This window comes from Miscanthus floridulus, chromosome 17, assembly GCF_019320115.1.
Source record: "Miscanthus floridulus cultivar M001 chromosome 17, ASM1932011v1, whole genome shotgun sequence".
In the NCBI taxonomy this organism is placed as follows: Eukaryota; Viridiplantae; Streptophyta; class Magnoliopsida; order Poales; family Poaceae; genus Miscanthus; species Miscanthus floridulus.
Genome location: NC_089596.1, coordinates 6793138 through 6865226, shown reverse-complemented (window position 1 = coordinate 6865226; position 72089 = coordinate 6793138). Strand labels below are relative to the sequence as shown.

At 43.7% G+C, this 72089-nt stretch overlaps 1 long non-coding RNA gene and 1 pseudogene across 1 annotated transcript; one reads left to right on the top strand and one right to left on the bottom strand.

The window, feature by feature from the left end:
• Positions 1-29807: 29807 nt before the first annotated feature.
• LOC136515146 (alpha-terpineol synthase, chloroplastic-like) lies at positions 29808-60923 on the top strand (annotated as a pseudogene).
• On the bottom strand, positions 46344-47943 carry LOC136518498 (uncharacterized). The gene is made up of 3 exons (XR_010774521.1): positions 46811-47943; positions 46539-46721; positions 46344-46450 (listed from the first exon to the last, which is right to left on the bottom strand). It is a non-coding gene; the product is annotated as an uncharacterized lncRNA (long non-coding RNA).
• Positions 60924-72089: the final 11166 nt, after the last annotated feature.

Here is a 72089-nt window from a genome sequence, read left to right as displayed (position 1 = left end):
ACACCTAGGAACACTTGGATTCGAACCGGATCAGGTTTCAGTGATCCACCAGATCCACTCAATCCGGCCCAGGAAAAGAAATGGGCCTGTTTTCAAAGTAGAAGGAAACGAACGATCTGAATGGTAAACAAGGGAGCTCAATTGCTCAACATGATATGCAAGGATACCCTCCTTTGTCAAGCGCGGCAATCTGAATGCATGCGTGTCAGCACTGCTTCCCGTAAAAAAAATCTTGTACTTTTTGTCCCCATATTTGCTGCTTAATTCATGGTCTGCTGGTTTTGTAGCGAATCTGGCCACCAAATAACCTCAGTCCTTTCTGCTTCGTCAGGAGCGGCCTTCAATTCATTTCATCATACTTATAATCTCCGTTCTCATATTCCGTGGCATACAAGGCATTGGAGACACGGAAGTGCATGCAAGTTGGGTGCGTAGTGCTAAATGTTGATACGTAGAGAGACATCACGCGTGAGACTTGAAATTATGGGTTTAAATCCTAGAAGATTCTCTCTTTTTGTTTTCTAGTATTTTTAATATTGTTAATTGATTTATAGAGGTGATTGTAAATGGCCTATTAATTAATAGACGATCGAACTGGTCACCTCTGTTAATAAAAAGGACCTACCTTTCAAAATAATTGCTACAACAGTAGTACTCTCTCTATCTCCAAATAAATCCATTAATAAAATCCCTACCGGTCAAACTATCAACTTTGTAGGAAAGAGCAACGACATCTGTAACATAAAATGAGCATATTATGAAAAAATATTCTATGGTATATCTAATGGTACTGATTTGATGTCATAAATTTTAATGGGGTTTTTAGAAATTTGAACAAAGTTTAAAATATTTGACTTAAGACAACTCTACGAATCTATTTTATTCAGAGATATAGGGAGTTGTGACTCCCTCCTCCCCAAATTATAAGTCATTCCAACTTTCTTGGAGAGTCAAAACATGTCAAGTTTGACCAAAATTATAGAAAAAATTCGAAGATTTATGACATCAAATAAGTATACTATCAAAATATAATTAATGAAGAATCTAATAATATCATAAATGTTATTATTTTATTATATAAATTTGGTCAAACTTGATATGATTTGACTCTAAAAAAAATTAAAATGACTTATAATTTAGAATAGAGGCATTATCTTTTTAAACAATGTTTTGGAAGGAATCAATGATGGCATGGGGCGAACGATCCGATCGATGACAATAGCGATGGTGCTGCAGGAATACGGAGGCTTATTTACGTCTTGTTCGGCTGATGGTTTCTGCGGCCGGTAATAAGCTTGTTTTGTTGTGAGAGAAAAATAAGTGATTCTCCAAACAGGGCCATATACACACCGTGTTATACACCTCACCTTCCTTTTGGTGGTTGTTCGTGTGCGTGTGGCACACGTGCTTGCATGCACAGTCAAGTCCACCGTAGCATGACTATCCTAAATTAATCCTTATCCTGATCCGATCCAAAAACCTGCTTGCAGTTGCTAGCTCTATAAATACTACCCGTGTTTATTATTAGCCAGCAATACAAGCAGTTAGGGTCATCAAGGAGTTCTTCATCAAGTCAAGTATACTCGGCATTACCATTATGTGAGTAATACTAACCTATTAAGTTTACATGCATGTATGTATATATTTATATTATATAGCTCATTTATTTCAAATGACCATGCACCACCACAGCTGAGGTACGTTGACCGCGCCGACGATGAGCTCCTCGGCGGAAGCGGAGCGCGGCCGCGCCAAGAAGTCATGGCCAGAGGTGGTCGGACTGAGCGTGGAGGAGGCCAAGAAGGTGATCCTCAAGGACAAGCCCGACGCCGACATTTTCGTGCTGCCCGTCGGCTCGCCGGTGACCAAGGATTTCCGTCCCAACCGCGTCCGCATCTTCGTCGACACCGTCGCCGAGACGCCCCGTGTCGGCTAGCCGATGCTGCATATAGCTAGCTAGCTTTTGTGCTCAGGAACTGAATAAATGAATAATTCAGAACGTCATGCAGATCAATGCTCATATGTATGTATGTATGCCAAGATGATCAATGCACTTTCTGTGTGGATCCAGATGGTTTCCTATCCTAAGCAAGGGCACTGACAGTGCTCCGACCATACCGTGGTGTCGGTTTCGAACTGACAGTGGGCAATAATCAGCAGTAATTCTTTTTGGTGGTGGGATAACCTGAAAAATCTTTCTGATTTCAAGAGCATGGCAGTTGTGGATGTGGAAATTAAAAATGGGAAAACCTGTATGTACTAGTAAGACAGCGGGTGTCCTACCCGGTTTTAAGAATAAAACCAAGTATAAAACCACATATATCAAAGCACAAAGCTTTATTACAAAAGTATTAAGCACAAAGCTTTATTACATCATGTTTAATAATCCATTACATTAATATCAAAGTCTCAGCGAAAACGAAATAGATAACTAGACACTTCGGTAAACTCCACCGCGCCCCTATACCGGCTGGCCAAATCCCCTCCCTCGATCCCATCTAATTTGGATCGTCTAGATCAGATCTGACGGTCCCTAATGGACCATATAAGCTCGGCGCGTGCCTTTTTGCAGAAGACCCCTTCCTTTCTCCTTAATTTTGCCCACCGTCCCTGGCTCTATTTTAAATCCGATTTAGATTTATTTTCGTATTTAAAATAATTCAATCGGATTTAGAACAGAGCCAGGGACAGCGGGAAGAATTAAGAAGAAAGGAAGGGGTCTTCTGCAAAAAGGCCCGCCCAAACTTATATGGTCCATTAGGGGCCGTCGGATCTGATATGGACGATCCATATTAGATGGGATCGAGGCAGGGGATTTGGCCAGCCGGTACAGGAGAACCGGCGCGGTGGAGGCCATTGCCGGCGGCGAGTGTGCTCACCGGCGAACATGGAAACGGCCCTAGAGGCCACGGTTTGGCTCGGGATCGGCATGGGAAGAAAGAGGGGATAACGGCGAACTCACCACGAGTGGTTTCGATGGCGGAGGTGGAGCGAAGTCGGCGTGGGGCTCAGAACCGAGGGTGGCAGTGCCCTGCAAACGACGACGATGGTTAGTGAGCGTCCAAGATTGAGAAAAAGAAAGGCAGGAAATTAGGCGACTTCGAGAACTCGACACGAAGCTCGGAAGAGGGACGAAAACGGCTACGAAGCGACGAATCCGAGCTCGGCGGTGGCAGGTTAGGGTTGCTGTGGCGCTGCAAGTTCGAGGCGGAGGGCGGCACGAGCTAGGGTTTGGGGTGGAGGCGGCGGCAGAAGGGCTAGCTTATATAGGGGCCAAGGCGTGCAGTACACGCACAATGCCGACGAAATCGAGGTCGGCACGACGATTTCCATTGAAACAGGGTCCATATCGAAGATGAGCGTGAAGTAGGGGACGCCGCTGACATGCGGGGCCAGAGTGGCAGTGGCACAGTGAAACGATCCATGATTTCCTCAAAGGAAAATCCACATATTACATCATAATGTGGTAGTCCAGGAAGTCCAAACTATCACATTATCATTATTCAGTTAATATCACAGTTCATACATCGCGGAATTACAAGGCATTACAACGCTTGGTAACACACCTAAGTACATTGGTATTCTAGCAGAAACACATACAGATCTTCATCAGAGTCGATGTAGCGCGTTAGCGGGTGAAGGCTCCTCCTTCACGGGCAATCTTCAGAGTCGGCGTAAGATGTCAGCGGGTGTAGACTTCATCTCCTCGACCAAACTTGAGCGCAAAAACAAGACCACCTAATCCTTCTAATCTCTGTTGCCGTCGTCGTAGATGTCATTCGAACCGGCCAAATATCTTTCAGTACGATTTGTACTGGTCACTGGCTCTCACCCTATGCTTTGCGTTGCTTTGTGGTAAGTGGCATGCAAAGGTAGAGCAAAAGACCTATTTATGGTTGTAGTTTCCTATGCAAGTTCATCATTATTTTATAATAGTTCATTAAGTTTTAACCCATCTCATCCATATGTTCACCCATCCCATCACACCCATCTCACCGCACTCTCACTCTCTAGGCGGCAAGGATGACTCCCTCTCATGCCTTGCCTCAACGGCCAACGCCAGAATCCAACACCACACCCAGGGGGAGAAGAAGAAAGAACTCCACTCACTAATCAAGGGAAGCGTAGGTCATAGGAAGGTCTATATCCGAGGACATGGCTATATGTATAGATCGATCAAATCTACAGAGCGTGTACACCTAGAACCACAAGATCACCATCATCGGCGGTGCCTCGCCTAGGCTGATACTGGGCTACCTTCCAACCGGAGCGATGCCACCCTACCACTCAGCCCTAGGCCACCCTGGAGTCCACCGAAACGCTGAGACTATGAGACGTAGTACCGGGCCCCAGAAGTCACTACGCTGTCTTAGTGTTGGCACGAAAACATGGTAGCTACGCTGGGTGGACACGCAGCAAGCTGGAACAATCTGGAGATCTGCCTGGCTTCAATGCAGGACCAGTCGATCCTGTGAATTCCCAAGGGCATGCCACTTAATTTGACATGCAATTGACAAGGAGAGAAAGTTTATCAGTAATTTAGGGTGGAACATGCCGATTTTGGCCAGATAGTTCTAAGTGGCTTTGGGAGCAGCCAGACGAAAAAATCGACTAAAACAGCCGATACGAGAACAAATCGACTATTAGGGACTGTAAAGCTCATGGGTCATGATTGATTTTATAGTAACGAATACAATGCAGCTAGTTTCAATGATCATTTCCCTTGAGCTATTAGCATGTATGTGTCAAATATACATCACTGGGTAAATCAGATTTTGATTGATACGTGGTGTAGAACCAATGAATTCGACGAAAAGGGATTTGCCACGCAAACAATCGACTATTTGATATAGATAGATCTACAAACCGTCTAGATCTAATCTATTACCGCCAACAGTGAGGTTCGACCGGATTGATGCAGCTATAATGATGATGATAGTCTAGAACCAGAAAATCCATAGCACCGACCATACTTCAACAGACTCATGAAAGCGTGCCATATATGTGAAAGCACAGACGAATCAGCTGAAACAGCCAATTCAGGTAGAAAAGGGATTACAACATGTGAACAATCGACTATTTAATATGGACAGATCTACAAGCTCACCAGACCTAACCTGTTATCCTTAACAGTGGGGTTCGACCGGATCGATGAGAGCCATGATAAAAACAATAGATCAGACCTTTAAAGTAAACAAATCTATTCATATTTAACAGAATCATGAAGACACACTATAAGCGTTAAAGTACGGGCGATCGGCTATTTAGCCGATGCAGGCATAGCAAACAGTCAAGGTCACGCCTGGTCGAAAGCAAATCTACCAGCTAGCATACTCCGATTTAAAGTGCTAACAGTGGGGATCGACCGGATCATTATAGCCATAATAGCGAGCTATAGACCAGATTCAACTAGCTAGTAAACTTTCTCAAGATCAGTTATGCCTTGACCGTGTACTATGCATGATCAAGATTGAATTAGAACATCTGATAAAACATAATCCATCGTTTAAAGTAAGAACCATCGCAATGTGACAAAATAAACGATGGACTAAAAGGATGTGAGGCCGATCTAGATCGATCTAGATCGGGCAGGTTGATATTGTTGAAACTAATGACAACGAGAATATCAGCAAGATCGGTAACTTAATGAATCTACCCGAAGGATGCCACCCTTAGGTAGAGCCGATAATTTGACTTTGATCTAATTCGAGCAGTGGAGGTCGAACTTAACAGATGCAGCCATACTTGAACTAGATAAGGATCGATAACGGACTCATACTAGAGCTCGTAAGAGGTTGGCTGGACCGATGTAGCCTTACAAACAAGTGTATAAGCCATTACGGTACTTACAGATAAGCCAGAGGTCGACTGGATCGATGCAGCCCTGCTTGTTGAAGAACTCGCCGAGATCTACAATACTTCTACTCCTAAGGGTTGGCGTGAAGCCAAAAAAGTGGTATTGATTGATTGGGGATTCTTTTTACAATAGCCGAGGTCCAATATTTATACCCAGAACCTAAGTATGAATCCTACTCAAATACGACTCATTACAATCTTTGGAATAAAAGAAAACATTCCTAACTTAAGATAACTTGGACCCTAATCTTCCCTTTTTGTAGAGTCCGACATATTTTTCCCGACACCAACCGTAGCTCATTGACGTCATCTGCTGATGTCATCCGAAGAGAAGCGATCCCAATACCGCATCTAAATTAGCTGATATCGATCCTTATACAATCGATTCCTTGATGACACAATCTTGAAAGCTTTGAGTTCCCACGTTCTTCTTTCCAAATTTTGGTGTAAATACATGCCCCCTAATTTTGGGATAAAAATGATTTTATTCCAAAATTACCATGTCTGTACCCCCGATGGGTCTGTAGTCATGGGTAGAGAACCTTGATCTAGGGCCTAGCGACGTCCTTGCCTGCTCATGAGCCTACACTTTAGGGCTTCATGAGAGCACTATTGCTTCACGGGCGCTTAGATTCAATCTTACAGACCGACTATAAATGCTTATTCGACCCTGGCGGGAGCAACCCAATGACTCAGTCATGTTTCCCTTCTGCTTGCCTCCTCGAGTGCCCTTGGCTCTGCTAGACCCTCCATGGTCTAATTCCTTACTATGAGGGTCTTGAGTGGTTAGAAGAATTCTTGTGCATAGGGCGATTGTGTCGCTCATTTCAATGCCTTATCGAGCAAGAGGATCAGTTGTTGCGGTTAGAAGAATTCTTATGACATCACCTGAGTTTTCTCACCAAGATTGTAGAGTTGTTCTAGTCTTTGTAAGGGTTCAAATGTATGGACACCTTCCCCTTGTTCACTCTATTAAGTGCTCATGCTGAGAAATGGTTGGATATATGGGCATCTTTTTAGCAGGCGGCCTTTTCTCTCCCCTGATGCTACTTCTATCAGCAGGCCGATAAGACTCGGTCCATGATGACCTTTGGCCTTATGGGGATTCAGACTCCCTTCAATCCAAGGAAGCCTTAGTGGGCTGATCGTCGGTTAATGTAAACTTTTGTATTAATCCCATGGTATCTGTAATTTATGGGAAGCAATAAGTCTGAATCCGTTGTGCTTTCGTGAATCATTCCCTGAATTTCTAGAGTGTTGATCTGTTTCCATAACTGACTTCAATTCCATACCCCTGATGAAATCTATCTTCTCATCTCCCGGACTATATATACGAGCCATGGTTGTGGATCGAAAAACAACCTGCTTCGTCACAAACCTTTTGTGCCCTTGGTGCGATTTGCTTTCTAATAGGCTTGAAGATATGGAGAGCGGCAAGAGACCTGCTAAAGAGGCCCTTGATGAGTCTGTGCCACCACACCAGCATCTTTGTTACTAGGGGAATGCAACCCGAGATCTTGGGCGGATGGACTTTCATCTGAATGCGTCGCAGGGCGCTCTCATCATCTCAAAACATGGGGTCAACTCCACTCAAGCGAGGTTGGCCGAGGCTGAGGCCAAAATTATGGGTGAGGTATCTACCACAATTCTCTGCTTCTTTTAGTGCTGTCTTCAAGATCTTGATTATTCCTTCCTTGAATCTTTCCAGACCTATCGATCCAGTTGGAAAGCCTTCGATCAGCTGCAGAGTATGCGGCAGGATTCATCAACGCTAGGGGTGCCATGCCTCTGGTTCACCTGTATGACATCCCAAACCGTGTCAGAGAGGTTGTCCTTCATGGTGTTTGTCATGATGCTGCCATGGCATTGGCTGTTGCGCAAGCTCGCTCTGGCCATGAGCTTTGACTTCTTCCCCATGGTTTCCTAGCCACCGAACACCCTAAGGACCATGAGCATCTGGTCAGGGACTTCTTCAACACCGCCAACTTCATAGCCCTCGCTTCCTAGGCCGAAGACATAGTGAACAAAGTGTTCTCTGGCCCTTAGTTTGTAATAGGAGAAGCTAGCAAATAATTTCGTTGTTTTAAGTGACTCCTCTTTTGCCCTGTACTCATGTCCCATGCACCAATTTGTAAGCAGTTATCTGGCCTGTTACGTGTCTCCTCGAGGCTCAGTAGAATAGCCATTTTGGATTAGCCGATTTAGACTTATGATTTGATCTGACTCGATTAAATCTAAAATGGCTCTCATGGTAAAACTCTTCAAATTCCTCCCCGGTCATTAATCGTTGCATTTTCCCTCGGTACTGGCAGAACGGCGCTCCCTCTTTCATTAATTGGGCTTGCCTTTGCACGTTCTAAGATATCGACCATCCCATCTCCATGGCTATAAACACCGGGTAAGGGCTCTGGCTTCAAGCACATCTACACCTGCAATCGCCTCTGCTCTTTGTACTTCTCTACCTTCACAAACCCCATAGCAGTTTCCTTCTTCATCCATGATCTAGGCCAGCATCCATGGTAGGAGAAGATCCCCATGGCAAGCGCGCAGTGGAAGGTCTCCTGAAGGAAGAGGTCTTGGTCAGCCAGCGGCTCCGCCGCATGAGGTAAGACTGAACGCTCCCATCCATTGCGAGAATCATCTACTAATGCATCTGCAGGCTCGTCCTTAATGACAGCCTCTGGCCACTTCCTCTTAGGACCGGTGAGCCTGCTACCGCTGCATCTGCTGCTACCATGCTGGACTCCTCCAACTCCTACAACGGTGACGACGCCCGATGTTTCCTCTAGGAGTGGAGGGTGGCCAAGGACCATTACTCCGAGGCAACTCAGGAGAATGGTCAGCTTGAGAGCCGCCTCAAGGCTTCTCAAGATGCCCTCCTTACCGCCAAGAAAGAAGCCAACGCTGCTCGAGCACGGCTGGCTACGTCTGACGCCATGGTGGCGGGTAAGAGGAAATCCAAGAAAACCTTCGTTTCAATTTCCATTGTCTTTGTCTTGATGGCTCCTTTGTTTCTGTGATTTCTAGCCTTGATGGTGTAGTTGGAGAACCTCCAACTGGCGGCGAACACGGCTACGACAGTCGTCAACACCCGGGGCCCTATCCTCAACAACCATCTATAGGACATCCCGACGCGTGTTCAGGAGATCACCCTCCACGGCGTTCACCGTGGCGCGGCGATGGCTCTGGCAGCGGCGTAGGTCCAGACCGGGCATGATCTCTGCACCATGGAGCTAGGCTTTCTGATGGGCGATGACCCCGGCGCGCATGAGGACCTGATCGAGGACTTCGAAGACGCCACAGCGGCCATTGTGGACATCACTTCAGCTCAGGACGTTGTAAACAGGGTGTTCGATTAATTTGTAATTGATCAATGAATGAAATCCCTATTTTTCTCTAATCGTGTCTTAGTGAACTTCCTGCAACATTTTTGTATACATCATGATTGTCTCTATGTTTGTTTTTGCTCTATAGGCGATACATATCATATCGGCTTTTACCCCTTCGGTTCTGTTTTTGAACTAGAGGCGATACCCTTCTGGTACCGGCTATTAGAGCCGAAGACTGAACAAATTGGCTATCAAGTATTAATCCAAATGCTAGGATAATATTTCTTCAGATACTTTCCATTGATTGCTCTGTCGAACTCCTCTTCTCCTCCTAGTGTTTCCAAAATATAAGTATTGCCAGGCGCACAATGTTTAATCTGATAAGGTCCTTCCCAATTAGGCGACCACTTGCCAAACTTGCTATCTCTTGACCCGATCGGTAATTTCACCTTCCAGACCAAGTCTCCTTTAGAAAATTGTTTGCTCTTAACCTTCTTATTGTAATACTTCACAATCCTTAGCTTATTGGCTTTGATATTCTTAAGAGCACGCAGTCGATGGCAACTTAAGTCTTCTAAGTCATCCATCATAAGATTTTTGTAAACTTTGGCTGACAAACCATTTTGTAATGTAACACGCCTCGATCCAGTTTGAATCTCCCAAGTAAGGACTGTGTTATGACCATTCACAAGTTTATAAGGTGATGCTTTAATCGATCCATGATAGGCCATCCTATATGCCCATAATGCCTCATTAAGCATTGAATACCACTTCCTTGGCTGTTCTTTGATCTTTTTCTTGATCAGCTTAATCATAATTTGATTGGATGCCTCTGCCTGGCCATTAGCCTGAGCATAGTAAGGAGAAGAATTTAATAACTTAATTCCCATACTGGCAGCAAAATCTCTAAACTCTTCTGATGTGAACATTGTCCCCTGATCAGTAGTGATGGTTTGAGGAATCCCAAAACGATACACAATATGCTCCTTGACAAAATCAACCATGTTCTTTGAGGTTACCGCCTTCAAAGGAATTGCCTCAACCCACTTAGCGAAGTAATCTGTTGCTACCAATATAAACTTATGTCCTTTACTTGAAGGCAAAAAAATCTAGCCAATTAAATCAATTCCCCAACCTTGAAATGGACATGGTTTGATTATTAGAATCATAGTTGATGCTGGCGATTTCTGAATATTACCAAAACGTTGACAATCCTGACATCCTTTATAATATTCAAAACAATCTTCTAGTATTATTGGCTAGAAATATCATATCCTGCGAATAATCCATTTCATCTTATAAGCCGATTAATGAGCTCCACATATCCCTTCATGTACTTCACCCATCAACACTTTAGCTTCTTCTTGATTTAAGCATTTAAGCAACACCCCATCGACTGTCTTGTAATACAGCTAATCATCTAACAAAACATACTTAGCTGATTTATACCTTAGCTTCCGGGTAACCTTCTGTGATGGATTCTTAAGGTAATCGGCTATTTTCACTCTTTAATCATTAGTCACGGTTTCACTACTTAAGATCTCTTGAAACAATCGATAACCTAACGCACTTTGAGCTAACCGATTAGCCTCTTGATTCTGTGCTCTCGGAATATACTGAAGAGAAATATGAGGAAACTCCCTGAGTAACCTCTGTCATTCATCATAGTATCCCCTCAGAATATCATCTTTACATTCATATAGGCCGATCAACCGATTAATAATTAACTGTGAATCTCCAAATACTTCAATTGACTCGGCCTTTACTTCCTGAAGAAGTTGAAGTCCCTTAAGAATAGCTTCATATTCGGCTTGATTATTGGTAGTCATTGGTTTAGTTGGAAAAGCAAACTCAAAACTTGCCCCCCGAGGTGAAACAATAACAATACCAATGCCACCACCTTGCTTATACTCAAGATCCAACTTAGCACTTACATACGTCGGCCTAGGCCTATCTCTAGAACCAATATCTATCTCTTCTAATTCATGGGCCGACATAAAGCCATGTCCTAGTTTACCATCTGTACCATCTATTAGATTATCCATTAAAACAAACTCTCAGAGCTGACTGCTTGGATCGACTGTTGGCTTTCATCATTGATTTTAATGAAGCCTCCTTCCCATAGCTTGCTAGAAAAACACTCAAAGTCTTCTAGTTCCTAATACATTGGGTCAGCTGTTGCTATACTCACACAATCATTAGCATGAACCAGCTCAACATTATCTCCATGACATTGAATCAAGAATTGATGCATAGTTGATGGTACACAACAATTTGTATGAATCCAATCATGACCAAGGAGTAAACTGTATGAACCCTTTCCATCAATGACAAAGAATGTAGTGAGCAAAGTCTTACTTCCAATTGTCAGTTCGACGTTTACTGCCCCCCTAGTCTTGGATGCATTACCCCCAAAATCCTTAAGCATCATGTCGGTCATAATCAAATCTCCTTGTCCCTTGCCAAGCTTGCGAAAAGTAGTATAAGGCATAAGATTAACAGAAGCACCTCCATCCACCAACATTTTGCTCATCGGCTTCCCATCAACGAAACCTTTTACATATAAAGCTTTTAAGTGCCGATGCTTGACTGACTTATCGAATATAGCTTGCTGTATAATTGTCAACTTGGCAACTATCTCCTCATACTCCGATTCATCAAAATCTAAATAGACTTCTTGGCCTGCTGGAGCTCTAAATTCTGACGGCAACAGAAAAGCCATTTGAATATTAGCCGATGGTTGACCCCTATCGGCTATTTGCTTAGCACGTCACACTTGAGGTCTACCAGATGCCTAAGCCTGTTCTAGCTCTCTGTTCCTTAGGCGTTGTATCCTTCTTTTTTTGTTTCTTGTTAAACCTCCTGGACACCATTACCCTTCCTACCAAACATACTCGTCCTCATTATCTTCTTCTTCATAATCAACCCAATTTTGATCAACAACTCGTTTCCCGAGCTGATCATGAACACTTCTATTTTTTAAGCACCGATCCATATTATTATGATGATACTCATCTCAAGCATGGATAGACCGGTGGTTGGCTTGTGATTGCCTAAACTCCCAATATTGCTCACTGCACTCTGGGCAATTATTTCTAGTAGGCAATTTCAAACATTTATTCCAACAATGTCTGAAGAAAGGACAATTTCAATATGATTCAGCTTGCTTTCTTTCATACCTCTCTTTCTCCTATTGACGCTGGTATTCTTTCTCTTCTAACCAACGCTGATAATCATTTTCCTTCTATCATTGTCATTTATTCAACAAAATTCGAGATGTGACACGTGGCCTTATCGCCCCATCCCTTGATGTCTCTTTCTGCTCATATTGGCTCTTCTATTGGTCACGACGCCTTTTAATCTATCTATATCCATCAGCCAATATTTGCATCTTTTGGTTGACGGTTCCAGTTTCTTTTGCTCTGGTTGATGTCAGGACTTTAGTCTTTTCTTTGAGCAACTTCACATCAACCATATTCTGATCTCTTGGGAAAGGATTTTCATCAACTTTCATCTTTCGATGTGTATCAAATTTAAGTTTTCCTTGCTGAATAGCCCTCTGTATATGTTGCTAGAAAATTCTACACTCGTTAGTAGAATGAGAAGTAGCATTATGAAATTTCTAGAACTTCTTATTCTTCAACTGATCAGGAGGCAACATAACATGATTGGTGGGCAACTTGATCTGTCCTCTCTCAAGCAAGAAATCAAAGAGCTTGTCTAATTTTATGACATCGAAATCATAGCTCTCCTCAACTCCTTTTCCCCAAGGATTTGGCACCATCACTGTCTTCTTACCCTAATTCCATTCAGCCATAGCAATCTCTTCTTCTTCATCGTCTTCATCGCCGTCATCAACTGAATATGGATTATAGGCTTTGGTAATTACGGCACTCTTCTAGAATCGGGTATCTCTACGCATATTCTAGAATTGGCTATTGAGTGTTTGAGTGTTGCCACTCGTTGAGCCAACTGACCTAAGTTGTCAAACTCTTGCCCAAGCAGCTTCTCCCTCCATGTTGGCAACATTCCTTGAACAGCTAAAGAAGCTAGTTGATCATCAATTAGATTCAAAGAGAAGCACAAATTTCTAGTCTCTTGGAACCTCTGAAGAAACTCGGCACCCGATTCATTAGTTCTCTGCCTTATGGTCATCAAATCTATGATTTTCTTTTCCTCTGTCCCAGTATAGAAACATGTATGAAACTTCTTCTCTAGGTCAGTCTAATTGGCAATGGAATTAACTGGCAACGATGAAAACCAAGTGAAGGCTGGTCCTGACAGGGACAAGGAGAAGAAATGAACTCGATGAGCCTCTTCAATGGATGCTTCGCCCAACTATGTAAGATACCGACTAACATGTTCTATTATACTTGTGCTATCTTGACCAGTGAACTTAGCAAATTCTGGGAGCCTGTAATTTGTAGGAAGAGCGACCAAATCATACCACTCTGGATATAACCATTTGTACAAAAAGGTCTGTCCTTTTGGTTTCAAACCAAACTGATTCTTTATCATCTTAGTCACTCTGAGCAACAACTCATCAACATTTGAATATGGATTTCTTTGCAATTGTTGACCCATATGCGGATTAAAATTTTAGGTACCCTAATACCCTGGATTTGGAATCATATGAAGGGTATTGTAATCTGCTCCATAATGATATCCCTATGGAATCTCTATCTATTGGGTCCTCTGCTAATTTGCTGCTTGAAGTCTCTGGTTGTAGATGTTAGGATCTGTATCTCTATGAATCCTTTGAACTGATGACGCTATTTTTGAGCCGACGACGGTATTTGGCCTGATGTGCCAAAATTAACCATTTGATTCTAAACTTGCCCCGTTGGCTGTTGCACATACTGCACTGAAAATCCAAGATTATTTTTTATTTGATTAATAGTGATACCTTGAACTTGTTCAGATGAGCTCTGAACTACCTGGAAATCATCATTACTAGTTTGTGCTGCTTCTTGATGGCTAGTACCGGCTTGATTAGTCCCCTGAGTTAACGGATGTGGAATATTGTAATAAGTCAGTCCAACCAGATCAATTGGATGTCCATGAAACACTTCTCATGGTATTGTGGAAGGTGTTCAAGAAAGCTATATTATGGTTCAACATGGCATCATGAACAAATTTGTTTACAGCATCTATGAAGAAACACCTATCATCAGCTTCGTCTGTATCTGACTGCCCATGCATCAAAACTCTTCATAGTGGATATTTATGAACAACTTTATTGTCATGTGTCTTGGTGTAGGACAACAAACACTTGTTTCGGAATTCTTCTATAGCTTTGCTGATGACATCTTTATCCTCATCAGGTAGGTCTTCATAAGGCACCATAAGGATGTCCCTATTGTTGTGAGTTGCCATGATGATTGTGGGGTCCCACCGAGCGTGCCAGAACACATGTCGGTGTGAAAACGTGGTAGCCGCGATGGGTGGACACGCAGCAAGCCGAAACGATCTGGAGATCTGCCTGGCTTCAACATAGGACCAGTCAATCCTACGAATTCCCAAGGGCATGCCAGTCAATTTGACTTGTAATTAATAAGAAGAGAAAGTTTATCAGTAATTTAGGCTGGAACATGCTAGTTTTGCCTAGACAGTTCCAAGTGTGCCGCTTTAGGAGCAGCCAGACCGGAAAATTGACTAAAACAGCCGATACAAGAAGAAATCGACTATTAGGGACTATAAAGCTCATGGGTCATGATTGATTTTATAGTAACGAATACAATGCACCTAGTTTCAATGATCCTTTCCCTTAAGCTATTAGCACGAATACATGGTGTAGAGCCAATGAATCCAATGAAAAGGGATATACCACACAAACCATCGACTATTTGATATAGACAGATCTATGAACCATCTAGATCTAATCTATTACCGCCAATAGTGAGGTTCGACCGGATCAATGCAGCTATGATGATGATGATAGTCTAGAACCAGAAAAACCATAGAACCGACCATACTTCAATAGACTCATGAAAGCGTGCCATATCTATGAAAGCACAGGCGAATCGGCTAAAATAGCCGATTCAGGTAGAAAAGAGATTACAGCATGTGAACAATCGACTATTTAATATGGACAGATCTATAACCTCACCAGACCTAACCAGTTATCCTTAACAGTGGGGTTAGACCAGATCAATGGCAGCCATGATAAAAACAATAGATTAGACCTTTAAAGTAAACATATCTATTCACATTTAACAGAATCATGAAGACACACTATAAGCGTTAAAGTATGGGCGATCGGCTATTTAGTCGATGCAGGCATAACAAACAGTCAAGGTCATGCCTGGTCAAAAGCAAATCTACCAGCTAGCGTACTCCAATTTAAAGTGCTAATAGTGGGGATCGACAAGATCATTACAGCCATAATAGCGAGCTATAGACCAGATTCAACTAGCTAGTAAACTTTCTCAAGATCAGATATGCCTTGACCGCATACTATGCATGATCAAGATCGAATTAGAACAACTGATAAAACATAATCCATCGTTTAAAGTAAGAACCATCGCATTGTGACAAAATAAATGATGGACTAAAAGGATGAGAGGCCGATCTAGATCGATCTAGATCGGGTAGGTTGATATTGCTGAAACTAATGACAACGAGAATATTAGCGAGATTGGTAACTTAATGAATCTACCCAAAGGATGCCACCCTTAGGTAGAGCCAACAACTTGACCTTGATCTAATTCGAGTAGTGGAGGTCGAACTTAATTGATGCAACCATACTTGAACTAGATAAGAATCGATAACTGACTTATACTAGAGCTCATAAGAGGTCGGCCGGACCGATGCGGCCTTACAAACAAGAATATAAGCCATGATGGTACTTACAGATAAGCCAGAGGTCGATTGGATCGACGCAACCCTACTTGTTGAAGAACTCGCCGAGATCTACAGTACTCCTACTCCTAAGGGTTGGCATGAAGCCAAAAAAATAATTGGTATTGATTGATTGGGGATCCTTTTACAATAGCCGGGGTCCAATATTTATACCCAGAACCTAAGCATGAATCCTACTCAAATATGACTCATTACAATCTTTGAAATAAAAGAAAACATTCCTAACTTAAGATAACTTGAACCCTAATCTTTTTTTTGTAGAGTTCGACATATTTTTCCTGACGCCAACTGTAGCTCATTGACGTCATCTGCTGATGTCATCCGAAGAGAGCTGATCCTAATACCGCATCTAAATCAGCTGATATCGATCCTTATGCAATCGATTCCTTGATGACACAATCTTGGAAGCTTCGAGTTCCGTCACTCTTCTTCCCAAATTTTGGTATAAACAATTAGGAGGGTGTGGGGCACACGCCCATACCTCCCTACACTATCCACTTCCAACCTAGTAGTAGTGGCACCGTCCTAGCTGGTCAGCATCCACCCCCACCCATTAAGGAATGAGTGGCGTGCACATAGGGTCCTATGATTCAGTTCTCTAGACATACCAGCCCTTAGGGGGACCGGACAAGATATCTTCACAAGGGGCCAACCAATGCCCCATGCCTCGACGACAGCTCGATCTTGGGGCTTCATCCCATAAAGACACTCCACCCTGGGATCTCCTCATCTAACATGCACCCGCCATAGGTACCTCTCGTAGGGGATGCCCAGGTTGCACCCCCTAGCAAGACTCATCCAACAACTCATCATAAGATCATGCCCGATCGACTCAACCCTCACCACACACCCAAGACGCACGCTAAGATCTCCCTGGTTGTTACCACATTATCGGCACCAAGTGCCTTAACCATTCACAAACAATCATCCATCAAGCATCACTTCAAAGATATAATGCGTAGTAGAAGCAGTAGCAAGTAAGTAAGCGAGTGTCTAGACTAACAATAGGTGTGCAGGGGTATAGGTTGTGACAAGGTAATGGCTCACAAGCAATTCTACCATGGAACCTATCACAGATCATTTGCATAAAATAAAGCACTAGCATCTACATTATAGCATGTCTAATAGGATTCTACGAGGTTGGGTGGGACATGGCACCTATTGATTGGTCATCTCCGAGATCTTCAGTGTACTCACAGTTGATCTCCTCAAAGTTCTGTTGCCGTCCGCATTTCCTTCTTCCAATGGGTTCTGGCCCGATCAACGCTATCCTCGATGCAACTACCTCGATAGAGCGATAAGGAAGAAAGAAAGCAATCAATACTCTAAAAAGGCAACAAGACACGGAAGAACAACTACACCAAAAGAACACCATAGGGAAAATGACTTAGCCCTCTTGGCGGATGTCCGATCCCTGGGCCAAATGGAACAAAAGTGGTTGTTCGCTAAGCACAAGCTTAAGTCTTAGCCCAGCCAGTACTTCCCGAGTCAATCGTGCCGACCTGTATGGCTTTCTATAAAAATGGCATAGACCCTAGCTCATCTTAAGCGAACATCACGGCTCACGGTCTTCTGATCCAGGCATCATGGAGATTGTCATGGATCGAAAAGAGCGGCTAAGGGGGAAAGGAAGTAGTTCTGGTCTCTCTCAATCCATCCACCATTATAATTGACGAGAACCAGGAGAGGGTGTAAAGGGGAAGAGAAGAGAAGGGAGGTGGTCTACTTCTTCCAATCCACACACCATGGCAAGAGACGAGGCATCAAAAGGAGCGACACACACGAGAACACGAGTGCCCAACTACTTGTAGGGTACCATGACCTAGGTGCACTAAATGCACTAAGGCATCCCTAGGGTTCTTAGTGGTGTGGTTGTCATCGCAAGAACCAAAGAAATGCTACGCAACAGAACCCAAAGAGGGGGAACACAGAATTCACCTTCCTTTGATCCACTCGCCATAGCAACAACGGGAATCAAAGGAATGGAATCAAGAGAGAAATAAACACCAAACAAGCGAAGGGCTCAATCCACATCTTACTAGATCGACGAGGATTGGGAACAAGAGAGGAGAGAAGAATAGAATCCACACTCTTTCGACCAACTCGTCATGGACGGACGAAGGTTGGAAGAAAGGAGACACGATCCCATGATCCGAACCCACTCATAGGGCACCACGACCGTGCAACTAAATCAGCACAAAGCTATCCCTAAGGTCCATAGCAATGCAGTTGTCACCGCTAGATCCGAAGGAACGCCATGGTCAAAGTGGTACAAGCATACGAGGTGGTTAGGATAAACAAGTGAGCAAAAGAGGTAAAGCCCGATGGTCATGGCGAGGCAAACTCACGGCCACAAGGTATACCTACACGAGCTGGCTTCCATAAGTTCCATGATGGTTGTCCCCTAGTTCATCTTCTATAGACTAGGCCATGATGGGCTCATCATGTGCGGGTAGGAAGCACACCGATGTCGAGCCCATGGTGGCCATGTCCTAGAGCCGTAGAAGGGGCCAATGATCATGGTACTAGAAAGTCAACTAAGAGCGAGGGTTAAGGTTACGCTCGGCATCACGGCCACGGCGGGATGAACCCATGATAGAAACATTCAAACAAGGCACGAACCCTCGACCGGCTTGAAGGCTTGGTCCATAAATAGACAACACCACACAAAAAGAACCGACAACATGAACAACACAAGAACAAGAGCTAAACCGACACGACGATGACTAGACAGAGTTGCACATATCCATAGCATCATGAGATAGACCGGCGGCGAAGGCATGGCATAGTCATAGATATAGATGACAAAAAGAAGGAGATAGACCGGCGCAAAGGCATGGCACAAGCATAGGTATAGATAGATAATCATGTATAGGAGCAAGTAAGGAATGAAAAGAAATGAAAAGCAAGGGCTTTGTCGATGTCGAGGTTGGAGTCGATAGAGTTCAAAAGTTTGACCTTGACAATGAAGGGCCGCTGCGGTGCGTCCAGGCAAGCTGCAGCTAGCTGCTGGCCTGTTGTAGCCACCATCGATTGGCTGATGATTGCTGTTGGCTGGAGGCTAGCTGGATGCAGCAGTAGGCGACCAGAAGCTGGCTGTTACCAGTTGGAGGTGGCAGTGGACCACTAGGCGGTGGCTACTACTATCTGGGATGGGTCGACGAGGTTTGGCAGCATCGTCCAGCTCCTCAACAATGGCATAGCATGGTTGCAACTCCCCTGCAATGGTGAAGACGATGGCACAAAGGCTGGTCTCAGGCGAGAACACGACGAGAAGGTAAAAAGGGTGGGGCTTTGGCTACTGGTGGCTCATCGGCAGTAGTGGAGGAGGGCACAGCGGTGTCAGGCACAGGCAGACGACGACGAGGTGCTCCTAGGCGTCGGTGTCTAGTAGCTATTGCCCCTGGTGGGCGCTCAAGGTGGAGGAGCGCTGCGGGTTTGGCTCCCGATGGCGGCTGCTGTCTTTGACGAGTTGGGGAAAGAAAATGCTTGATGAGGTGGTCATCGAGGAGCAAGGTAGTACAGGGAGGAAGATGGTCAGGAGCAACGACGAGAATAGAAAAGGCAAAAGTTTGGGCCTTGGGGCTCACCGGCGATGGAGGAAGGGCTCGGGCGTTGCGTGATTTGGTCAGAGTAGAGGAGGTTGCCGACAGCGGGGTAGTGCGGTGGAACGGCGCCGGTGAAGGAGTTCGGTGCTTTGGAGACAGCTCGGCATGGTTGCGATGAGGATGAGGCAGAGCATGATGGGGTTCCATGCTCAGGGAAGAGGAAGGCAAGGTGCAGCCAAGTGGACGACGTCGTAGTGACGAGGCACATTCCTGGGGTCGTAGCTCGACAAAGAGGAGACCATGGTGCTATGGCGCAGTTCTAGCATTAGTTGGTCAAGGAACGAACTAGTGGTGAGGTGGATGCTGCGGGGCTAGAGGACAAGCTTGTGGCAGTGCTCTGCTTGGTGAAGATGGTGAAGCAGAGGCGATGGTGGCATCATGTGGCTTGACAAAGAAGGATGCCAACGCCGAGGTGGAGAGCGCGGCGATGGAGTCGGGGTTGCGGTGGCTCAACACGGTGAGGCGAGGACGCGGCCGTGGTGGCTCTATGGTGCATCGCGGTGGAGTGGACGTGGCACGACGAAGCGGTGTTGATGGCGTGGTCGGAAGAGCAAGGCGGCCATGGAGACCAGCGGCGCACGGTGTTACGAGCAGGGAGGAGCAGGGAGGAAGGATGGGGCGGCGGCGGCTTGGAGGGAGAAGCAGAGCAGCGATGGCTGTGGTACTTATTGTTAGGATCGAATGTGTACCTATGTGTAACCCATAGATCCAGGGATGACCTCTTCCTTTAGGGTTCCTCTAGTCGCCCTGGGACAGTAGCGTCATGACCTCGCGGACACCGGTGCCAAGGTAGCCCCGGCTCGGTGGCGAGGTATAGTGGTGGCGGCGGTAACGCTACAGGGGTGACGGCGGAGACCCTGTAGGCGTGATGGTGAGGTTGGTGGGCACATCCCGTCACTGGCAGCACCTCTTTAGGATCGGATTAGGGTTTTCTATGGGTGGGATGGCGGCTCCAGTGAGCCTCATAGACCGAGCCTTGATTCCCACCTTCCTTTTATGTGTGCTGTGCGACAGGGGCCCACCAACCGTATTAGGGTTGGGCTCCCCTGATCAGGGAGCAGAGACAAGGGCCCAATAGGCCATTGGACCTATTGGTGGAGATCAACTAACATTCTCCCCCTTGATCTTATTTCATCTTTCTATTTTATATTATTTACTTTTGTTCATTCCATTATAAATTAGCGCATAGAGCATGTCTCATCGTCACGGTCCATTACCGATAGACTTAACAACTACAACACACTACTCTGCTCTAAAATAGATACTTATCTTTGGGCCTTCTTTTGTCTAGGAATTTTAGGCTTTCCCTTAAACCCATGCTAGCTACATGTTCTCTGAACACCATGTTCTCTGAACATGTTGGGTGGTAAGCCTTTTGTAAGCGGATCCGCGAGCATCTTGTCTGTACTTATATGCTCAAGACTTATGACTTGATCCCGGACTTTATCTTTCACAACATAATACTCTATGCCAATGTGTTTGGCAGCACCACTTGACTTATGTTGTGAGCATCCTGTACTGTCAGATTATAATCGCAGTATAACTTTAATGGTCTATAGATGTCGTCAACCACCTTCAAACCGGGTATGAACTTCTTTAGTCAGTTCACCTGCCCGCTGCCTCATAACACGCTACAAACTGTCATACATTGTGGATGATGTAGTGACAGTTTGCGTTGAGCTTTTCCATGAAATAGCTCCCCTTTGCGAGATGATAGAAAATCCACGTCTGGATATATATTCACTCTTGCATAATCAGAATCTAAATATCCCACTATGTGGAGTCAATCAGATCTTCTATACATCATCATGAGGCCTTTCATTACTTGCAAATAACGCAAGACTTTCTTTATCAATTTCAGTATTCTATTCCAGAATAGCTCTAGAATCTGCCAAGTAAAAACCCAGTAACAAATGCCAAGTCAGGGCACGTACATACTTGAGCATGTTGTAAGCTTCCGACAGCTAAAGCATATGGAACCACTTTCATTTGATTGAGCTCATATTGGTTCCTGGGGCATTGAAAATCCCCATATCTGTCGCCCTTGACTATAGGAGCAGGTGAGGGACTACATTTGTGCATACTAAATTTCTTTAAGATTCTTTCTATGTATGCCTTTTGTGATAGTCCTAATACCCCTTTTCTTATATCTCGGTGAATCTCGATCCCTAGAACGAATGAGACTTCACCAAGATCTTTCATATCAAGTTTTGAGGACAAAACTTCTTTCTCCTGTAGTAGACTGACATCACTACTAGCAAGTAAGATATCATCCACATACAGAACAAGGAAGATAAACTTCCCATTCTTAAACTTTGTATAGACACAATTGTCCTCTACATTCTCTTTAAAACCCAAAATTCTTTATTGACTGATCAAACTTCAAGTACCACTGTCTTGAAGCTTGCTTTAATCCATAAGGATTTCTTTAGGCAGCATCCCATTCGTTTTTTCCTTCCATGACAAAACCTTTCGGTTGTGCCATGTAAACATTTTCCTCCAAGTCTCCATTGAGAAATGCCATCTTGACATCCATCTGATGTAATTCTAAATCGTAATGTGCCACTAATGCCATTATGATTCTGAAGGAATCTTTATACGAGACTAGAGAAAAGGTCTCATTGTAATCAATTCTTTCTCTTTGCATAAAGCCTTTTGCCACAAGTCTCGCTTTATATCTCTCTATATTCCCTTGAGAGTCAAGTTTTGTTTTGTAGACCCATTTACAGCCTACTATTTTGGCTCCTTTAGGAATTATATCCAAGTCCCAAACTATATTGGCATTCATTGGTTTCATTTCATCTTCCATGGCCTCAAGCCACTTTGATGAACGATCACTTCTCATGGCTTCTTCAAAAGAGGTGGAATCAACCTCCATTTGAAATTCCTTAGTGTTGTACACTTCATAATCAGCAGAAATAGCTGATTTACTAACTCTTTGAAACCTTCTAGGGGCCTCCACATTTGGCACATCTTCTATTTGAGGCTGTTGTTGCCCCCTCATGTGTGGCAATAGGTTCTATAGGATCCTGAAGAACAGGTTCCTCATTTTCATTCATTGTTGCCACAGGTGGAATAACAACAGGTGCTGACACCATAGTATCTTGCACTGTCGGTGCAGCGACAGCATGTAGTGAGAAAATTGGCTCATGAATCATTGGAGTGGGCGCATACACCCGCTTCACTTCAAGGTCAATTTCTTGAGCTACCATGCTCCCCCTCATCTTTTCATCCTCTAGGAAAACAGTGTGTCTCGTTTTCACAAACTTTGTGTGTCTCTCTGGACAGTAGAAACGAAAACCTTTTGACTTTTCTATGTAGCCAAACAAATGACAACTTACTATTTTGGGATATAACTTTCCAATGTTTGGGTTAAATACTTTAGCCTCAGCAGGGCTCCCCCCCACACACAAGTGGTTTAGTGAGGGTACTCTTTCTGTCCACAACTCATACGACGTTTTGGGCATCGACTTACTTGGTACTCTTTTGAGAATATGAATGGGGTTTTTAACGTCTCCATCCATAGGCTCAACTGTAAGGTGGAGTAACTTATCATACTGCCCACCATATCCATCAGGGTATGATTGATTCTTTTAGCTACTCTATTCTGCTGAGGTTCGCCTGGTATAGAATACTGGGCTACTTTGTCATTCTCCTGTAAGAACCTTACATAAGGTCCAGGAACTTTGGCCATATGGGGTATGCCAACCGTAGTACTCCCCCACGGTCAGACCTGACTATCTTTATCTTTAAATTGCGTTGGATTTCAACTTTTGCCTTAAATATCTACATTTATCCAATGCTTCTGTTCTTTCTTTGATTGGATAAATATAGATATAACGGGAGTAATCATCTGTGAATGTTATGAACGAATCATTACTATCCATACTCTTTACATGAAACTGACCACAGATGTCTGTGAATAATCTATAAAATTCCTGCGCTTCGTTTGTCATCTTTCTTACTTTTCTTTATACACTTTCCTTTTATGCATTCTCTGCATTGTTTTAAATCTGAGAGCTCTAATGGAGGAAGAATATCATTCTTAACTTGTCTTTCTATTCTCCTCCTCGAAATATGGCCTAAACGACAGTGCCATAATTTCGATGATGCATCTTGAGCTCTCTTATGCCATCATTTCTAGAGTAACTCTCTGTCGACATCTGCTTTATTAGCTGGGTAGCATATATCTTTGAAGAGCCAGTGAACTGACTCTTTATTCTATCGAGGTACTCGGTGACCATGTCACACTCTAGGATTGAGTCCACAATTACAGGCTCAATCGTGTTCTTTATTACAACCAAATATTTCTTGTTGGCAGTGACCCACTTCCTATGCACAAAAGTCATAGGACTATCTTTTGGGATTCAAAATCCCTCTCTTTAGTTGCCTAAGTGGCATAATTCTCTTTTGTCTCCCTCACCAATGCCACAAACTCAGTGGAACACGGTGAGGTGACTACCCAGTCCACCTTAGACAAGATGAAAACTAGGTCAAAACGTTTCTTAACATAAAATTAACACAATTTGCATGCCTTGATTCCAACGTTGGTCAAAATCAAAACATACAACTATTCTTATACACTAATTCTACATCACCGTTGGGCAGAAATAGAATTAATGCATAAATCATTAACTTTCACAATTGTTCTTACACACTAATTCTACATCACCATTGGGCAGAAGTAGAATTAATGCATAAATCATTAACTTTTACAGCTGTTCTCATACACTAATTCTACATCACCGTTGGGTAGAAGTAGAATTAATGCATAAATCATTAAAATTATCAACTTTTCTTATACACTAATTCTACATCACCGTTGGGCAGAAGTAGAATTAATGCATAAATCATTAAAATTATGATATTGTTATTAACAACGTTGGTCAGAAAATAACAACATCATAATCATGTAAAACCTCTTTTTCTCCAATTAAAAACCACATTGGTTCAAAATAACTGGAGAATCAATAATTTCTCTAGCCGTGGAAAAACTCTCTTTTTCTTGAATTTTACCCACAGGGAAAATTGCTTTTTTCTATTTCCTTTAATTCATTAATCAATTTCTAGGAAATAAACATTTACTGGAAATAGAAAAAAGGAAAAAACTCATTCTTTTTCTGTACTGTTCCTTCGGCCCAAAACGGCAAGGCGGCCCACGGCCCACGGCCGTACGCGCCCTTCTCGCGCGCTCCCCCGCGCCTAGGCCGCAACCTGGGCCTAGGCCGGGAATTCGGCCTGGCGCACACACCCGCCTGGACTGAAAGCCAGTCCAGTGAATCTGCGCTGTCCATCTGCATCCTATGGCCGAGCGGCGAGATCGGGCGAATAAAATCCACCAACACCGGGTTCCTTAGAAACCCTAGCTCATTTTCCCTTTCCCTCTCTCTCTCTTCGCCCTCTCTCTCCTCTCCTCACACAGTAGCGAGGCGAGCGCAACTGAGCGAGCAGCGAGCGAGCGGGCATCCATGGCGCCGCCACCAGCCCCCTTGCCGGCGTGCGCGCTCCCCAGCGGGTGAGCGCGCCACCGTCGAGCGGCCTAGCCGCGGCCCCCTTTTGGCCGAGCCTGGCGAAGAATCTCCCTAGCTTGGTCTTCTCCCTCACCGACGAAGGGTTCGCCCGGTGCACGGCGAGGTCTCTTTCCATTCTCTTCCTTTCCTTTTTCCCCTTCGGATTTGAGTTATTTCTTTGTTTCTTTTCTTTTCGCTTGTTCACCCGAAAAGGGGATCTAGGGTTAGGGTTTGGTTCCGACCCCTGTTCTTCTTCCCTTCGCCCTTCCCTTCTTCTTTTCGAGTTGGATTGATCTTCTCTTTTCCGAATCAGAGGTGGGGATTAGGGTTGGGGTTAGGGTTCCGACCCTTGTTCTTCTTCTTTCTTTGGATTTTTCTTTTCTTTGATTTCTTTATCTTTTCGGAGTTCATCCGAATCAGTTCCCTTCCCCTTCTTTGATTCTTTTCTGTTTCTCTTTTCGGTTGAGTCCGATTTGGATTTCTTTTAATTTCTTTTCTTTTCGGAGTTCATCCGAATCTCTTCCCTTCCCCTTCTTCCCCCTTCCCCTTCTTCTTTTGGGATTAACCTGATTTGGGATGGGGTTACAAATTAGGGTTAGGGTTTCGGTTGAACCCTCTTTGTTGTCAGATCCGAACTGGATTTGATCTTTTCTGTTCTTTGCCGTGTGCCGTCGAACGGTGCGGCTTCTTTCCCCCATGCGGTGGCAGTGGTGATCGGGGTGCCAGTGACGTCCGCCACCCCCGGTCACTTTCCCTTTTCTTTTACCCGGTTAGGGTTAGGGTTACACAGAGGCAACTAGCTCTGATACCATTGTTAGGATCGAATGTGTACCTTTGTGTAACCCGTAGATCTAGGGACGACCTCTTCCTTTAGGGTTCCTGTAGTCGCCCTGGGACAGTAGCGTCGTGACCTCGCGGACACCGGTGCCGAGGCAGCCCTAGCTCGGTGGCGAGGTACAGTGGTGGCGGCGGTAACGCTGTAGGGGTGACGACGGAGACCCTGCAGGCGCGACGGTGAGGTTGGTGGGCACATCCCGTCGCTGGTAGCACCTCTTTAGGATCGGATTAGGGTTTTCTATGGGTGGGATGGCGGCTCCAGTGAACCTCATAGACCGAGCCTTGATCCCCACCTTCCTTTTATGTGTACTGTGCGACAGGGGCCCACCAACCGTATTAGGGTTGGGCTGCCCTGATCAGGGAGCAGAGACAAGGGCCCAATAGGCCGTTGGGCCTATTGGTGGAGATCAACTAACACTTATAGGCATCGCAGCTAGGCTTCTCGAGGGCTCCAGCGATCCTCGTCATCCGTGCTAGGGCAAGGACACATGGCGTGCATCCCTCGGCTCTTGGTACGGATGTTGAGGTGCAAGGATGGGACAGCAGGCGACGGCAGTGGCGTCTGGGGAGTGGTGGAGCGCAGCTGGGTGAGCAGTGGCGCGTCGCCCCTAGGGTTGGCGCGACAGCTCGGGCCTACGGGGGCCAAAGGCGGGCTTTGCGGGCTGCGGCACTGCTGACTACGTAGCTAGGCCAAAGGCGTGAGGTAGGCTAGCCTGGTCGGCAAGGAGGGGAGGGAGGCGAGCTGGGCCGCACAACGGCTTGGGCCAGAGCGAGGAGGAGGAGGCCGGGCGGGCCAGGAGGAGGTGATGGGCCACAGGGAAGGGAAGGAGGGAGAGAATGGTGGGCTGGTTGGGCTAGATGAGTAGGAGATGGGAAAAAGGATTTTTGCTTTTTCATTTCAAGGACTTGGGAGAGATTCAAATGGAAATTTGAGATGAAATCAAAAGGGATTGAGAAGAGTTCAAGGGGAGAAGGAAAGGATTTTCAAATTCCTTTTTGGAGAAAAGAGTTAGAGGGGTTTTCCCCATTTTGCCAAGTTGATTTAAGGGAAATTCAAAAAAGAACTTGAGGAGTGAATTTCAAGGGGAATTGAGAAGGGATTCAAATGAGATTGGTATGAATTCAAAAAGAATTCATGAAGATCTTGCTATGGATTTGTGCACTCGAGACTCCGAACAAACTCAGACACAAAACCGACTCAAGAGCACAGGCACACTTCTTCAAACAAATCAAAATGGATGCAATGATTTATCGGTGGGTTTGACTCAGGTTTGACCTAAACACTACATGCTCACACATTGCAGGAAAAATTTTAAAAACCTATATTTTTGGTTGCACAAAAACCCGGGTTGTTACACACAGGGCACGGGACCGGACTGCCAGTGAGCCAAAGAGAGAGAGAGGTGAGGCGCACACCTGCGCGGGCTTGATGCACGGTTGGGACGGCCCAAGAGGAAGAAAGGGAGCAGGCCGGCGCTAAGGAAACGGGCTGCGCAGGTAGGGAGCGAGGCAGGCCGAGCGGGCCAAAGGCCGAGAGAGGGAGGAGGGAAAAGAAAATTTCTTTTTCTTTTTAATCCTGAGTTTTTAAGAGCATTTTCAAATAGAAATTTTAAATCCTTTTGAGTTTTGGTCAAAACTAGTCAATAAAAAAATAAGAATGCAAAAGCATGTATGCATCGACATGTATCTAGCCTTATGATGGATCTTAATTTAATAAAAAATATTATTTCCCTAAGTTTGAATGCTCACAAGAATGCATAATTAAATCAATTTCACCTATTTTCAAAGAACGAAATATTTTAGGTGTTACAGCTGGTGTAACCAAGTTATGAGAATCAGCTCACCATAACTGTTCTCCTTTGCAAAAAAAAATAATCATATCTCTGATGAAAAAGCCAGTAACCAAGATGATTTCAGTTAGATTCTCCATATGCCAGTCTCTAAAATAGCTTTCACACAGCTACAAATCATCTTACATAAGGTGGGAAGAATTGCAGCTGAATAATGATAGTGACACCTCGAAGTACATCCGGGGCTCCAATTTTGTACAATCAAGCGCTTACAAAGCCCCTGGTAGGTCACTCACGGATACATGAGTCTTACCGGTGGCTATGGTATTGATTTTGTCAGCCAAAGCATAAGGTTTTTTTTTGGGTTGTTCATCAAGGGTAGGCTAAGCACGAGGAATATCCTGAAATGAAAAACATGGGTTTACCGTCTTACAACTGTGTCCTGGGTAATCAGGATACCGAGAGGAAACTCTGTAGCACCTGTTCCTTCAATGTCAGTTTGCAAAGCAGTGTTGTGAGCTTATCGACTTCGACATCCCCATCCCCTCAAATGAGGATTTCCCTGACATCACAAGCTACTTCAAAGACAGGTTGTAGCCCCAATTTTGACTTAAACAATTCCGGCAGTGATGTCCTCGGCAATGAAGATTTGGAGTAGTATGAAAACACTAAAGAAGATGAATGAATAATGCATGTCACTCTGCTATTCAAATTAATTTTATGGCTGTGTTTTCCTGTTGCTGTAACATAGTCTCATTTTCTTCTAATTGGTTACCTCAAAATAAATTAAGAAAGAGAAGGAAAAAGAATATAACTCAAGAGTATATAATCCAGGACTGCTTGGTAGTAGGCCATGTTCATGAGCAGTGATCAAGATCTGGATCATACGTAGTATCATGCATGTTCATTAAAGCTTCCTCTGAAGTTTTGTTCATCTGTGTATACTACATTGCTCTCAAAAGAAATTTGTAACAACTCACTGTACGTGTGCACTGTTGTAGATAGACATACACGAAAATTAAGCTAGTTTGTTCGCCTGTCACCATCGATGCATAATGCAACTCCTGCGAATGCGTGGCTGTAATAGTCACACGTATATATTAAGCTTAAATTAATCTTCAGTAGTTCAGTATCTCTCATAGTGATTGAAAAGTGGACCCATCTCAAACAAACACGCCTGCATGCACTGTGCAATAGTATATACTATTCGGCACAATGATGAAAAAAACTATTCGCCACATGCATTGGGGTTTGGGCCGTGTTTAGTTGCACCGAACCGGCGCCGCCGTGTTTAGCTACAGTGTCATTTTGTTTTTATTTGGTAATAATTGTTCAATCGTTGACTAATTAGGTTCAAAACGTTCGTCTCGCAAAGTACAACTAAACTGTACAATTAGTTTTTTTATTTTGTCAACATTTAGTACTCCATGCATGTACCGCAAGTTTGATGTGACAGGGAATCTTCTTTTTACATAGTGCCAAAGTTGGGAGTTAGGAGTGAACTAAACATGGCCTTGGATCGGAGCGAGTAATCAATTATTTTTGAATATATACATACCTGCAAATGTTTTCCGGACTAAAAATGATTACTATCTAGAGGAAGTAACGTACTACCTCTGTCCCGAAAAGGATGTAACTATGGTATTTATGCCAGTTAAAATATTTCATGTTTGACCAAATTTATAGTAAATAGTATTCACATTTATGACTTAAAATCAATTTATTATAAAAATATATTTCATAATTAATCTACTGATATTTTTTGATATTATAAATATTTATATTTTTTATCTATAATTGGTCAAACTTGATATACTAAAACATGATGCTGTTTTAGAATTACATCCTTTTAGGACGGAGGGAGTACATACAAAGTTTATTGATTGTGAAACGAAAATGATTTGCTGACTAGTCTCTTGTACGATGCCACTGCTGCTAGCCTATATGTGAACCATTGCCGTACGGAGAACAAGACACAAGTGAGCCTTACATTTCCCAAAACACAAACGTACTGTCATGGACACCTTCTACTTCAAACCACAACCGTGCAGCAGCAAAAGCAGGAGATGCCATATTGCTCCAGCTCCTGCTGCTGCATCACAGCTGCTCAGGCGATGCCCAAGCATTTCATGGAGGTGGCAGCAGCCGCGGCGGCAGCATGCCATCATGTTGCAATGCCACCAACGGCAACAAGATGAGGGTGACTACCGCCTGCGCCAAAACACCGGCATCTTCCACCCATCCATCTGGGGAGATTTCTTCCTTGGCAGCTCCACCAACCCTGCAGCTTCATCACAACAGGAGGTTTATTAGTTCACCGATATATAACTCTCCTTCATTCCTTTGTATACACATGTAGTTACCAAATTCTTGAAACTAATTAATGAACTGAAGAAGTGGTAGTTAGATTTCAGTTGCATTTCATTATTATGATGAGTTTAACTATGTAGTGTTTTCAGCAGACTCATGACCAGATGGCAAAACAAGTCGACAGACTGAAGGAAGAAGTGGCCGAAATGATGACCACTTCTACTACTGATGCATCTCATCAAGAGAAGAGAAGTGATAGTAGTAGCCTGCAAGAGAGGCTGCACCTCATCGATGCATTGGAGCATCTATGCTTGGATCACCTGTTCGAAGAAGAGATCAGTGCTGCACTTGCACAGATTGAGAATGCTGATGTCAGTGGCTATGATCTTGGGACAGTAGCTCTATGGTTTTTTCTACTGCGAAAACATCGATACAAGGTCTCATCAGGTAGCAATTAATGAACAATTTGTGCATTGTTAGCATATTAATTAGATACAAGGTGATTTATGTTTCATAGTCTATGTTAATAATACTCCCACCGGTCTAGTTTGTAAGACATTTCGCTTATGTCAACGGTCAACCTTTATAATCTTTGACCAATATAGTTCGGCCAATAATTTTTAACTATCGTAATACAACCTTGATACTATTGTATTTCTCTACACCTAAAAAGACTCTAAAGTAATCATCTACCCAATGATACCAAATCACGCCTATCTGTATAACACCCGGTCTACCAGCCATGTCCTGCGTCAGAAGTCCCAAGTCGAACCGCGCCAGAAGTCCGACGAAGTCACGCACCCGTGCCACTGCCAGGCCTCCTCGCCTTGTACCCTGCTATCCTACTGGCCGCCGTGCGTTGCCATTGCCAAGCCTTCATTGCGAGCGTACAGATGGACCTTGAATGATTATATTGCCCTTCATGAGGAGTCCTCTAGCATACGGCCGGAAGAGGAGGACGTCTATGCCTATATGATCTTTTTATAAAACTAGATGATTCTCCTAATGTTAAACGGGAGCACAAAAATATGTACGAGATGTCTTATATTGTGTTAAAATTCTTACCAAGCCAAGCATGTGTTTACAGATAATCTCTTGTGTTAAGATTTTTTAATGGAAAAACATTGTTGGAGTGGTGCATGGATAGGACGATCACAGTGCAGGTATGTGACCGAGTCATTTACACTTAGTGGTATTATTTTTTACCGTTACAACGCACGGGCACATCCCTGTCCAATACAAATCGTACTACACTGAGCTCACATGTCCGCGTCCTACCTAGTTATGATCCGAAGACCAAGATCCACTTGTCCACGTCCAATACAAAGTCCTTGTAGCTCATGTCTCTATGTCCGATTAGTAACGTTCAATTCAAAAAATTGTGACCTCGGTGCAACGTACGGGCATATATCTAATGTAATAAAATGTATGTACTATCAATAATCATAAGTTTATAATCATAAACTATATATAAAATAAAAAATGGTCAAAATCTAATTTCGGAGACCGTGCCACGTGAGACTATAAGACTGGACCGACGAGTAGCATTATTTGTCAGAACCGATGAAGCAGACAGGCATGTCTAAAATGTGATAAAATAACAAGAAGATATGCTGGGCATGTGGTGCTACAGCGCATGGACTGTGGCAACGTTATGTCTAATCTTTATAGCTCAAATATGAAAATTGTTTTTGAAAGCATGCTATACTTTCTTCTAGTTCTAAAAAGCAGCTGATATTTTGACAAATTCTATGTCATATTCCAGATGTGTTTGTGAGGTTCAAAGATGAAGAGGGAAGTTTTATTGCAGACAGTCCTAAAAACCTACTGAACCTTTACAATGCTGCGCATCTGAGGACCCATGGAGAGATAATAGTTGACCAGGCCATACTATTCAGCCAAAAGCACTTAGAAACAATGATGCCCTACATGGAGGATTCATATTAGCAGGTGAAATAAAATCTGCACTTGAGATCCCCCTCCCTAGAAGGGTTATAATTTACGAGTTGAAGTATTCACTACTCGAAACAAAGACTTTGCCGAATGCAAAATTCTTTGCTGAGTGTCAAAAATCGGGCACTCGGCAAAGACCTTCTTTGCCGAGTGCTGCACTCGGCAAAGATTAAGATTTCTTTGCCGAGTGCTGGGCACTCGGCAAACACGGGCACTCGGCAAAGGACTTCTTTGCCGAGTGCCAGACTCTCGGCAAAATCTCTACACTCGGCATAGGCTGTCTGTGAAAACGGCGTCCGGTCACGGCCTTCTTTGCCGAGCGCCTGCAGTTAGGCACTCGACAAAGATTTGTTTTTTTTTGTTTTTAATTTCTTTGCCGAGTGCCCCAGATCTGGCACTTGGCAAACATTTAATTTTTTTTAAATTCTTTGCCGAGCGTCTCAGATCTGGCGCTCGGCAAAGAAAATTTTTTATTTTTAAAATACTTTGCCGAGTGCCCCCGGGACAGCACTCGACAAAGATTAAATTTTTTTATTATTATTTCTTTGCCGAGTGCTCCTGTGCATGCACTCGGCAAAGAGGAAATTTTTTAAAAAAAATTTAAAACATTCTTTGCCGAGTGCCTGATGGCTGGCACTCGGCAAAGACGCCCTTTGTCGAGTGCCATGCCCCGGCACTCGGCAAAGTTTTTTTGTTTTTGGCCTCCAATTTTTTTGTGCAGCCTTTTTAAAGCACAAGGAACTCCTAGTTACAATTTGGGGATTTTTTGTGGCTTTTTGTTATATTTAGTTACTTTATTTCGTTTACTTGAATTTTTCCGGAAATTAGAAATTTGAACTGCACGTGGTACGAATAATGGAGTTTAATGATTCGAAAATTGATAGTCATGTTAGTGAGTGTTGTGAGAGGCCGTATCCAGGAACGGACCCGAAATTTCGGATATCTTGTTCACGAAACATGTCCGCGAAATTGCGTGTGAAGTGTTTATAAATTCTATAAAAAGCAAACGAAGTCCGAAAATCATGAAACTTGTTGAGATGTCGTGATATCATATGTGGAGACTATGATAAAAATTTCAGAAGATTTCGTGCACGTTGTCACGTACGATGCTTACAAATGTCGTGGTTTGTAAAAGTATTTTAAAAATAAAAAAAATTTCTTTGCCGAGCACCAGATCTGAGACGCTCGGCAAAGAATTTTAAAAAAAATTAAATCTTTGCCGAGAGCTAGATCTGGGGCACTCGGCAAAGAAATTAAAAACAAAAAAAAACAAATCTTTGCCGAGTGCCTCCCTGATCCGGCACTCGGCAAAGCCGTGGACTTAGCGGTTTTTGGGCCCGGCCAGGGCAGTCATAGCCAGACACCCCGCGCCCACGCCTGCCCGCCCCTGCATCCAACTCCGCGCGCCGGCGCCACAAACAATCCAGGCTCGCCCACGCCTCCACCGGCCGCCCGCCCGCGGACCGCCCGCAGCATGCCTGCCCGCCCGCCTGCCTGCACTCGCCCGTGCCCACGCGCACGCCCGCCGCCATACCGCCCGCATCCACTTCCCACGCGCCCACGCCTCCCTGCCCGCGCCCTGCCGCCGGCCGCGCCGTGCGCCGACTCGGCCCTGCCCCCCAGCGCGCCGCCCGTCCCCAGCCCCCGCCCGCGCGCCGCGCGGTCCCCCGGCTGTCCCTTCCCCCGGCCGCGCCGCCCTGACCCTGGGCGCGCCCCGTGGACCACCCGCCCCGACGCCGTCCGTGCTCGACCCCGTCCCCGACTCCGCCCGCCCCTACCCCGTCGCCCGTCAGGTATGCCTTCTCACTTATTATTGTCGAGGTAGTGGTAGTTGTAGTAGTATTAGTTGTACTAGTGGTAGTATTAGTACAACTAGTGGTAGTATTAGTAGTAGAATTAGTGGTAGTAGTAGTAGAAGTAGTGGTAGTAGTAGTAGTACAACTAATGGTAGTAGTTGTAGCAATAGTGGTAGTAGTAGAAGAACCAATGGTAGTAGTAGTAGCAATAGTGAAAGTAGTAGTACTACTTGGATATATTCTTCTGCATGGATTGATATCCAAACTACATGGCTTCTATTGAGCCATATGTGCTTGTCGGCCATCGTGCCGTTGTTTTTTATAGGTTTTAGAAACCTCACCGTGCAGGGAAGGTTCTGCCGATTTTTTTTGTAAATGACAGTATTTTGTTCCATTTTTGTAGAGAAGAGCCCGTCAGAGTTGAGTCGGAGTTCTCGCCACCGTGTCGGTCTGCTTGCACCGCGTCATCTCGCCACTTCACCGACCCGCCATGGTCCCGCTAGCTTGACTCCGTCGCCACCCTAGGTATAACCCCTCTTTTCGTATTATTGTCGTAGATCGCGTAACCCAGTTAGGCGTCTCCCGTTCGAAAGAGATACGGTTGGAGGTATGCAGATCTTTGCATATCTATGACCGTATCTATTTCGGATTGTCCACGCTTTTTGGATAGCCCGCGGATGCCTAGATGGGTTAGTTTCCATGTTCTGCTCTAGTCCGAGACAGAGTTTCGGCATCACCTCCCTGCTGTTCTCCGGATACACACTCTTCTTTGGCAGGACGTGTATCTGGAGAACAGCGGGGAGGTGCTGCCGAAATTCTATCTCGGATAGGAGTAGAACATGGAAACTAACCTCATCTACGCATCTACGGGTGGGATTAGGACCTATCCTCACCTATTAGACAGTAGGAACACCATGCAGATGCAATTGATGGTTACATTACTCGCCGATACATATGTTAGAGGATGGATGACCGTCAGTGGATGTGCACGGGCTAGAGAAGTCAGAGTGATTACACCACGGAATGGATGAACAAGACCGATGCTTTCTTAAACAGTGCATTTGGCAACGCTGCTAAAGGACATTGCCTAGTTTTGTGTCCCTGTAGCAAATGTGGAAATAGAAGAAGGGTAAACAAGGTGGAAATGGGTAAACATCTTGTGAAGAATGGATTTACGCCGGACTACACCCGGTGGGTCCACCATGGTGAAGCCCATCGTATGAGAGAGGAGGTGGTGAGACCATAGGTGGAGGCTTTTGATGCTGATGCTGGGGTAGCAGACATGTTAGATGACTTTCACCAAGGACAGTTTGATGAGGGACGTGAGAAGGAGGAGATGGAAGCAGCCGCACAGGCGTTCTACGATATGATGGACTCGGCATAGAAACCCCTTCACGATCGGTCAACGATGTCTCAACTGGATGCCATTGGACGCTTAATGGGGTTGAAGTCCGAGTTAAACTTAAGTCGACCTGGCTTCGATAAGATGTCGGCCGTGATTGGCACCTTGCTTTCGGAGGGCCACATTCTGCCAAAGAGCATGTACGAGTCACAGAAACTCCTTCGAGCACTTAAGATGCCGTATGAGCAGATACATGCTTGTCCGAAAGGGTGCGTCCTATTTAGGAAAGAACACGAGCATGCAAAGTTCTGTCCAAAGTGTAAATCCTCTAGGTACCTAGAGGTAGACTCTGATGATGGCCAGAAGAGGCAACTTACGATCCCCATGAAAATCTTACGGTACCTTCCGTTCCTACCGAGGATCCAACGGCTATACATGACCGAGGAATCTACGAAACAGATGACATGGCACAAAAATGGCAAACGGTACAATCCTGACAAGATGGTACATCCATCCAATGGTGAAGCTTGGATCCGCTTTAATGACAAACATTGTGACAAAGCAGATGAGGCTCGTAATGTACGTGTCGCATTGGCAACAGATGGGTTCAATCCTTATGGAATGATGGCTACCCCATACACATGTTGGCCCATCTTTGTTATCCCCCTTAATCTCCCCCCCGGTGTCTCCTTTCAACGACATAACGTATTCTTGTCATTGATAATTCCTGGACACCCAGGGAGTAATATGGGTGTGTTCATGGAGCCTGTGTTTGATTAATTGGTCCGTGCTTGGGACGAAGGGGTATGGACATACGATCGAGCTACAAAGACAACCTTCAAAATGCACGTTTGGTACCACTACTCCCTGCATGACTTCCTGGCGTATGGGATATTCTGCGCCTGGTGTGTTCACGGGAAGTTCCCATGTCCAATATGCAAGGAAGGTGTGAGGTTTATTTGGTTGCAGAAGGGTGGCAAGTATTCGTCGTTTGATAGACATCGTCAATTCCTACCTCTTGACCATCCATTCAGACAAGACATCAAGAACTTTATGAAAGGCGTCAAAGTGACAAACCCTGCACCGTGGATGATGAATGGTGCTGAGGTTCATGCTCAGATAGGTGCTCTCGTGCCCAATGAAGAAGGTGGTTTTGTGGGATATGGTGAGCAGCATATGTGGACTCATATCTCGGGCATGACGAGGCTCCCCTATTTCAATGACCTTCTTCTACCACATAACATTGATGTAATGCACACTAAAAAGAATGTCGCCGAGGCACTTTGGGCAACACTCATGGACACTGAAAAGTCTAAGGACAACCCAAAGGCTAGAGTAGGCCTAGCAACGTTGTGCGATAGACCAAATCAAGAGATGCAACCTCCTAGTCGTGGCAAGACCTGGAGAAGGCCTAAGGCCGATTTTGTCTTGAAAAAGGACCAAAGGAGGGAAGTACTTGAATGGATCAAGAAGCTAATGTTCCCTGATGGGTATGCAGCGAATCTAAAGAGGGGAGTTAACTTAGGCACTCTGCGAGTCAACAGGATGAAGAGTCATGACTACCACATATGGATTGAGCGGCTTCTTCCGGGGATGGTTCGAGGCTATGTCCCGGAGCATGTCTGGCAAGTGCTGGTAGAGTTAAGCTACTTATTCCGCCAGCTTTGTGCCAAGGAGCTCTCTCGGACCGTCATTGATGACTTGGAAAAAGCGGCACCCGTGTTGCTCTATAAGTTGGAGAAGATCTTTCCACCCGCCTGTTTCTTGTCGATGCAGCATTTGATTGTGCACCTCCCGTATGAGGCACGGATGGGGGGGCTCGTGCAGAACCGTTGGTGCTATCCAATCGAGAGATGTCTGAAGACTCTTCGCAAAAAATGTAGAAATAAAGCCAGAATTGAGGCTTCCATTGTAGAGGCATACATTCTAGAGGAGGTGTCGAACTTCACAGAGAAATACTACACTGAGAAACTTCCTAACATTCATAATCCACCCCTTCGTTACAATGCTGGCGAAAATGAATCGAACCTCAACCTTTTCCAAGGGCAACTTGGAAGCGCAAGTGCATCGACCACTAAGCAATTGAAAAATGAAGAGTGGTGCAGTATCATGCTATATGTGTTGACCAACCTTGTCGAGGTGCAACCGTTCATTCGGTAAGTTCTAAACGAACTTGTTTCATTTCGCCGTATGTCCTTGTTTCGTCGTCCAACCCCCTTGTTTCTCGTTGGTACAGGGAATTTCTTCGTCAATCCTGGCATGGATCAAGGCAACCTACCCCGCAAGAAAATGATACCCTTCTTTCACGGGGTGCGGGACCAGGGAGCCCTGATTTCATTTGTTGGTTCAAACAGAAAGCCCAAACTGATGCGCCTATAAGTGATGAGTTAAGACAGGTTGCAAACGGTTGTGCCGTTAGGGTCAAGTCATTTACCGGTTATGACATGAATGGATATCGTTTTCACACAGCAAGCTACGAGCAGAGTCGACCCAATCGACAAACCACAAACAGCGGAGTTGTTACGCCCGGCACTGATGGACTCGACTATTATGGAAGAATTGAAGAAATCTACGAACTATCATTTTATGGTTCCAAACCTCTTACTCCTGTCATATTCAAATGCCACTGGTTTCATCCTAGTGTAATGAGACGGACCCCTAAGCTTAGGCTAGTCGAGATTCGACAGGATTCCGTCTATCCAGGAAAAGATGTTTACATTGTGGCTCAACAGGCCGTCCAGGTTTATTATACGTCATACGCGTGCAAAGACGCCGAGCATCTTAAGGGTTGGTCTATTGTGCACAAGGTATCGCCACACGGTAAACTACCTGTCCCAAACGATGAAGATTACAACTTCAACCCAAACACATATGATGGAGAGTTCTATCAAGAAGATGGGCTACAAGGGAGGTTTGACATAGACTTAATCGAAGAGATAGGAATGGAAGTAGATAATGAAAGGGATGATGACGAGGACGCTGGAGACGAGGTGCGAAATCTGAAGGACATACAAATGCTTGAGCGATTACATTTCGGCAATGACAATGAAGACAACATTCCTCCTTCGGATAGTGTTGATGAGTTGGACAATGTTGATAGTGATGACGAGACCTATGATCCAGCTAATTTCAATCATGAAGATTATTTCTAATACATGTAATATTATGTTTTTTTGTAATTATGTTTTGTTTATTTTTGCATATATTTCTAATACATGTAATACTATGTTTTTTGTAATTATGTTTTGTTTATTTTTGCACCTATTTCTAATTACGTCTTGTTTTCTTTTTTATTGCAGGTGATTGAACAAAGATGGCGGGCGACTGTCATAGGTCTGTGAACTCGATTTACCAAAGACCACGCCGGTCGCAGGAGGGGGGCGGCGGAGGGATCGAATAGGAGGAGGAGGACCGCTAGCCGTAGGAGGGGGCCGTCTCCTCCCACGCCATGTGAGGAGGACCGCCAGCCGCAGGAGGAGGTGGCGCCCGTGGATGAGTTAGATGAGGAGTTGGTTCAGGAGACGGAGGAGGAGGAGGAGGAGGAGGAGGAGGGGGGGGGGGCGAGGCGGCAGGCACGGGTTCCGCTTCCTCCAACTCCTCTTCGAGTGTCTACTTGCGAGGGTCCCGTGAGCCTCCCACAGATTCCGCTTCATCACCAACGCCCAGTGATTCGCCCCGAAAGACAAAAGTAAGTAACTGTATATGTTATCACCACTACTTCATATGATATGATGAAAAAAAACTAATAATTTTTGTTAATTACTTGTGCAGGAACTGGGTGGTTGTGTCGGGTGGTAGCGCACGGCTAGTCAACGGCATCCTGGGTCTTCTGTGCAGGCAGCACTTCCCCGGCATTGTCACGTACGCATCGAAGACGGAGCCAGCCTACTCATTTGACCACTACGTCGTCGCCTCCGATGCAGAGTACCCCAACAAGGCGGCGCGGGTGAAGGCAGAGTTTTGGGTAAGTCTCCCTTGCACAACATTGCTCAATACGTCGCATTCATTGGACTTTTCTTGAAATAATGAATGGATACATCGCTTTTGTATGCAGACTTATTACAGATGCGAGGAGGGATTTGAGGCCAGGGCGGAGCAGGCGACTACCAAAGCCTGTAAAAAACTCATCATCGACATGCATCACGAGGCGCGCATCTAGGCCATCGTAACCTACTACGGGTCGAAGCTTGGAGAGAGGAAAACCAAGAAAGACGCAAGAGAGATGCAGCTGACCCGGGAGCAGTACCTTGAGGTAAATGAAGAACATCAATATTGATTCGTTTTGAGATTAAGTTGGTTTAATTTGATCTTCTTATATGTCCAATACTTGATGACGTGTAGGTGATTCCCTGGTGGTGCCAAGCGTATCCCGAGTGCTGGGCGATGATGGTGGACAGGTGGTTCACGGAGGAGTACTTCAAGATGCACAGGAATGCCCGGGACCGTCGTTTACTGATGCAAGGTCCAGCACACCATCAAGGCAGCCGCAACCTCGCCGGATACAAACAAGCATGGGTACGTGAATTGATTTATCTATTGTCACGCTCAGTTCTGTCTGATTTCTAATCATCGTGCTGTCTTTCTCGCAGTCGGCGTCACATAGTGGCCAGGCTTGCTCAGACTTCTAGGCATGGTGTATGGGCCACAAGGGCAAGGCGACGTCCGACGTCTCCTTCAACCTGGAGGACCCGCCCGAGGCATACACGAACCCGAGCGTCCACTCCCGCATCAGTGAGTACACTGAGGTGGCGAGGTCGCTCCATGGGGCAGACCACGATCCGAGCACCCAAGACTTCGATGGAGAGGCCGTCATGAGGGCGGGGCAAGGCAAGAAGCATGGACGGTTCTGGCTTGGCGACGGCATCATCGACACGGCCTCTACTCCCTCTCTCTCCCAGATCCGAGCACGGAGCACGAGCGAGAGCCCGGCCATTCACACACGGCCGACTGCTGCACAGCACCGGGTCGACGCACTCGAGGTTATTCCTGTTTTACTCGTCATACATTGATCTTTACACCTTAATTAGCTTTGCATTACTGAAACATTGGAGTGAAATATTGTAGGCCCGGCTGGAACAAGAAATAAAGGAACGTCAGGAGCTGGGGGCCTAGCTGGAGGCCGAGCGGGCCGAGCGGCAGGCCCAGGCGCAGAGGCTGATGGACATTACGGATTTTCTACAAGGGCTTGGGCAACGTATGGGCTTGTCTCTGCCACCTGGGCTGTTGGTTCCACCTCCGCCTCCGCGTCCTGCAGCTGCAGCTACTCCTGTGAGTATCAAAGTTTTTTACTTTCGCTTGTGCTTTGCTTGTATGGCCTCTATCGTCCTAGATTAGCTATCAAAATAATCTTGTCTCACATGCAATCATTTCTCCTTTGTGCAGTCTCCATCTAACGGTGGTTCAAATAATCCACCTCATGCACCTACGAATGATGCATCTGGGCCTTCACCACAGTCGCAGTGGCCGAGATGAGTGTATGTTGTATTTTTTACATTTGTTGTTCACTTGATGATGGACTTGTGATATACTTGTGATGCACTTGTGGACTTTGATGGACTTGTAAACTTATTTGGATGGACTTGAGCACTTATTATTATATATTTTGATGGATGTCATATGGGCGGATGGATGTGTGGATGGATGAGATATATATGTGATGGATGAGATATATATGCGATTGATGAGATATATATGTGATGGATGAGATATATATGTGATGGATGAGATATATATGTAATATATGTTTGTATGAATGTATTTGTCATGATGAAATGCAAAAAAAAATTTGCCGTTTTGGGTCACTTTGCCGAGTGTTGCACTTGGCAAAGGACCCCTTTGCCGAGCGCAATGGTCACAACACTCGGCAAAGCTGGCAAAATGGGCAACCAGAAAATAGATTTTCCAGCTTTGTCGAGTGTTGTGACTATAACACTCGGCAAAGAAATTAAAAAAAAATTTAAACTTTGCCGAGTGCTTGGCGTGTTGGCACTCGGCAAAGAAAATTTTCAAAAAAAAAATAAAAGCTCTTTGCCAAGTGTCTTCCGGGTTGGCGCTCGGCAAAGAATTTTTTTAAAAAAAAAATAAAAAATCTTTGCTGAGTGCCTAGAGGGGTGGCACTCGGCAAAGAAAATTTTCAAAAAAAAAATAAAAGCTCTTTGCCGAGTGCCTTCCGGGTTGGCGCTCGGCAAAGAATTTTAAAAAAAAAATAAAAAATCTTTGCCGAGTGCCTGGAGAGTTGGCACTCGGCAAAAAAAATTTCAAAAAAAATAAAAGCTCTTTGCCGAGTGCCTCACGGTTTGGCACTCGGCAAAGAAATTTTTTTTAAAAAAAAATCTTTGCCGAGCGCCTCACGGGTTGGCACTCGGCAAAGAAATTTTAAAAAAAAAATTAAAAAAATCTTTGTCGAGTGCCTGCAAGGTTGACACTCGGCAAAGTGACCGTCAACGGGACCGGCGCAGTGACGGTCGTTTTTCTTTGCCGAGTGCCCGATAAAATACACTCGGCAAAGAGTGCTTTGCCGATCAATTTTTTGCCATGTGTGCTTTGCCGAGTGCCTCAGGCACTCGGCAAAGAACCTGAATCCAGTAGTGATTACATCTCAGCATATGAGAAAGACACTATGATGCCTGAGAAGGTGTTGAAACTTGCAAAGTTGAACTCAAATATTATGCAGCTCCATCATCAACATGAGTTGGGTGTCATTACAAGGTGAAGCAATTATTTTCATTAGAAAATATTAAATAATTATTTCCCAAATTACAAACTAGTTCCATGATTGACAATATTATTGCCTCTAATGTATTTAAAGGTGGTGGAAGGGTGTACAAGTTGAATCGAGGCTTCCATTTGTTTGAGATAGACTTGTGGAGTGCTATTTGTGGGCCTTAGGAGTATACTATAAATCATGTTAGTCACGACTATTCCTATTCCATGCTCTCATCCCCACAGGCATGGAGGTACCGACGTGCTATGCAGACGGCGCGCGGCGGCGTCCTCCAATAACGGCGGTGGCTCGGCTCTTCGCCTCCTCCCACAGGCCACAGCATTGGTTGCGCTCCCATCGCCCATCGGCAAGGTCATTGCAGAGGCAGAGAACCAAAGGACGCGCGCCTTGCCACCCCGCTACAATTCCGGCAAGGTACCAATCCACGCCCTCCTCATTGCTGCCCCGTTCTTTCCCCTTCTTGTCTCGAATCTGACATCTATTAGTGCACATATGCGCCCTTCCAGATGATTTGTTTAGAACCAGCCCAAGCGGCAGATCTGGCAGCTGTCTGAGCAATTCCCACCGGCCACTGGATTCCGGGACGACGGCTCCTTCCATAGTTCCAACACGGTAATCAAGAACACGGCTCTTCTCCTACAGATCCACTCCTTTGTGTGACTGCCTGAGTGGTGAGCTTCCCCCATTTTTGCTTTTTCTAGACTGGCTGATGTGATGTGCTCGACCTGGTCCTTTCTGTGATGCGTGTTTATCCGAGGATGAGAAAGTAAAGAGGCTAGCTAGCTGGTTCGTGCGTCGTACTAGCACTTGTGTTTTCCAAATAATATGCCCTGATATATGTTTAGACCTGGTGCTTTTGCTACATTTCTTTAGTTATATGTCCATATCCATCCAAGCACCTAATATGTCCTGATAGAAGGTGTCTTTTGTTCATTGTTGTACAATTAATCCAGGTTGAAATACTTGCTGGAAACACAAGCAACGAATTGATTGAATAATTTAATGGATAGGAATTAACTATATTTATTCAAGCTTTTCACCATAGAAAATTATAAAATGCTATATATATTTGACAAATGACATGCTTGTTCTGTACAGGACCAGGAGCAAAAAGACAAGTGAAGCAGATCAATAACCATGGTTGCAAAAAGCACAAGGTCATCGAGAAATAAGCAGGTATATGACTATATGTATATGTGGATGATTATTATCTGCTCACGTATAAGTACCACAATATGCATCATTTTCAATATAAATTTTATGTTTGCAGTGGACAACTCAGATATTTGTCCCAACACAAGAGCTGAATTCACTATACATTAACCAGTTCTATATATAAAATAGATTGTCCAAGCAGATGATTATAAGATGTGTACGAGCAATGTAAAAATATTTTTGATAATATGTGATTCTACTATTCTTGGAAATTTTTATAAATTCCAGAAGCAAAGTTATGTATTACTTATGTTCACCTGCAGTGAGGAGATCGTGCATTTTATTTGCAGCTACAGTTTTGTTCACCTTAGGCATAGTGCTTCACTTTGATAGGAATTGGGCAATGACCAGATTTTGTTTGCTGATTCCCCAATTTAGTTTGAAAGACATTTGTTCAAAATTGAGATTTAGATATCCTTTCCGCCTTCTGGTCACACTCAACATATATTGCAAAGTTTGAAGTCACATCGGTACTATCTATTTCTCTGCCTTTTTATTTTGTATTTTGGGATTAGTTTCTTGTTTATTTATTAGGTGCTGAGCATGATCCTAACAAGCCATATTATTTTAACATTTGTGCAATACCACATGAACAATGGTACATGTGAAGTTGTGCTTAACACCTTTAGATTTTACATCATTCATTTACTTTATTGTAACGTTTTATATGCCAACAGATTGACATGCCACCCATGAAGCACCCAAAATCCATCTTCCTTCTGATATTAAAACTGTTAGGGATATGTGTATCCTTCCTGTAGACTGCTATTTTTACGTCACTTAGGGGAGTATCAATTTTCAGCTTTGTCTCCAATTTCTTTTTTGAAGTGAGATCAGCAAGGTTTTAATTTTCTCCTAGTTAATGTGGTTAGTTACTTGTATCTGCAACTAAACTATGGAGACAACTAGATGGCATTCGGCAATTTCATATCATCTATCTCCCATGAGTATGCATTCACCTTTCATCAGTTTTCAGTTTTGTGAGGCACCATATATATATCTGGGTTTAATTTCAATCTTGATAAACATGTGTGTCACACCTGCATTTCTACTAGTACTTTTATGTGCGTGCATACACTATTCATGTCTCTTGGTCATTATCTTTGCATTGAGAATATCGGTTTGAAGGATGCTGCTGAATGCTTGCCATATATATATTATGTTCAGGATCTTCTTAGCTAGAGGTGTTAGGCGGCAAGTTAGTAGCGAACTTGTGGGCAAGAAGCCAAGTAAAGCACTGATGGTGCTAGTTTTGATTCGTTCTGGACTCCAAATTAACATAATAGCTGTGCATAGCGGTTGTGGATTTTGAGTTTTTGTCCGACGTTTGATAGCTTTCCACAGGCAGTATGTGCTATGTTAAGCTAGGATTAACCTTATGTTCTTCCACTATTTGTTCATCAGCTACATGTTCAAATAAGGACTATTCTGATGTTCACTGACATTACATATATGTACTTGTTCGGTAAATGGATGTGTTGTTGGGGGAAGGCGACCCTGGCTCAGCCCCTGCCTGGCACTCGGCCCCCGATCTGGCTTAACTAACTGGCCTTGCGACGGATGCTGACCCCCGCCGCGAGGGTTTTGCTTATTAGCTATCCTCTGTTTCAGGTATCATGTGCGGAGGTTCCCTTTGAGGGCCGTGGGTTGTCCCGCCAGGACAGGAGACGAACCCTCGCGCCGGGTGGGCGAGGGTTCGGCGCGAGCTGCTGAGGGAGGCCAAAACGAAGTCGGTGGCGGCCCCATCAACGCAATTAGGGCTTAGGGAGTTAGGGTAGTCGGCCAAGGGTAAGAGGGATTACCACCTTGCCCTTGGCCGCTGTATTGCGACTGTCTCACCAGGGGCAGCCCTAATGTAATTTTACCGTAGCTTTGGGTATGGTCTATAAATACCCTGGGGCACTCATGTAAGAAACATGCTTTTTTGGACAGAGAAAATGGGCAATTAATCCACATTTATTCTTGCGTCTCTTACGGAATTCCTTCACTTAAAAGCTTGTGTCCCCTACCATCTCTATGCCCCTCTCACTGCAGGAAACCCTCGGCCTCTCCCCGCACATTCTTAGTGAGGGTACGGTGAGAGGCCAGGAGTCACTACTACAGAATGGACATGTTGTCCCGGGCGGTAACAGCCTTTAGTCCCGGTTACCGCGCCGGGACAACGATCCCGGGACTAAAGGTGGAACCTTCAGTCCCGGGTCATCGAGCCAGGATTAAAGAGGGACCTTTAGTCCCGGTTGGTAACACCAACCGGGACTAAAGGCCCTCCAGCCGAGCGAACCTGGCGCACCCTTTAGTCCCGGTTGGGGTTACCAACCGGGACTAATGGTTCACCCTTTAGTCCCGGTTGGTAACCCCAACCGGGACTAAAGGTTCCTTTTCTTTTTCTTTTTTTTTGTTTAATTTGTTTTCAGTTCAGTTACACGTATTTGTTTAATATATAATATGTTTTTATGTACGTATTCTATGTTGCTAATATAAATACACGCATGCATATAATTACATCTAATTCTCATCTTGAGCATTATTATATTCGAATAAAGTATGAAACTATATATATTATAGATATATATATATATATGTATATATACAACACTTTCATAATCTTGTTCTCGAAAATAACGATATCAATAAACATTTAATTTACATCATTTATTCCTTAAGATCAAAGTAGAACTCGCCGTTGGGATTTAGCACTTTTTCTAGAAGATATCCTGCTTTGAACTGCTTTCAGATGGTCTTTTTGCATGACCCTTCGTTTCAACCATTCAGTCTTGCATTTGAAATAAAAGGAAAAGTATTAATACACATATATGTATATATATTCATTTAAAAATAAATAAAAATTGATATATACGTACTCTGAGGACATCTTCAGGAGTTCTTCTTATGTGCGCAGTGATAAATTCACAAACGTAGTATCCACACAAGTTATTACCTGGTTCCTGCCGCAAACACCACTGTACGAGAAGAAGATTATTCTCATCATCTCACACGTAAATTGAAGTACGATATAGTAATTAAACACGTGGGGAAGTGTATATAGTACAACTTACTGGTATTTCAACTACATTAAGTGTGCCTTGCAATCCTTGCGATGTTGCCGAATAAACTCTTTCCAAACCCTGTGCGACCAATAATGTACGATCGTTAATAAATTATGGTAAAGTCTATTCAATAATAGTTGTGCGCGAGAGATCGAAATTACCCCTGGATAATGTCTATCATATCTTGGTATAGTGCCCGTTCTTTTCTCAACGAGTCAAAGATTAGTAACCGACTTGAGTTTAACTCAATGACAATGAGTATCCAGTGAAAACTGCATTGGTTTATACACACACGTACATGCATATAAGTTGTATTGATATTACATAAAATGTGTAGACTACATTATTATTAACACTTACTCAAAGTTGTACGGGAAAAGTATTGTTGTCTTGTCGTGCTGCTTCATGAAGAACATCATGATATTCTCCTGTGCTCCAGATACCCATCGCTCCTTGATAATAATACCGGTTTTGAATACGATATAAGGATCAATGAAGCCAACACTGGTGTCTTGTATTCTTTGGAGCTCTGACATCTGGAATCTGTATATAAATATAAGTTACATGTGAGGATAATTATATACACGTACGCATGGAAGTGAGTTTATTAAATAAAAGTAAGAATCACTTACAAACAAAAGGAGCTAATGATTGATTTGTCCAGAGCGTCCAAGTGGAATAGTTGATGCAATTCTTCGAAACTAATATGTAAGATGTCATCGCCACGGAAGTAATGATGGTCTCTAAATCTGACAAAGATCCACTGCTCACCCCTGCCACACGCCTGCATGTACTACTTGTTGAGCAAGTACATTTGCGTACCCAATTCATTGAGAGCCGCAGGGTTGTACAGACTTTTGCCATATTTATAAGTCTTCCAGGTATCAACTTCCAGGTTCTGGATTGGAGCTTTGCCCGTCAATTGATCCAAGGTTAAACCAGTATCTTTAAAAAAAGCATTAAGGGCTTGAACCGACACTTCTCCAGAGTTGTCTGGTCGATAGACTTCTATGTTGGAACCATATTCATTAGCAACAATAAGATTTTGCATTGGTTGCTTCTGTTGTCCGAGCTGTGGGACATCCTTCCCTGATGCTCTTTTCCTTTTCTTATCTGCATCATGTGACTTTACGAGGGAGCGATCATAGTCTGATAGTGGCGAAGGCTTACGAAGTTCAATCATCTTTTTCTTGTGAGCATCGACCTTCTGCCTCAGCACATCTCGTGGTATGTAAAAGTACGGCTTCTCCTTAAGCTTTGCTTGACTCTTGTTTTTGATATCTATAAAAAAATCTTTTACTTTTTTGTCTTCTTCAGCTGCTATTTGCTCATCAGTCTTTTCAGGAAGTATTTCTTGAGAAATAACTCTTTTTCTCGGGGTCTTCTTTGCCGCCGGGACCTTAGACGTCTTTGTAGTGCGTCGCTGTGGAGGGGGTGGGGGCGGTGTTGGAGATCGGCGTGGAGGCGATGAGGCCGGTGTTGGTGGAGACCGGCGTGGAGATGTTGGAGATCGTTGTGGAGGCGGTGGGGCCGGTGTAGGAGTTGGAGATCGTTGTGGAGGCGATGGGGCCGGTGTAGGAGTTGGCGATCGCCGTGGGGATGAAGTCGTCTCACCCCCCGCGACGCTGTGATGAGATGGGGAATGAATGATTAGGCTAGGCTGGGGAGAGACCCTGCTATAAAAACAATTTGTGTGTCAATTATTTTTGAAGCCAATAGAAAATTAATGGAAAATAATATTTCATTCACTTTCATTCGTACCTAGGGTGAGGTAGGGGAAGCGGTGGCGTCCCAGGAATGATGATGAAGCGTTTGCGCCATTGAATAAATGTCTTCTCTGTTTCTCCTAGTGTCTTCTCCCCATCACCGCCTTCAATGTCAAGAGGAACATTGCTGTAACCTTTGAGCACTCTATCGACCGAGACGCTAGCATATCCAGGTTGAATAACTGACCCATGGATTCTTGGTGTCTTCGTTCGGTCTATTGGAGATACAACCCCGACAGCCACCATGATTGATGCATTACCATCTGGAATGTGCAGCTCACATTTTGTTAGAGGCTCGGTAATGTCATCAACAGGGAAGCGCAACCCAGCGTCGTCTTGAATAACTGGCAGCTCCGTAGAAGCACAACTGCTTTTCATCTGACCAACGGGGCTAATGGTGACTCCCGGCGTTGATTGCGATTGCATTTGACTCATTGCTAGCTGCACTTGCCTCTTGATCTCCTCCTGCATTCTTGCCTCAAGAGATTTTTCTCGTTCACGTGATTCAAGCAATGCTTGTCGTGACTCATCAACAAATTGCTCCAATGCACGAATTCGTTCTGCCTCCTCATCCTTCTTTCTCTGGCGGCTTCTGTAGGTATCCTTGTCTGCTGGGAATGCGTGTAGCCACGGAACCGCCCCATAGCCTCTTGTTCGACCACCGTGTTCGGGATTCTCTAGGGCATATGTTAATTCATCCTTCTCTCTGTTGGGCTTGAAAACACCACTATCAGCTTCTTCCCTAGCACGAGCTAGTCTCTGTGTTGCTCTCTCAATTTTTTGGCCGAAAATTAGCTTGCTAGTGTCTGGGTCTAGGCTTCCCCCATGAGCGTAGAACCAATTCTTCGCGCGTTGAGGCCAGTTCTTTTCTATTGTTTCAGGTATGATTCCCTTGGCAGTAATCTCTGCTTCTAGGTTCTGCCACTTGGGAATAGCACTCCTATAACCACCTGATCCCATGCGATGATGGTATTGCTTCTGTCGGGCATTCTGCCGATTCCTCATCACACGTTCCTCACTGTCTTGAGATGTCTTGTATTCTACGAAGGCATCCCAATGGGACTCCAACTTGACAAACGCCTTAGCATTGAAATTCGGCGTAGCATTCTTCAAGATAAACTTTTTATACAATGTCTTCTTCCAACTCTGGAACAATGTTGCCATCTTCTTCATTGTCCAATCCCTCACTAGCTCCTTCAAAGCATCATCTGCTTGTAATGTGAAATGCTGAGTGATATCTCTCCAAGCTAGGTTCTTATCACGATCAGATACAAAACTAACATTAGAAGCGGATATCTTCTGCTTCCATTCACGAGCACTAACTGGGATCCTATCCCTTACAATGAACCCACATTGATTGACATATGTCTGAGCATGTGGTCCCAATGGTTTGCCGGTGTCGGTGTCGAATTCTGATATTATGAAACGGCCCTCTAATGGCTTTTTTGGCCCTCGGACTTTCCTACTTTTGTCGGTGGTTGATGTAGATCCAGAGACCGGCTACATGAGTAGAAACACAACGATTAACAACAAATATACGTACGCATGCATCTATAAGAGATGATAGATAATCAAATATACCTCGCCAGTATTTTCTTGCGCGACAATTTGTTGATCTTCAACCACCGGCATATTCAGGATATCCTCATAATCAGCAAAGTACTGACTCGTGTCATCTACATCCACATTGGTGCCGGCGTTGATAATATCCGCCATTATGTCATCACTCAAGTTATCATCCGGAGCAGCCATTTGTATCTTCAAGATAACACATAGATAGAATTATTATGGTACATAACATAAGTACATGTGATAACACATATAGAATTACTAAATCCAATTAAATATAATAACACATAATATTTCATAAGGATAAACATAAGAATTACATAAGGTATAGGCTTTGGAATCGAATCAAAAACACTTTCGATCCAAAAACATGGAAATAAGTACATGTATATATATACACATAGAATGATACAATATATTTTCTCTCTCTCTCTCAACACATAGAAATAAGTGCATATGTCTATATCTCTAGATATGCATGTGATAACACATAGAATGTCTCTCTAGATGCAATTTTCTCTCTCTCTCAACTTATGAAAATAAGTACATGTATATATACATATAGAAATAATTAAGTACATATGTATACACATATAGAATCTCTCTCTAGATATATATATATATATATATATAGATAGAATATATAATTACTAAATCCAATTAAATAAATCTAACATGAAATTAGATAAACTAGTAATAGATAATACATTTTAAAAATTCTAACTAACTAAAAAATTATCTAAAAAACTAACATATATCAACTAACAATCTAACTAACATATATCAATTATCTAATAAATCTAACTAACTAAAAAATCTAAGTAACATATATCAATTATCTAATAAATCTAACTAACTAAAAAATCTAACTAACATATATCAAAAACTATCTAAAAAACTAACTAAACTACTAAATATTATTTATTAGTATTATCTAAAAAACAATTAAAAATCCAACATTATAATCGACGACGGCAGCGAGCTAGGCCGGGCGGGCGGGCGAGTTCGACGACGAGGCCGGGCGGGCGGGGCTCGACGACGGCAGACGAGGCTGGGCGGGCAGGGCTCGACGACGGCAGCTGAGATCACGAGGCCGGGCGGGCGGGCGAGAGCTCGACGGAGGCGGGGCGGGCGGGGCTCGACGACACGGCAGACGAGGCCGGGCGTGCGGGCGAGCTCGACGGCCGCCGGGCGGGGCTCGACGACCCCTCAGACTTTCCTACTTTTGTCGGTGGTTGATGTAGATCCAGAGACCGGCTACATGAGTAGAAACACAACGATTAACAACAAATATACGTACGCATGCATCTATAAGAGATGATAGATAATCAAATATACCTCGCCAGTATTTTCTTGCGCGATAATTTGTTGATCTTCAACCACCGGCATATTCAGGATATCCTCATAATCAGCAAAGTACTGACTCGTGTCATCTACATCCACATTGGTGCCGGCGTTGATAATATCCGCCATTATGTCATCACTCAAGTTATCATCCGGAGCAGCCATTTGTATCTTCAAGATAACACATAGATAGAATTATTATGGTACATAACATAAGTACATGTGATAACACATATAGAATTACTAAATCCAATTAAATATAATAACACATAATATTTCATAAGGATAAACATAAGAATTACATAAGGTATAGGCTTTGGAATCGAATCAAAAACACTTTCGATCCAAAAACATGAAAATAAGTACATGTATATATATACACATAGAATGATACAATATATTTTCTCTCTCTCTCTCAACACATAGAAATAAGTGCATATGTCTATATCTCTAGATATGCATGTGATAACACATAGAATGTCTCTCTAGATGCAATTTTCTCTCTCTCTCAACTTATGAAAATAAGTACATGTATATATACATATAGAAATAATTAAGTACATATGTATACACATATAGAATCTCTCTCTAGATATATATATATATATATAGAGATAGAATATATAATTACTAAATCCAATTAAATAAATCTAACATGAAATTAGATAAACTAGTAATAGATAATACATTTTAAAAATTCTAACTAACTAAAAAATTATCTAAAAAACTAACATATATCAACTAACAATCTAACTAACATATATCAATTATCTAATAAATCTAACTAACTAAAAAATCTAAGTAACATATATCAATTATCTAATAAATCTAACTAACTAAAAAATCTAACTAACATATATCAAAAACTATCTAAAAAACTAACTAAACTACTAAATATTATTTATTAGTATTATCTAAAAAACAATTAAAAATCCAACATTATAATCGACGACGGCAGCGAGCTAGGCCGGGCGGGCGGGCGAGTTCGACGACGAGGCCGGGCGGGCGGGGCTCGACGACGGCAGACGAGGCTGGGCGGGCAGGGCTCGACGACGGCAGCTGAGATCACGAGGCCGGGCGGGCGGGCGAGAGCTCGACGGAGGCGGGGCGGGCGGGGCTCGACGACACGGCAGACGAGGCCGGGCGTGCGGGCGAGCTCGACGGCCGCCGGGCGGGGCTCGACGACGGCAGACGAGGCCGGGATCGACGACGAAGCGGGGCTCGGCGACGACGAGGACGAGCTCGGGTGCGGCGGCGGAGACGGGATCGGAGAGACGACGCGCGAGATCGAAGATGAACAGAACAAGTCGATATATATAGGCCGGTACCCTTTAGTCCCGGCTGGTAACACCAGCCGAGACTAAAGGTCATTTAGTACCGGCTGGTAATCTCAATCGGGACTAAAGGCCCAACCCTTTAGTCCCGGCTCGCCTTACAAGCCGGGACTAAAGGGTTTTTAGTCCCGGTTGGTGTTACTAGCCGGGACTAAAAGTATTTTGGGCGGGCACCGAAATTGCCGCCCACTCTTTAGTCCCGGTTCTTGGTCTGGGCCGGGACTGAAGGCCTGAAAATTTTGCCAACCCGCCAGCGTACTTGGAAAGACCTGGGATTTTGATTTTGTTTAATACTAGGTTAATCAATTAATTCCATAGCAACTTCAATACTTTGCAATATTTATTTTAAAAAATTCTATTGATTAACTAATTATTTATTGTAAATAGGAAAATTTTGTAACCTAAAGTTTTTAATTTCTTTTATGAATATAGAATATAAATGTGACTAATACTAAGTATTTTGTTAATGCAAAAATATATTTGTAACTTAAAATTAATAAAACTAATATTATTCGATAGGAAATTTATTATCACATTATTGTAACGTCAATGTTTCAATTTTTTCTCGGTTTTTGACCAAAATTGACAGGAAATTTTTGTTGAACCTATAAAAATAAAGAAAATGTAGTATTTTTGGTTCTACAACTTTTTCAAATGAAAAAATGGTCTATATAAGGATTGTAGATATTGATGATATGAACAAACTTGGTATTCAAAACTTTTAAATTTTAGATAATCTAGGGTTCCGAAAACTAGTTTGTAGGCGTCGAAATTTAAAAATCACAAATTTGAACCATCCAAACTTTCTCAAATGGAAAGTTGACCAAAACAACAATTGTAGATCTTTTTGAGTTTAACAAACTTGGTATTCAAAACTTTTCAATTCGAAGTCATTTAGAGTCCATAATACTAGAGTCAAAGTGTTGTTTTTTCATTTGACCAAATTTGACTTGGTCAAACTTGCTCAAATGAGACACTAAATGACCTCAGATGAAAAAACTCTGAATACCAAGTTTGATCATCTCAGCAAGATCTACAATTTTTATATAGCTCATTTTCCCATTTGAGAAATTTTTATCAAACACTAGTCACAACTTCTTGAATCTCATATAGACTATCTAAAACTATGTCACACACTTGTGAAAATTGAACTACATTTTGTTCAAGCTTTCTCAAATGAAAAAATGGCCTATATAAGGATTGTAGATATTGATGATATGAACAAACTTGGTATTCAAAACTTTTCAATTTTAGACAATCTAGGGTTCCGAAAACTAGTTTGTAGGCGTTGAAATTTAAAAATCACAAATTTGAACCGTCCAAACTTTCTCAAATGGAAAGTTGACCAAAACAACAATTGTAGATCTTTTTGAGTTTAACAAACTTGGTATTCAAAACTTTTCAATTCGAAGTCATTTAGAGTCCATAATACTAGAGTCAAAGTGTTGTTTTTTCATTTGACCAAATTTGACTTGGTCAAACTTGCTCAAATGAGACACTAAATGACCTCAGATGAAAAAACTCTAAATACCAAGTTTGATCATCTCAGCAAGATCTACAATTGTTACATAGCTCATTTTCCCATTTGAGAAATTTTTATCAAACACTAGTCACAACTTCTTGAATCTCATATAGACTTTCTAAAACTGTCACACACTTGTGAAAATTGAACTACATTTTGTTCAAGCTTTCTCAAATGAAAAAATGGCCTATATAAGGATTGTATATATTGATGATATGAACAAACTTGGTATTCAAAACTTTTCAATTTTAGACAATCTAGGGTTCCGAAAACTAGTTTGTAGGCGTCGAAATTTAAAAATCACAAATTTGAACCGTCCAAACTTTCTCAAATGGAAAGTTGACCAAAACAACAATTGTAGATCTCAAATGAAAAAATGGCCTATATAAGGATTGTGAAGTCATAACATATTACATAATATCCATCTCTAAAACATAATATATTAAACATGCATCGTTGTATCATGCAGGCACAACAGTGAATTTCTTCTTGACGTATGACCCTTGATTATGATCTTGTCGTAACCATGGAGTGTCTTCATCATTTAACATGATGCTTGGATCTTTCTTCACTATGAAGGGTGGAATTCGGACATTTCTTTTGTAATCTTCTGACATGTCTGACTTGTCTTCAATTCCTACTATATTTATTTTCCCAGAAAGAATTATGTGGCGCTTTGGCTCATTGATCATTGAGTTGATGTCTTCGTTTTTTCCTCTCTTTGATTTTGTAGACATGTCTTTCACATAGAACACCTGACTCACATCGGCAGCAAGGACGAATGGTTCCTCTTTGTATCCAATATTGTTGAGGTCCACTGTTGTCATTCCATACTCTTTGTCGACTGTTACCCCTCCTCCGGTCAGCTTCACCCATTGGCACCGGAACAAAGGGACTTTAAAATTAGGTGCGTAGTCTAGTTCCCATATCTCTTCTATGCGGTCATAATATGTTTGTATATTCCCATTTGGATCTGTGCCATCTATGCGAACACCACTATTTTGATTGGTGCTCCTTTTATCTTGGGCAACTGTGTAAAATGTATTCCCATTTATCTCGTACCCTTGGTACGTGAGGATATGCCACGATGGCTGCCTAGCCAACAAATACAGTTGCTCATCAATATTGTCATCGCCTTGACATTCTTTTCGCAACCAACCACTGAAACTTTCCATGTGCTGACGCCTAATCCAAGCTTCAGTCTTCCCTGGAAACTTGGATAGTAAGAACTCCTTATGTATCTCGATGTACGGATGCACCAATGATGAGTTCTGAAGAACTGTGTAGTGTGCTTTATTGAAATAATCGTCTTCCATGCCGATATATGTTTTCTTCCCTAAAGTTCCTTTACCACTGAGTCTCCCCTCATGTCATGATTCGGGAACGCCAATCGGGGCAATGTCAGGAATAAAGTCAACACAGAACTCAATGACCTCCTCTGTTCCATAGCCCTGGGCGATGCTTCCTTCAGGCTTAGAACGGACTTTCACATATTTCTTCAAGACTCCCATAAACCTCTCGAAGGGGAACATGTTATGTAAGAACACAGGTCCAAGAATATTAATCTCCTTCACCAAATGAACTAGGATGTGTGTCATGATATTAAAGAAGGATGGAGGGAACACCAACTCAAAGCTGACAAGACATTGAACCACATCATTCTATAGAGTAGCTAGTTCCACTGGATTGATTGCCTTCTGAGAAATTGCATTGAGAAATGCACATAGCTTCACGGTGGCTAGACGTACATGTGGAGGTAGAATTCCTCTTAAAGCAACTGGAAGCAATTGCGTCATAAGCACGTGGCAGTCGTGGGACTTTAAGTTTAGGAATTTTTTATCTGGCACATTTATTATACCCTTTATATTGGAGGAGAATCCCGATGGGACCTTGATGCTGCTTAGACATTCGAACATGCTGTCCCTCTCTTCTTTGCTAAGCGTGTAGCTAGCAGGACTTAAGTAATGACGTCCATCACCTGTCTTCTCTGGATGAAGGTTGTCTCGTTCTTTCATGCACTGCAAGTCCTGGCGTGCTTCAAGTGAATCCTTTGGCTTCCCGTACACACCCATGAATCCTAACAGGTTCACACAAAGATTCTTTGTCAGGTGCATCACGTCGATTGCGTGGCGGACCTCTAGGACTTGCCAATAGGGTAGCTCCCAAAAGATGGACTTCTTCTTCCACATGGGTGCATGTCCATTAGCATCTTTGGGAACAGATTCACTGCCTTGTCCCTTTCCAAATACTACTTTCACATCCTTGACCATTGCGAGTACATCTTCCCCGGTTCGGTTATGAGGCTTCTTCCGGTGGTCTGGCTTACCTTTAAAATGCTTCCCTTTTTTTCTTACTTGGTGATTCAAAGGAAGGAATCGACGATGGCCAAGGTACACGACCTTTCGACATCTTTTCAAATATATACTGTCAAGGTCATCAAAACAATGTGTGCATGCATTATATCCTTTGTTTGTCTGACCTGAAAGATTACTTAAAGCAGGCCAATCATTGATGGTTACGAACAATATTGCTCGTAGGTCAAAGTGTTCTTGTTTGTACTCATCCCAGACACGTACACCTGGTTTGTTCCATAAAACTAGAAGTTCTTCAACTAATGGCTTCAGATATACATCAATATCGTTGCTAGGTTGCCTCGGACCTTGGATGAGGATCGGCATCATAATGAACTTCCGCTTCATGCATAACCATGGAGGAAGGTTGTAGATACATAGAGTAACTGGCCAAGTGCTATGACTAGTGCTCTGCTGTCCAAAAGGATTCATACCATCTGTACTTAAGGCGAACCTTAAGTTTCTAGCCTCATTTGCAAACTCTAAAAATTCTCTGTCTATCGCTCTCCACTGGGACCCATCAGCTGGGTGTCTCAGCATATTGTCTACCTTACGGTCTTCTTTATACCACCGCAACAACTTTGCGTGGTCTTTATTTCTGAACAAACGTTTTAAGCGTGGTATTATAGGAGCATACCACATAACCTTGGCAGGGATTTTCTTTCTAGGACGTTGTTCACCCTCGACGTCACCGGGATCATCGCGCCTGATCTTATACCGCGATGCTTTACATACCGGGCATTCATCCAAATTCTCGTATTCATTGCCATGGTAGAGGATACAGTCATTAGGACATGCATGTATCTTCTGGATTTTTAATCCCAAAGGGCAGACAACCTTTTTTGCTTCGTACGTAGTGGTGGGCAATTCATTTGGCTTCGGAAGCATCTTCTTTATAAGGTTTAATAAATTCCCAAATGCCTTATCGGATACACCATTCTTTGCCTTCCACTGTAGCAATTCCAGTGTTGTACCCAGCTTTTTTTGCCCCTCTTCGGCCGTCGGGTATAGCAACTTCCTATGATCCTCAAGCATGCGCTCCAACTTAACTTTCTCTTTTTCACTTTCCCATTCTTGTTGTGCATCACGAATGGCATCGCCAAGAGCATCACCGAGATCATCTTCTACCGCTACCTCTTCTTCATTTTCCCCTATTGTAGTATCATCAAAGGCACCATACTGAGCAATAATGTCATCAATGTCTAAATCTTCTCCTTCACCTTCTTCCATCATGACCCCGCTTTCTCCATGCTTAGTCCAACATATATAGTTTGACATGAAACCTGACTTAAGCAAATGTGAATGAAGACTCATTGAGCTTGAATATTCCTTTAAATTCTTACATAGGGCACATGGACAGCATATGAAACCATCCCGCTTATTTGCCTCGGCCACACCTAAGAAATAGTGCAAGCCCTCTATAAAGTCTTGGGAGCGGCGATCGGCATTGTACATCCAATGGCGTGACATAATCTGTATTACACGACAAATTATGAAAACCTTGAACATAATTAAGTATTTTATTACACAACATAAATGACACACACACGGTTGATTAATTAACTAAGCCTGGCTACAACGTAAGCAATCCCAACTATCACTAAACAAACTAAAACTACAATGCACTTCAGTAACATAATTATTTTGTGATCGTACGCAACTAAAACAGACAAATCATTCTTCTGTTGAATATCAATAAGCTTCTCCTGCTGGCTCACTGTCGCATCAGCAGCAGCCGCTACCTCAAGCGCACCCAAATTCTGCACGTATGTAGCATAATCTTCCTCCCAGTACCAACCATCGCATCCATTGCCCTCCCACTGAAATTAAAGCCAAAAAATATTTAGTCAAAAATATTCAAGAAAAGCAGGTCAATTAGCCATAATTATAAAATGCGTAAGAAACTCACATCGCGATCCGGGCACTTGTAGAAAACACGACCCTTGTTGGGTCCCTGTCTCTTGACTCGGTACTCTATCACAATTTTCTGCTTACACTTGCCGCAGATAATGAGAGGGAGTTCTGGCCTCAGTCGTTTCGCAACCGAACGAGAGGCCGAGGATCCAGTAACAGTTGTCATCTACTTTCTATACTTATTTTTGCAAACTAGTGTAAATTTCATATTTTCAAATATCCATCAAATTATAGCTCAAAAACATGTTTCAATAAATAACCATCCGTACTAGTTGACCTTGCTTACGTGATCATCTCGGCGAGCATTTCTCCACCGGACGGCACCGTACTTGGCCAAGGAAGAGCTCCGATTCTACGAGAAAGGGAACACGGTCTTCCACGACCGTTGCCGCTCTCCCTCGTAGAATCAAAGCTCCTCCTTGACGTCCGTTACCGCTCGGCAGAGAACATGCTCGCCGAGATGAACACGGTCCGCAAGTTCAACTAGTACGGATTTTCTACAATTTTCTAATAATTTTCTAAGTTTTTCATTTCATGGAAAAATTAATTCTAAGACCACGTAAGCCACCGGGGACGAGAATGGCGCGTGCTCCAGCGAGGACGAGCGAGGCGTGATTTTGATGAACTAATTTAACTTTTGTTTATCCAAACATATATGCAAATCATCATGTGATTTTGAGCTAAAAATGACATATAAAATCATAATAAAGTCCAACATATAAAGTTACACATGCATCTACATCGCAAAATGAGATAAGCTACTGATAAAACATAAGAGGATTAAGTTTGTTACCTCCTAAATCGAAGAGCAACACCAATGGAGGGGGAGAGTGCAAGAACAACAGCAAGCTGAAGAACAGAGGCAGTGAGTTTGAATAATGGAATGGCTCGGGCTCGGGGAGGAAGAATTGAGCAGAATTATAGGCCGGGATAATTAGTCCCGGTTAGGGGTCCAAACCGGGACTAAAGATTAATCTTTATTCCCGGGGCATAACCCAAACCGGGACTAAAAGCTTTAGTCCCGGCTGGTATTACTAACCGGGACTAAAGGTAAACCTTTAGTCCTGGTTGGTAATACCAGCCGGGACTAAAGATCCCTGCCCCGCGGACGACCGTTGGGCAGGGACCTTTAGTCCCGGTTGGTATTACCAACCGGGACTAAAGGGTCCTTTAGTCCTGGGGGCAAAAAATGCCGAGGCTAATGCTAAATTGGGACATCGTTCTAAAGTCTGTTCTCTAGTAGCGAGGGAGAATAATATTGACAATGATTTTTGCCATTGTGACTATCTTGGACGATATTTATGATTCTTATGCAACTCCAAAAGAATGTATATTATTTACCAAGTGCTTTGAAAGGTTCGTATTGCTTTCTTACTTACAAATATCTTACGTTAGGTTCACAGAATGAAGTTACATATATCTTTACATTGGAACTTGCAAAGAATAACAACACAGAAAAATATGTGCTACTTTTATCTAGCGAATAAGTTATATATATGTTCAGTAAAACAAATAGAATTATCAAAGTTCTATATATATGAAGATAGAAAACTAGAGAGTTTATTGTTTCCTTGAGATAAATATATTGCGATGGTCATAAGTTATGTCTTTTTGGTCAATCTTTGTTAGCTCCAACATGTGGTCAGCATCAAATGTTCCAGCTAGCTTTGGAGCAAACCAATAACAAATAAAGGAATAATTAGATAATCACATTGCACTAAAAAGTTTAAGCATATATATTATTTTTCTATCATTATGATAATATAGAGAATTCATTTGTTTTCCTGGATTTTCATGTGCAGGTGGGATACAAAGGGTGCAAATGATCTCCCGGAGTGCATGAAGTTCGCTTTGGGGAAAATATTGGATAGCTATGAAACCATTGCAAATATGCTTCACCAGGATGAGAGTTATCGTATCCCATACCTAAGATACTTAGTAATGACTTTTTCCTTCCTCATGTACATAATTCATTTTCAGGTCTCACTCTGAATAATTTTCTGCAAAAGCGTATGTTATATGTAGTTAGCTACTAGCCTTGCATAATAACTTGATGTTGCTATCAGTGCAAACATGTTTTGTAAACACACACTCAAACTAGCTTTTAAATATTTGAAAATTGGCAATATATTTACTATCATAAATTTACAGACAAAAGACCTTGTTAGAGCCTACCAGATGGAGGTCAAAATGCTTGAAGAAGGATACATTCCAGAGTCTGTTGAGGAGCATCTTAAGGTTTCATCAAGAACTAGCGCATGTTCCCTTTTGTCATGTTCTTCATTCATTGGGATGCATGATGATGTAGCAACAGAGGATTGCTTGGATTGGGTTTCTAGTGTTCCTAATAAAATGGTCCAGGCACTTTCCGTAATTTTCAGACTAGGAGATGACCTCCAGTCATATGAGGTAATATCTCTCAATCTTTAGCTTAAATGATAATTTTGAAGTCTGAGAGCAGACTGATAACTGGCATTTTTAGTTTGCACTTTGACCTTGGTATTACTCACATAAGTACATAACATAGTTGTGTTCCCATCTAGCAATGCTGAGGGACTTTTCTTGACAACCTGATATGGATATTTCTTTGCATGAGTTCTACCTTATTTTCTTACCAATATCTTTGAATATTTAACTTCATGCAGCGAGAGCAACTGATCCCTCATGTTGCTTCGACAATCGATAGCTATATGAAGGAGCACAATGTTTCGATTGAAGTTGCACGTGAGCAGATACACAAACTAAAAGAGGAATCATGGAAAGATTTTAACAGCGAGTGGCTGAATCCAGATAATTCCTATCCAAAGCCACTATTGGAGCGGATATTCAACTTGACAAGGACAATGGAGTTCATGTACAATCAAGAGGATAATTTCACAAATTGCTGCAACCTAAAGGATACTATCCATTCGTTATTGACGGAACCATTTCTCATTCCAGTTTAGTATTTTGCCATTGGCAACCAGCAAATAAACTGTTATGGTACAGTATAGTATGATGGTTTTTTCTACACAAACTTGTAGCTACTCGCATCGTCAATGTACCACTATACATGTGTATATATGACAGCATACTCATTTACCATTTTTCTTATTTCTCTATTTACACATTGTCATAAACTTCAAAGTGAAATACAAGAATAGTTTAAAGCATGTCCTATTATTTAGTATGTTGTTATACTTACATACTGGTGCATAATTCATAAATATAGGTATATGTCCAAATATAGTCTACGTATACTCACATACTCTTTCTATGTACTGTCCAAGATAGGTAGTAGGATCACACACTCAATGCTCATCTCATCCCTTGGGTTACTAGGATCACATATAGGTGAGAGTAGTTACATACATATAGTGTGGGGTCACTATACCCAATCCTTGGGTTACTTGGGAATTTCGAGAATTACTCCAACTAATAAACCCCTTCTAATTCGATGATTTGATCCAAAAAACTGATTAAGAGATGTGGATTAAGATTTGGCATTTCACCTAGGGCGACAACAGTGAGCACGATGTCAAATTTCCAGCGATCTACTCCCTTTTTTTTTTCTTTTCACCACACGGCGATCCTCGTCGCTACGATGGGGTCATCGGTTTGATGGATTTTCTCGGAGAAGAATGGCCATGTCGGCGATGGTAGCCCTAGTCCCTCTCTTCTTCCTTATTCTCTGTTCTTTCTTTTCCTCCTTTGTGTGTATAGGGGTGCTATGGCTGTAGGGTTGTCCAAGGGAAGGGTTCGGTAGAAAAAAAAAATACGGAGAGAAAGAAAACCACGCCATGGCATGAACTCCAACTCGGGTACTGTATCTGGCTGATGGTCACTGTAGCTCGTGTGGCACTGTATCCTTTTGTTTTCCTTTCTACACATTGCTAAGAACATAACTCTATGATCCTAACTCCGATTAATGTGAATAAGTAGTCAAACGGAAAGACAAGCTCTACGCATCCGTGGTCTCCATTCATCCATCTGAGCAATGGATCAAAAAGTAAAATTTTGAATCTTCCTTTATAGCAGGTCAACCTTCGCTAAATAAAACACTTGATCCATATTAACATTTGTATTTATGCCATGTATTCTCGGGTGTTACACTTAACGAGCCTGCCTCTGAAATAACACCATTTCCGGAGACGGTTTTGATCTATAGGCTAGCCAATGCCATTGGGCCCTTTGACTAATTCCAGATGTAGATCTTTGCTAGGGACACCTAAAATCATTTTTTATAGTAGTGTAATGCAATGGAACTAATGACGAAATTAAGTGTTGCACTACTCTTGAAGGCGCGCGTGTGTGTACACACACACACACACACACACATATATATATATATATATATATATCGCTAATGCTTGGCCATTGGTGTCCGCCCCATCCGGACACCGTGCGCCCGACTTCTGACGTGCTCTCTCCCTAAATAGTATCTCCCACTCGTCCCACATCGCCTCGCCGCCGCGGCCATCCCCACACGCGCGCCCCCATCCTGCGCCCGGGCACCTCACTCCACCACCGTGCGTGCCCCCATCCTGCGCCTGGCCGTCACACTCCGCCATCCCCCCTCGCGTGCCCCATCCTGTGCCACATAGCGCTACCCTGTCCCACTCCGCCTCGCCGTCGCGGCCATCCACCTTCGTGCCCCCATCCGCGCTCGCCCATCGTGGCCACGGCGTGCACCGTGCCACCACACAACCCTGGCGCCACCGAGAGAAGGTCATCACTGGCCAGGGCATCGTCTCCTGTGGTCGGTCAAAGACACCACGACAGGAGGACCCATATGTTACAAATGCACATTTCAAGTGTTTCAGATATTTCAGAGGTATGTTGCAAGTGTTTTATATGGATATTGCAAAAGTAGATCGGGATGTTTTACATGGTTTCAAGTGTTTTAGAGGTATGTTGAAAGTGTTTCAGAGATATGTTGCAAGCGTCTATTCAAAATGTTTCATCTATTTCAGACGTATGTTGCAAGTGTTTATATGTTTCAGTGGCTATACACATATGTTGCAAAGTATATTCAAAATGTTTTATCTGTTTGAGACGTATGTTGCATATGTTGTTATGGCTATACACATATGTTTGAAGTGTATGTTACAAATGTTTCACCTGTTTCAGCCGTATGTTGCAGAAGTGTTTCATGTTACAACATTAATAGGCGCAGAAAGCGGGCACAAGCGAAGGGGTGGGTGAAGCGGGTGTGGGTGGCCCCACCTGCATGCGCAGCAGCAGGCACGGGCCCACAACAGCATGTGGGGGTGGGCGGGTAGGCGCAACAGTTGCTACCACATGTGGAGCAGGCGCAACAACATACGGGGCAGGCACAGGAATGGGGGCAAGCGCAGGCGTTCAAATGGAGGCTAGGGTCCGGACGTCCCGGCACTAGTCACACGAACATATATTATTCTTTTTGTGAGGAACAACCTCTGCGTCCTAAAAAGACGTAATTCTAGGTTTGGATTGATTCATCAAACTTCCTTAAATTTGACTACATTTGTGAAAAATATTATTAGCTTTTTAGACTACAAATACTTATAATAGGAAAAATATATTTTCATAATAAATATTAATAATTTTTGTATAAATTTAGTCAAATTTAAGATTGTTTGATTTCTCAAACTTCCGGAGGGAGTAACATCCTCTCATTGATTGAACGATGAAAATGAAAATGACATTATTTTGACATATGGTGTTATGTGTCATGATCATCCACGTGGCTGTGGATTTTTAGTTTCCGCGCGCATATCCTCCGCTTGTTGTGTAGTGGCTGTCGGCAGCATCATCCACGGGCCACCTCGTGTGCCTCGCGCCTTCGTTATTCAGTGGTGGACATGGAGCTAGCAGGCGTGTACCATTTCTTTGCAACATCAGCATTTTTTCTATTTGCTTTGCTTGCACCATCTACCAACTACCAAGATAAGTCTACCATACGACCATTACACTTTTCCTACCTTCATCAGCTCTATAAATAGCGCTCTGTGCATATATACAGCTAGCAGTGCTATATCAGAAGCTTAAGAAGCCTCACTTAAGCCACTCATCAGAGCATGAGCTCATCGACGGCCGGCGAAAAGACGTCATGGCCGGAGGTGGTCGGGCTGAAAGTGGAGGAGGCCAAGAAGATCATCCTCAAAGACAAGCCTGACGCCGACATCATCGTGCTGCCCGTCGGCACGCCGGTGCCCAAGGATTTCCGCCCTGACCGGGTCCGCATCTTCGTCGACACCGTTGCCGAAACGCCCCATGTTGGCTAGTTGCCCAGCTGCCTTTTACTCCGTCCACAACATAATAAAACATATATATGTATAGTAAAAAGAATAACTCAGAAGATGCCATGATATATCGGATGTACCCTGTTCATGCATCTTCTGAATGGATCCGGATTTGATGTGTGTTTTACTTTCTATGAATGGTACCATATTATGCTACAAAATAACAACGCTCCTGTTCCGGCATATCGTCTTTCTGCATATGGGGAATTAATGTGTTACCACTGTTATTTATGTGTAAAGCACGTTCCAATCCTTGCATGGATGAACGTACGTACGTACGGAAGTGATGATGGGCAAATCATTCAGACACAAATGTGCCCCAATGAAAAGTGCAGCTGACCACAGATGTGCCGATTGCATTTTTTATAAGAAACTTCCTTGCACTTAAGAACAGAGTACAGAGAGTAGCGCCAATAAAAGGCTCCCAATTTACGGAGGTGAGTGCTTCATTAACCACCAGGCACTGATTAACATGAGCAACATGTGTGCAAGATATAGTAGTTTGAGAGGGATGAGAAGACAGAGATGTATGAGCTTGTTTGGCTAAACTATGAGCTGGATGATTTAGAGCTCTTGCAATCTTGTATAGCTTGTTAAGGTTGTATCTATATTTAATTTGTCTGAATGAAATCCTGTGTGAAGGATGAGAAGACAGAGATGTATGAGCTTGTTTAGCTAAACTATGAGCTGAATCCTTGCAAAAAAAAAAAAAAAAAAACTATGAGCTGAATGATTTAGAGCTCTTAGCTTGCAATATTATTGTAAACCTTGTAAAGGTTGTCTCTATATTTGTCTGAATGAAATCCTATGTGAGGGATGAGAAGACATAGATGTGCGAGTCATTTTTGTAAACCACCTGCAATTTTTGTAAATTTTAATCATTTTTATAAATTTTTTGTACGATCCGTTCCAAAGGAGTACGGTCTAAGTAACAACTTTAACATGAAGGCCAAAAAATGGTGACAACCTCATGCCACTGGGCTAACAAAAATGGTTAAATTCACAAAAGGTTACCATCGTCTTTCTTAATTCGTTGGGATAATCTCGCTGATGACTGCATGTTCTTTTTTTCAAGTAAAATGAAAAGTACCACAGACACTACCTCTGTTCGATCATATATACTATATAATATATGTAACAGCATGCAGAGCTCTGGCTACTTTGTACATTTTTAATGGCATCAAACTTTCATATGTCTCAATCGCCTAAACTGTAAGGTAACGTTGTTGAACTGGAAAGAAAACAATTTCAATCACTACAAGTTAGTAGACAGAGTCCTTTATTTAACTTTGAAATCTGCACAACCGTGTTGACAAAAGAGGATTCGGAATTCGTGGCCGCATTACACGCATCCAGCTTTGACAAATTTGGTGCGTCCTTCATCTCCCACGATCGATATTCGTTGCAGATATTGTTCTTTAATTAAGCCAACGGCTGTGCAGCGCAGCATCTTGGTGTTGTGTCTCTATCAATGATGTGAATAAACTATAGTACATATGACATGCGGATGCATTTTTGCCGTACCACAGCTAGCTGGAACGTACGACTAGTAGCATATATACCAGCCATGCATGTGTTCAGTAGAAAGATCAAAAGATAGATAGATTGCACGTTAAGCTTGCGTGGCTTATGACTAATTGTCAACAAGATTGCTTGTGGATTGGGATGTCTTCGTTCAAAGCAGAGAACAGGTCATCCGATCCATTCATCTCCATCGTACATATATCCTGCAGGCTGCAGCACCAGCTCTATAAATACCTCACCGGTGCATACTCGATCACTTCATATAACCAGCAGTAGTAGCGCGGTACAAAGAAGCACGATAACAAGCAACACTTGCCCGTGAGTGTGCCTGCCTTTCTATACCTTACGTTTTTTTGCAATAATAATGTAGTAGTAGTCGTTTGTTTCCTTTTAGTTATTCATTCACATGCCAGGGCATCGTCATCGATCAACTGATTCGCAGTTACGTCGACCCACGACGACGACCATGAGCTCCACGGCGACGGCACCGGAGTGCGGCAGCGCCAAGACGTCGTGGCCGGAGGTGGTTGGCCACAGCATAGAGGAAGCCAAGAAGGTGATCCTCAAGGACAAGCCCGACGCCGACATCGTCGTGCTGCCCGTCGGCTCGATTGTGACCGCGGATTATCGCCCCGACCGCGTCCGCATCTTCGTCGACACCGTCGCCGAGACGCCCCGCGTCGGCTGAAAGATGGAGGCATAGCTGCTGCCAAGCTTCAATACCAATTCCATCCCTGCTCTAGAAAATGTAAATAATAAAATGAATAAATATACACTACTAGAGAAATGATCTTTGATCCAGCTCGAAATTTGGCTTTAGTCCCGGTATATTTCACGCCGGGACTAGAGAGATCTTTAGTCCCGGTTTGTAGCTCCAACCGGGACTAAAGGTCCCTACCCAACGACTACTGCAGCAGGCTTTTGCTGCATGGACCTTTAGTCCCGGTTGAAGCTACCAACCGGGACTAAAGGTTAACTTTTACTTCCGGTTGGTCCCTCCAACCGGGAGTAAAAGTCTACTCCCGGCTGGAGGCTCCATCCAGAACTAGAAGGACCTTTAGTCCCGGTTGCTGTCTTCAACCGGGACTAAAGCTTCCAACTGTAACCGGCAGTCTTTATGTGTGTCGTGTGTGTGGTCGCGGTGTATCTGAATATACTACAGCAGCCAAACTACTGAAGAGTGCCTGCAACCGTACTCCAGTTTGCTACCTCACGTGTGGTACCCTATTCAAATTTAGTCCCGGTGCTCCAGTTTGCAACCGTACATCAGCCAAACTACTGAAGCATATTGCGTACTCCAGTTTGCAACCGTACAGCAGCCTAGCACAGCCCCCACCGGCACAGCAGCCTAGACCAAATCAATTAGTCCCGGCTGGTATTATGAGCCGGGACTAAAGATATACCTTTAGTCCCGGCTAGTATTACCAGCCGGGACTAAAGGTCTTTTAGTCCCGGGCGTTTATAGGGCCTCGATGGGCCGGCCCAGTACGCAATATGCTAGAATTGCTGGCTAGTCCCACCTATTAGCACCACCTCACTTGCTCAGAAGAGTGAAAGCTAACTTAAAAACTCAGCTCTCGAACCATGCAGCACGAACTTGAACATGATCTGCTCTATAGGATTGTACCACTGATCCTTGACTAAAGGTCCTTCGTACTATAGTTTATACAAAATATTGAACATTATAAACGTACATATATTCTAGCAGCGTAGAATGCGTATTCAAAAACCAAAACGAACCATCAATTAAAAATAGGGAAAAAAAGAAAATAGAAATAGAAACAAAAAAAACCTGGTAGCAGCGTGAAAATAGAAAAAAAGAAAAATAAAAATAGAAACAAAAAAGGTAAAATAACCAACCGGGACTAAAGGGTGCCGGCCCCGTGGCATGTCAGGAGGCACCTTTAGTCTCGGTTGGTGTTACCCACCGGGACTAAAGGTCCCCTTTAGTCTCGGTTCCTGACCCGGGACTAAACACCAACCGGGACTAAAGGTCCCCTTTAGTCTCGGTTCCTGACCCGGGACTAAAGGACCCCCTTTAGTCCCGGATGCTTGCTCCCGGGTGGGGAACCGGGACTAGAGGGGGTTCCCCAAGGGTGCCGGCCCCGTGGCATGTCAGGAGGCACCTTTAGTCCCGGTTGGTGTTACCCACCGGGACTAAAGGTCCCCTTTAGTCTCGGTTCCTGACCCGGGACTAAAGGACCCCCTTTAGTCCCGGATGCTTGCTCCCGGGTGGGGAACCGGGACTAGAGGGGGTTCCTCACCGAAAGTAAAGCCCGTCTCTGTACTAGTGATAACTCGGACATGACATGTATTCATGTCCCTGTATCTGCCGAATAATGGACCTATGTACGTGTTGCTTTCCTACAAATTATTACTAAATAATTGACTAATGTGATTGTTCTTGCATAAACAAATGTGTGCCATATCAAAACGTGTCCATCCTCGCACGAGTGAGAATATATGAACGAGGTGTTAGCACAGCACACCGCACCCAGGAGACCCGGAGGCCGTATCCAGGCCCAGGAGGGGTCAGGGGAGCAAGACCGTGAGATTGGCTGGCCCAGAGTGGTCGTGTAACGCATGTTCCCATAGGCCGGCCCAAGAGAGAGGCAGATAAGTAAGAGTGTGGAAGGGAAATGTTACAATTTTGAACTCTCCTAGACTCTCTGACAGGCTGATTGATCAGCTTGTTGACTTGAAGGCTGACGGACAGTCTGTAAGAGCATCAAGGGGCACTGATTCCTAGGCTTCTTGACTTGGTTGTTGGTGCGGTCCTTTGGTGCTGGGGTGACCCTGGGTTCATGCCGCACCAAAGGATTTCTGCTTATTTAGAGAAAAAGTGGTCCTTGTTGGTTTCTCCAAACATTTGTCTTATGTATTGTGTAATCTTGATGATTTTCTTTTGTCACCTTCTTTGTTTCGTAATCTCAGTGTATGAACCTTTTATGTTTTGTTTCAATAAAGTTCTAGTAGGGGGAAACCCCTCCTGTTCTCCTTAAAAAAAAGCACACCACTTGATCCTGCTCTGAGGTCATTAACGCCTTATGGTAAGGCTCTGCTTCCTTGCAACTCAGACTTGCGAGCTGTTGAACTTCTTGGGATGGGTAGGTTTCCTCAATTTGAAGGTCAAGTTTTGGCCTAGACGAGAGAATAGGGTCAAACTACTAAATATAACCATCTGAGGGCAAAGGGTGGCCAATAAACAGATGCTCCAAGAGGTCACTCTTAAGGCTGCATCTAGTCTGAACTAGAGATAAAGGAGCCTTTCTCCGGGTTGCACCTTGGGGCGAAGCTGGAGAGCTTAGGGCGAGGAGCCGGGTTACAAGAGCTTAGGATGGAGAGCTCCCTCCTCCTTTTATAGAGGAGCCGGGTTACAAGAGCTTAGGCTGGAGAGCTCCCTCCTCCTTTTATAGAGGAGCCGGGTTACAGGAGCCAACACCTAAGCTAGCTCACCTAACCCTATATTGTTAGGGTGAGGAGCCAGGTAACAAGAGCTTAGGATGGAGAGCTCCCTCCTCCTTTTATAGAGGAGCCGGGAGGAGCCGGGTTACAAGAGCTTAGGCTGGAGAGCTCCCTCCTCCTTTTATAGATGAGTCGGGTTACAGGAGCCAACACCTAATCTAGCTCACCTAACCCTATATTGTTAATTACAACATAAGTCCACTCTAACCCCAATTAGTACAAATAAATATTCAACACATTTCTTACAATAACCCATCCAACAGGAGACGAGTTAGCCAATGCAACACGTGTCATGCCCAACCGCAAGAAGGGAAGGTTTTTTGTTGATGGTCAATGGAGGGGGAGAGAATCCCCCACCTGGAAGAAGGGAAGGTATTATGACTAAAGATACTAGCTAACCTATAATAAGTAATTATAATAAAACATTTTCACTGTTACCATATCTAGTTCAAGGATTGATAGCTGCTAGCGCCCAGCCATCTCAATGGAAGCTGTGTCCGGACGCCCATGTCTCCGTTTCCGCGCCCATGTTTTCGCGCGTCCATGTGGGTGCCCGTGAGGCCCGGACGTCGCCCGCGGGGCGACCACTCGTGCCCCCTCCCGCTTCCCACGTGAATCTCATGTACAACACCTGATCTACTATTGAAACATCTAGATGCAACAATTGCAACATACAAAAGAAGACAGCTAAAACACTTGAAACATGTGTCTAAAACACTAGCAAAAACACTAAAAACACTTGAAAACTATTGCAAAACATACGCAACATCCAGACAAAACACTTGCAATATACGTCTGAAATAGCTAAAACACTTGCAATATACGCCTAAAACACTTGCAAAACGCCTGAAAAACACTCGAAAGTCGTTGCAAGCATATGCAACATACAAATAAAACACTTGCAACATATGCGTGAAACACATATGCAACATCTAGATCAAACGCTTTCAACATATGTCAAACAAATGAAACATTTGGAACAGGTGCTTGCAACATGCATATATAGCCATTGCAACATATGCAAGATCCCAATCTATTTTTGCAACATCCATGTGAAACACTTACAATATAACTCTGAAACATTTGAAACATACACTTGCAACATGCGCTTTTAGCGCAACATCTCCTTGCTGCTTGCCGCGCATGGAGGGAGCACAGCTATGCACGCATCCTGGATGCGCCAAGCCACCATGCAGTTGTCCTCCAAGATCATCCACGAGTAGGCCAACCATTAGCATGGGTAACGCGTAGGACATCTACGTGAGGAGGGGTCGGAGGCGCATCAAGGCAGCCGACACAGAACGATGCATAACAAATAGGAGGGCCGCGCGACTGCGTACGCTTGTGGTTGAGGAGTTCATCTACTACGTGCCGCCTGCTGGAGGGTTGTGCCATGGGGCAGTGGAGGAAGCGGTCGAAGAGGCAGCCACATCAGGTACCAGAGCAAGGCAAGGACGACGCAATGGGCCCGGAGCAAGATGGGTGTCCGCGACAGACAGGAGGTGCGATGGAGAGGGAGGAAGGCGAGCGGCCATGCTTGGGTGCGGTGGAGATGCTGGCCGGTGGGCGCTCGGACGCCGTGGAGAATTGAATGCCGAGGCGGCATAATGGAGCACAGTTGCGGCGTTGCGGTGATTTTTTTTAGAAACTGTGTGACTGGAGAGTCTTCTAAGAAACGAGTGGACGAGCGGATAGGATATAGGATAGGAGGAGGTTATTAGCTGGCGTCGTGGCTCACCAGCAGGAGCGTCTGGATGAACGTACGGACTCTGAAAGTTTTGTAGGCTGTGTGAATACCGAAGGGCCAAGAGTTCTTTCAAGATGGACGTATAATTAGATGATATTGAAAACTATAAAAACATCATTTATATATGCAAAAGAAATCTGCCAACGTGCCTCAAGCATAGCATTAATTTGGGCTAATTCTACAAGCAAACATGAACCGGAGACGCTCAACGGTTGGCTTGCAGGTAATAATTAATGAACAAAACAGGTTAACTGATCGATTGATGGATCTTCCTCGCACCAATCAATCACTTGACCTCTCCATATGTAGGTTATATCAACTGAATATTCTCTCTACGATTCTCTAACAATAATTAAGCAGGAGCAATAATGAAACAATCCCAATTTCCACAAAGAAAAATCCATAGATTCAAAGTATAACGTGATAGTCCCAAGTGATCATCCCATCACATTATCAAATAACACTCGATATCACAGTCATACATCGAATACCTATCTTAAAGAGAGTACAAATAGCAAGGTTTACTCATTATTATGTCACCATTTGACGGAATCACTCTGAGCATGCAGCAACTAGAACAGCATCAAGTAGAATGGCAGCGGGTGTCGACTCCATCTTCACGAACCGAACTTGAGCGTAGGAACAAGACCTCTAATCCTCCCAACCATCTCCCTAGTAGTCATACTCAAACTCGGAACCTGCCAAACAATTATCAGTACGATTTGTACTGGTCACTGGCTCCCACCCTATGCGTTTGCTTTGTGGTAGTGGAATGCAAGGGTAGAGCAAAAGACCTATTTATGCCTGTAGTTTCCTATGCGAGTATGTTGAGTTTTAATAACAATTCATCAAGTTTTAACCCATCTCATCCACACGTTCTCCCATCCCATCACACACATCTCACCACTCTCACACTCTCTAGGCGACAAGGACGACTCCCTCTCGTGTCTTGCCTCATCGGCCAAAGCCAGAATCCAACACAAGAACCTAGGGGGGAGAGAAGAAATGACTCCACTCACTAATCAAGAGAAGCGTAGGCCATAGGAATGTCCATATCCGAGGACGCGGCTATACGTATAGATCGATCAACTCTGCAAAGCGTGTACACCTAG